The sequence below is a fragment of the Podarcis liolepis genome (assembly GCF_965112155.1).
Source record: "Podarcis liolepis genome assembly, chromosome: 1".
NCBI classification, from domain to species: Eukaryota; Metazoa; Chordata; class Lepidosauria; order Squamata; family Lacertidae; genus Podarcis; species Podarcis liolepis.
This window is the reverse complement of record NC_139554.1, coordinates 23,109,659-23,162,191: the sequence shown is the minus strand read 5'-3', so window position 1 is coordinate 23,162,191 and position 52,533 is coordinate 23,109,659. Positions and strand designations below refer to the sequence as shown.

The 52,533-nt window shown below is 42.0% G+C and overlaps 1 protein-coding gene across 7 annotated transcripts; it reads right to left on the bottom strand.

The window, feature by feature from the left end:
- Window positions 1–6,399: 6,399 nt before the first annotated feature.
- On the bottom strand, window positions 6,400–51,744 carry LOC310706022 (cation channel sperm-associated auxiliary subunit beta-like). 7 transcript variants are annotated; one of them, XM_083501328.1, is made up of 27 exons: window positions 51,729–51,744; window positions 49,265–49,340; window positions 48,464–48,555; window positions 45,613–45,765; window positions 44,274–44,334; window positions 43,454–43,549; window positions 41,829–41,975; window positions 40,150–40,242; window positions 37,958–38,076; window positions 36,684–36,716; window positions 34,415–34,481; window positions 33,924–33,970; window positions 32,242–32,394; window positions 30,392–30,544; window positions 27,467–27,611; window positions 26,555–26,706; window positions 25,127–25,269; window positions 23,559–23,755; window positions 22,425–22,751; window positions 20,546–20,685; window positions 18,034–18,243; window positions 15,843–15,953; window positions 12,344–12,454; window positions 11,426–11,564; window positions 10,479–10,579; window positions 8,232–8,306; window positions 6,400–6,947 (listed from the first exon to the last, which is right to left on the bottom strand). In XM_083501328.1, the coding sequence occupies exons 2-27, from the start codon at window positions 49,338–49,340 to the stop codon at window positions 6,726–6,728; spliced, it is 3,363 nt and encodes a 1,120-aa protein (XP_083357454.1). In that variant the 5' UTR covers window positions 51,729–51,744; the 3' UTR covers window positions 6,400–6,725. The 7 variants fall into 7 exon arrangements, with proteins under 7 accessions (XP_083357454.1, XP_083357452.1, XP_083357453.1 ...); XM_083501326.1 differs by lacking the exon at window positions 51,729–51,744 and adding an exon at window positions 50,644–50,729; XM_083501327.1 differs by lacking the exon at window positions 51,729–51,744 and adding an exon at window positions 50,640–50,704.
- Window positions 51,745–52,533: the final 789 nt, after the last annotated feature.

Below are 52,533 nucleotides of genomic sequence, written 5' to 3'. Positions count from 1 at the left end.
ATGGAGATAATTTTCTAACCAAAGCATGTTTTAAGGAGACCGTGGAAAGCATAAGAGCTTTGGAATGATGCAGCAAAAAATAGCGTCGCCATTTTGGCAAGTTCTGTCAAAAGACTTATGTCTGGGAGGAGGAATAGATTTGTTTTCATATTGTGAGTGAGCCTCCTCAGAGAGACTAAAGAAGGTGACAGATTTGCGAGACTGATGATGGAAAGAGTGCTTTTATTTATGAAAGTGATGATATATGGAAACCATCTTGACATGATGGATTGGACAAATGGAAAATTCACACAGGATTATAACTGGTGTTTACCTGCTTAAGGAGATTATCAGAAGAGATCATAAAGAAAAAAAGAGAAATATACGAACAAGATGAGATGTGAGAACAGCAAGATAGGACTGGATAGAATTATGAACATTATTTGGACAGATTTGTGGATATTAACGCAGCAGCAAGAAGATGATTGGAATCCCCTTCGGAACTTGAAATATGGGTCCCCCCAACAAAAAAATTAAAATTTGGCTTTGTAATTCAGAATTTATGTGATGTGATTTGATTTGATTTGATTGGTCAGTTAATAAATTATTTTTTTAAAAAAAAAAAAAGAGAGGAGATATGACAGCCATCTTCAAATATTTGAAGGGTTGTCACATGGAAGTTGGAACAAGCTTGTTTTCTCCCGCTCTGGAGGGTAGGACACAAAACAACGGCTTCAAGTTACATGAGAGGAGATTCAGGAAGAACTTTTCTGACAGCAAGAGCCCTTCAACAGTGCAACAGACTTCCTTGGGAGGTTTTGCACTCTCCTTCCTTGGAAGTTTGTAATCGGAGGTTGGATGGCCATCTGTCATGGATGCTTTAGTTGAGATTCCTGAATTGCAGTGGGTTGAACTTAATGGCCCTTGGGGTCCCTTTCAACTTTACAATTCTAAGATTTTATGAAAGGTCCTTACAACATAATGCAATTTAGTCCCATATGATTAAGTAATTATAAATAAATGAGTCCCCCCACCCTGAGAATAGTGCACTCAGTTAAACTGGTTTGTGCAGATCTTTTTGATTAAGATACTTTGGTCATAATAACAGGCTACATCCAACTAAATCCTACTTAGGGCAGACCCTTTGAAATTAATGTTTGGATTTTTAATTCATTTCAATGAGTCTACTCTGAGTAGGAGTAGCATCCGAGGCAACGGTGTGTGTGTGTGTGTGTGTGTGTGTGTGTGTGAGAGAGAGAGAGAGAGAGAGATATGTAAATTTACATAACAGGAGGAGGGCAAACGAGGGCTGAGAGCAAATGTAAAAAAAAATACAACAGCTGCATATTCCTGCATTGCAGAGGTTTGGACTAGATGAACCTCAGCAGGGTCCTTTCCAACTCTACAAGACTATAATTCTAGGGGAAAGGAGCCGAAAGAGCAAAATCGCTTCCCAAAGGTGTCTTTCCACATGAAAAAGGATTTAAAGTGAGGCAGGAAACAGTTAAGCAGGGAGATGTGGAAAGGTGGGAGGGGGCGCAGAGAGAGAGAGAGGAGGAAAGAGTCGCCCTGTTAATTTATTCGCAACTTCAAAAACACAGCCCATTACACAGGAAAAGAAACCCAAAAGTGCAGCCCTGGCCCTCAAATGAAAGGTGACAGCAGGCGACCGCAGCCTCTCCCGCCTCCGCGCCCTTTTTGGGAGCCCGTGTCAGCCCCGGAGGGCCCCTGCCTTGCCCCGTGAGCAGCACAGCTTCAACCGCGGCCACACAGACACACACAAAGCACCTGAGGCGAGGGCGGGACATGGACAGGCAGGGAGAGCACATGCGCCCGGCCCCGGCCACAGAGGTGGGAAGGGGACGCGATGTAACTCAACCCCGCTCAGTTCCTTGAGGTAATCGTGTGCAAACACACAAACACACCGTGCCCAGACCTTGCCCACCCCACCACCGCCCTGGACGCCTCCTTTGCCTCAAAGGAGACCGTGTCAAGAAGAGTTCAGCTGGCTTTTTGCCACCTCCCTCAGGGATAACACCTGGGGTGGCCTGCACCCCCTTCCTACGTCACTGCCAGTAGCCCATTCCCAACACCCTCTTAATGAAGGGAGAACCAGACGCCTCACTGTTTGTTGTAAAACTCACATTTAAGTCACTAAAAAAAGTTGGAGAGCACAGGTGACACAGATTTCAATGCATTCATGATCCCAGCTAGCTGAACAGGTGTGTGGATGTGTGTGTGCGCGCTCCTCAGCATTGCTGTTCTCTACAACAGACACTTTGTGGCAGCAAAGCACAACATTTCCTGCACTTCAGGAGAAGAGAGTTCTGCTACTGCCTATGCCCAGCTCTATCGACAACAAAAAATTATATAAAAACCAGCTGTGCAGAAATGACTTACGTGAGGGACACTAGAGGGCAGCATTCATACTGCCAAAAAAGCACTCTCTGGCTGTATCTATACACTGGATTAGCAGATATTTCCTCTCCTCAGAAAAACCTGAGAACTCAGCTGGGGGAGGGAAGAGCTCTGACATTCTGTAACACAGTACTCCAAATGCAGTCGCATCATGGATTTCTATGACAGCATTATGCTATCAGCAGTTTTTATTCCCAATTCCTTTCCTAATGGCTCCTAGCATGAAATTTGTCTTTTTTAAAGATGCAGTATTCCGAGTGTGATTGTACCACACTTTTGTATAATGGCATGATGATACTTACAATTTTATTTCCAGTGTTATTGGGTGAACATTTTAGGGGTGGTAAGTTTTACTCAGACTAGGTTTTACTCAACTAAGTTTTATTCAGAGTAGAGCTATTTAAGTTAACGAACCTAACTCCGCCATGCTCATTAATTTCACCAGGCCTACTCTGAGGGAAAATTAGTTGAAAAACCACCATACATATTTTGCATTATTAATACCCCTGACCGTTAGGTCCAGTTGCGGACGACTCTGGGGTTGTGGTGCTCATCTCGCTTTACTGGCCGAGGGAGCCGGCGTTTGACTGCAGACAGCTTCTGGGTCATGTGACCAGCACGACTAAGCCGCTTCTGGCAAACTGGAGCAGTGCATGGAAACACCGTTTACCATCCCGCCGGAGTGGTACCCATTTATATACTTGCACTTTGACATGCTTTCGAATTGCTGGTGGGCAAGAGCTGGGACCGAACAATGGGAGCTCACCCCATCGCGGGGATTTAAACCACCGACCTTCTGATCGGCAAGCCCTGGCAAGCCACCCGCGTCCCTATTTTTAATATGTTCTTATTTTAATTGTTTCTTTCTGCAGTATTTTATCTTGTAAATCTCCCAGAAAGTTTTTTTTAAGGTACAGAGCAACTAACGTGCCATAAGGAATAATTATTATAATAATATTCTATCTAACACCATTTTTGAAGGCTGCTGTTTTTACATATGCCACTAGATGGTCGTGTTTGGCTTTGTGTTCCGCCCTAAACAATGTACGGAGCGTGGTTCTGTAAGTAACCTATTCGGTCTCTCAGAATCTTCTACTTCCATTATCCTTTAATAGAATATCTCCCTCTAATAGCATAACCAAGTGCCAGTGGGAATGGAGTCAGAATATGCCCACTGAGAAAGCAAAGGGTCATTAGCCGCTTCACACACTTCCATTGCTACTGCTTCCAGCCCACCTGCAGAGGGGGACTCACCTCAAGCCAAGCCATTGCTTCAGAAAAAAAGACCTCAGTGATATATATATTTAAAGAATCTTTCTCCTCCTCCCTTGCTTCTTTTTGCTTCCTCAACCAGCCAAAAATGCCTTGCGGAGATCGGGGGAGTGACTGGAGGGGAAAAGAGCAGTTCTGCAAACTATTCATTGATGGCTTAAGCATCGAAACAACAGAAGAAAGTTTGAGAAACTGCTATGAGCAATGGGAAAAGTAAACGGATTGTGTGGTTACGAGAGACCCTGCAAGCAAACGAGAATTTGGTTTTGTCACATTCCATGGCTGAAATTGATGCAGCAATTGGCTACCAGACCTCATTCCATTGATGGAACAGTAGTTGAGCCGAAAAGAGCCGTAGCCAGGGAGGAATCTGGAAAACCTGGAGTTCATGTTACCGTGAAAAAAAATGTTAGTTGGTGGAATTAAAGAAGATACTGAGGAACATCACCTTAGAGACTACTTCTTGGAATATGGAAAAATCGACACAATTGAAATAATTACAGACAGACAATCTGGTAAAAAGATGGGCTTTGGATTTGTAACTTTTGATGACCATGATCCAGTGGATAAAATTGTATTGCGGAAATGTTGTTGTTTAGTCGTTTAGTCGTGTCCGACTCTTCGTGACCCCCTGAACCAGAGCACGCCAGGCACCTCTGTCTTCCACTGCCTCCCACAGTTTAGTCAAACTCATGCTGGTAGCCTCGAGAACACTATCCAACCATCTCGTCCTCTGTCGTCCGCTTCTCCTTCTGCCCTCCATTTTCCCCAACATCAGGGTCTTTTCCAGGGAGTCCTCTCTTCTCATGAGGTGGCCAAAGTATTGTAGCCTCAACTTCACAATCTGTCCTTCCAGTGAGCACTCAGGGCTGATTTCTTTTAGAATGGATAGGTTTGATCTTCTTGCAGTCCATGGGACTCTCAAAAGTCCTCCTCCAGCACCATAATTCAAAAGCATCAATTCATTGGCGATCAGCCTTCTTTATGGTCCAGCTCTCACTTCCATACATTACTACTGGGGAAACCATAGCTTTTACTATACGGACCTTTGTTGGCAAGGTGATGTCTCTACTTTTTAAGATGCTGTCTAGGTTTGTCATTGCTTTTCTCCCAAGAAGCAGGTGTCTTTTAATTTCGTGACTGCTGTCACCATTTGCAGTGATCATGGAGCCCAAGAAAGAAAGTAAAATCTCTCACTGCCTCCATTTCTTCCCCTTCTATTTGCCAGGAGGTGATGGGCCCAGTGGCCATGATCTTCGGTTTTTTTGATGTTGAGCTTCAGACCTGAAGAAACTAAAATTGACCAATTCTATGAAGACTTACAACACCTTCTAGAAATGACACCAAAGAAGGATGTTCTTCTCATTATAGGGGATTGGAATGCTAAAGTAGAGAGTCATGAGTTAAAAGGAACAACTGGCAAGTTTGGCCTTGGAGTTCAAAACGAAGCAGGGCAAAGGCTAATAGAGTTCTGTCAAGAGAACAAGCTGGTCATCACAAACACTCTTTTCCAACAACACAAGAGACATCACATGGACATCACCAGATGGGCAGCATCGAAATCAGATTGATTATATTCTCTGCAGCCAAAGATGGAGAAGCTCTATACAGTCAGCAAAAAGAAGACCTGGAGATGACTGTGGCTCAGATCATCAGCTTCTTATAGCAAAATTCAAGCTTAAACTGAAGAAAGTAGGAAAAACCACGGGGCCAGTAAGATACAATCTAAATCAAATCCCTTATGAATACACAGTGGAAGTGAGGAACAGGTTTAAGGATTTAGATTTAGTGCACAGAGTGCATGAAGAACTATGGATGGAGGCTCGCAACATTATACAGGAGGCAGCAATGAAAACCATCCCAATGAAAAGGAAATGCAAGAAAGCAAAGTGGCTGTCCAACGAGGCCTTACAAATAGCGGGGGAGAGAAGGCAAGCAAAATGTGAGGGAGATAGTGAAGGATACAGGAAATTGAATGCAGATTTCTGAAAAATAGCAAGGAGAGACAAGAGGGCCTTCTTAAACGAGCAATGCAAAGAAATAGAGGAAAACTATAGAATGGTAAAAACCAGAGATCTGTTCAAGAAAATGGGAGATATGAAAGGAACATTTTGTACAAAGATTACCATAATAAAGGACAAAAGTGATAAGGACCTAACAGAAGCACAAGACATCAAGAAGAGGTGGCAAGAATACACAGAATAATTATACCAGAAAGATATGGATGTCTCATACACCCCAGGCAGTCTGGTTGCTGACCTTGAGCCAGACATCCTGGAGAGTGAAGTCAAATGGACCTTAGAAAGGACTGCTAATAACAAGGCCAGTGGAAGTGATGATATTCCAGCTGCACTACTTAAAAATTTAAAAGATGATGCTGTTAAGGTGCTACACTCAATATGCTGGAAAACTCAGCAGTGGCCAGAGGATTGGAGAAGATCAGTCTACATCCCAAGCCCAAAGAAGGGCAGTGCCAAAGAATGCTCCAACTACCACACAATTGCACTCATTTCACACATTAGCAAGGTTATGCTTAAAATTCTACAAGACAGGCTTAAGCAGTATGTGGACCGAGAACTCCCAGAAGTGCAAGCTGGATTTCAAAGGGGCAGAGGAACCAGAGACCAAATTGCAAACATGCGCTGGATTAAGGAGAAAGCTAGAGAGTTCCAGAAATAACCTGTACATTAAAATAAACAGAGGCGTAAGTAGACACATTTAGCAATGCAGTGTATTTTAAATATATGAACTATTTTATTGTATACTGCTTCAGTGACATTTTCGGAGGGGGGGGGAATCTTGCCCAATAAACTTCAGTAAAATTCAGGACAAGCAGCTACTAAATGCGTTTCATCCTAAGGAACAACAAGTGAAAATTCATCACATATTTTCAAAAATATTTTTCCTAAACAGAAAGACTACAGCTAAAGATGAAATAGTTGTACATATGTTCGTTCAAAAAAATACCATTAACATTTGTGGAACATAGTTACTGATAAAAGCAACAGGGGGTCTTAAAAACCAACACATTATTATAACGTTATTACTATTGCCAGTCAACTTCCTGCAGAATCACCAGAATTTACTGAATCTGTCTTGGTTGGGGGTTTTGATGCCACTTTATTTCTTCTTAGTTTCCTTTTTAAGAAGTTCCTTATCTCAATTTCAAATACATACAGAATATATGCCACAAAAATAATGCCTCCCATTAAAATAGTCGTCATTGAAGTGATAAGAGAGTTTCCTGGGAATGCCAGTGGAGAATCGTCAATATAAATCTGCAACAGAAAATATTGTAATTCCAACAGTCACTTCCCTTTAAATTGACTATTGTTCACCCTGTTGACAACAAGATAGTGAAACTGGTCTAAGTGATAGCGAAAGCTGGCATATGCAAATCTAAGTGGTGGGGGAAGAGAAGCAGTCATCTGAGTTTACAGGGAAAGCAATTTGGTAAGCATTGCATGTGGTTTGTTGCAAGATACTGTATTATATTGTACCTCGTAAAATAAAATACCCAGAAAAGTATGGGCTAAGAAAGTATGGCTCTCTTTGTTAAGCATAGGTTTTTCCTTGTATTCTCAGACAATCAATTCTATGAGGGAAGGCTCACAGTTCAGTGGTAAAGCACATTTTGCTTACAAAAGGCCAAAGGTTCAGTTACTACTACTACTTCTACTTCAGAAAGATTTGGGGTAGCATGGCTAGGAAGGAACTCTCCCTGAAATATTGGATAGATGCTGCCAGCCAGAGCAGACTAGCCTTCCCAGACATTTGGGACTCCCATCCCCATTAGCCCTTTGCAGTCCCAAATCACCTGGAAGGCATTAAATTGGAAAGGCTGGAGCAGAAAGTTAACCTGGCCCAGATTATCCAAGTGACTCTATCAACTCTTGTTTGAGATGGCAGCCTTTCCATGGTCATATGTTTGGCACTGGCAGGCCTGCCAAGAGGGCAGGGGGCATATCCCAAACTCTGAACTTTAATTAAAAAAAGCCACATACAATTAAGTTTCTAGAGCTTGTACAACAGAAGTGACAAAGCAAAATCTTCAGGCACCATTCAAAGCTATTGCTTTGTGAGCTTAGAGGCTACTCCTGCCTTGCAGTGTTTTTAGTCAATGACCGAAGTCACAGTTGTGCTATTTAAATATCTGCTGGGCTTCTGTCACTAAAGAGTACTTGCCTCAGTTCTGAGCCTTGGCATCCAGAAAGACATTCATATATACAGGATGAGTCCTTTAAAAGAGGCCCCGTGGATACAGAGTACACATGTTCCACGGGGCCTCTTTTAAAAGACACACCCTGTATGAGGCTATATATATATGCAAAAGCTCCAGTCTGCTTTAGCTTCCACTTCTGTGCGTTTCCCTAAAGTGTCCTTCTCCAGTCCAGTCCCCCTTGCACCCGCTAATTCCTGCTGTTCTCTGGGAATGTGCTGAAGTAAGGGCTAAATATGTGGGAACATTTTGTACAATCTCGTATCCTATTTTATGTTTGTTAATTCATCCTATAGTATGGTGTAATTTGTGTGTTGTTTTTAAAATGAGCCAATGACAATACCTGAAATTCGTCAAATAAGTTACAAAAGGAGACTCCAGGAATAGTTGATACCCTGAAATGGAAAAGTTCAGATCCCTGTTGGAAAGGGGGGGGAAAGTTGTTACTAATATGCAGTAACATTTGTTTTCATTTTTTAAATTAAAACTGTAATCCTTGGCTATTAATGTGATCTGGTTGCCGAAAGAAAATAAGTGTTTTGTATGACCTGAACAGAAATATAGATATGGCTGGCTGAACTGCAATGTGGCACATGATGCAATATTGCCTCAATATTGCTGCTCCATTTTTAAAAAAACCGATTCTCTTAAATGTCATAAACTATAACCGAAATATAAAGTGTTCATGTTCACTTGAAATATTTCACAGAAATAATGTGCAGTACCACGTAGAACAGACAGGAGCTGCTTATTGAGAAAAGCATCTTACATGCATTCAATTGTTTGTATAACTACAGCCTAAAAATCAGTGTTGCTAGCAACTGTGTTATATCCTTGGAACAGAAAATTTCTGAGATTTTGAATTAATATGCAAATTAAAAAGGTAAAGGTACCCCTGACCGTTAGGTCCAGTCGCAGACGACTCTGGGGTTGCGGTGTTCATCTCGCTCTATAGGCCGAGGGAGCCGGCGTTTGTCCACTGACAGCCGGGTCATACGGCCAGCATGACTAAGCCACATCTGGCAAACCAGAACAGCGCACGGAAATGCCGTTTACCTTCCTGCCAGAGCAGTACCTATTTATCTACTTTCACTTTGATGTGCTTTCGAACTGCTAGGTTGGCAGGAGCAGGTACTGAACAACAGGAGCTCACCCCGTTGCGGGGATTCAAACCGCTGACCTTAGGCTCAGTGGTTTAGACCACAGTAATAATAATAATAATAGTAATAATAGTAATAATAATAATAATAATAATAATAATAATAATAATAATAATTTATTTGTACCCCGCCCATCTGGCTGGGTTTCCCCAACCACTCTGGGCGGCTTCCACAGAAACCAAAAATACCATAAAATCACACATTAAAAACTTCCCTGAACAGGCCTGCCTTAAGATGTCTTCTGAATGTCAGGTAGTTGTTTATCGCTTTGACATCTAATGGGAGGGTGTTCCACAGGGCGGGCGCCACTACCAAGAAGGCCCCCTGCCTGGTTCCCTGTAGCTTTGCTTCTCGCAATGAGGGAACCACCAGAAGGCCCTCGGCGCTGGATCTCAGTGTCCGGGCTGAACGATGGGGGTGGAGACGCTCCTTCAGGTATACTGGGTTGAGGTTGTTTAGGGCTTTAAAGGTCAACACCATCACTTTGAATTGTGCTCGGAAACGTACTGGGAGCCAATGTAGGTCTTTCAAGACTGGTGTTATGTGGTCTTGGCGGCTGCCCCCAGTCACCAGTCTAGCTGCCGCATTCTGGATTAGTTGTAGTTTCCGGGTCACCTTCAAAGGTAGCCCCACATAGAGCGCATTGCAGTAGTCCAAGCGGGAGATAACTAGACCACAGCACCACAATGTCAAATGAATATTGCATGGTGGCCCAACATGTGGTCCCAGGGCTGCATGTAGACCTCAAGGTTTTTTTCCCCACCCCTCAGCAACATCTGATGCCCCCTCCCCAACCCTCGTGCTGCCTTCTCTAAGTACACCGACAAGTCAGCATGGCACCAACATTCCTCTGATGAAAATCAGGACGTATGTCTTTTGGTGCCATGCTGACTCATGCGAGAGCGCAGCATCACTGCAAGCACTGGCGCATCCTCTCCCCAGGGTCAGCAGTGGCGCTGGAGTAGGTAAATGGGACATTCTAGGATCAAATCAGAAGCTGGGGTAGTTTCTTCAAATTCCGGGATGATGCAGGAAAATTGGGGCACCTTGAAAGGTTTTGAGTACTCTTGTGACCCACTTTGTTTGAAAAGTTGGACCACCCTGGTACAAAGATTTTAAGGTAAGAAGAGTTTGGGTTTAGGGTTTGGTCTTTTCGTTCAAAGTACAGTGTTACCTCTGGTTACGAACTTAATTCATTCCAGAGGTCTGTTCTTAACCTGAAACCATTCTCAACCTGAGGTACCACTTTAGCTAATGGGGCCTCCCGCTGCCGCCATGTCGCCAGCTCGCGATTTCTGTTCTCATCCTGAGGTAAAGTTCTTAACCCGAGGCACTTCTTCCTGGTTAGTGGAGTCTGTAACTGGAAGTGTTTGTAACCCAAGGTGTTTGTAACCTGAGGTAGCACTGTATGTATTTTCTCTGGCACTTACAGTTATCGTTATAGATAGGCCATCTGGATTATATAGTTCAGTTTTGAGTCTGTGCTCCAAATATTTTTTCATTTTTAACATACTTGATGTTTGATTGGTACCTGAAAAAACAGTTAAAACAGTCGCAGAGTGGTAGGTTTGAGTTTCTTCCTTCTTTTTTACATTTCAGTAGGGCCTGAATACAGATGAATAGCCAGATCTATTTCTCATGAAATGTAAAAGTAAGAAAGGTATCAGAGGCACAGCATGATGTATTAGAGCTGCACAGGGTCTTCTACAGCGGCTTTCCAGAGGTTAACAAACAGCAGTGCTTTTTTTCCAAAAAAAAGTTTAGGGGTACTCTCATTTTTCTACTCATATTGAAATACTGCCCCTCAATGAGGCCAAACTTAGATTCACAAAATGTTTAGGGTTATGCGTACCCCTGCATCCCCCCAGAAAAAAGCACTAACAGTGATTACTGGTAATTATCACGAGTGGGTGAAAAAGGAGGGGTGTGGGCAAACATTCATATGAAATGTTGGTTAACCTGAATTCTTCTTTGTTGCCACCATAACTATTAGTCATGGTAAAAGCTAGCAGGAGAACTAGAGGAGGAAGAACAGCTAGGGGGAAGGGTAGGTAGGTAAACCAATGGGTTGTGTTATGCTTGTTTCAGGCCTTAAGGGTCTGTGGGTGTAATAGGTTTTGCATGCAGAAAGAATTGGACTAGATTCAAATCTTTCCACATCAAGTCTTCCCTGAACTAGAACCTGCAACAGCCCCAGCAGGCATGGCCAATGGATAGGGATGATGGGAATTCAGCAACATACAGGGGACCAAAGGTTCCTCACACCTACTATAGGGCAAGAACGAGAGCCTGAAAATACATTGACGACAAGTATTTCCAACAGAACCTCTCCGATACGAAAGATAATGATGAATCCCAAGATTCTTCCGCTCCCTACCTGAAACTTTCCAGTTGGTTCTGTTGTTGACTTCTACGATTGTGATAAAATAAGGAGATGTCAGATTTACAGAGCGACCCTCATCCTCAATGGTGAAATAGAGAGGAAGCCTTGATACTGGGAATTTCATTCGCAGGGCCTGGCAATGAAACATATATAGAAATCACTGACATTAAAATGATGCCTGCATGGATCGATGTGGAATGACACAAATGTAAGTACAGTGGTACCTCGGGTTAAGAACTTAATTCGTTCCGGAGGTCTGTTCTTAACCTGAAACTGTTCTTAACCTGAGGTACCACTTTAGCTAATGGGGCCTCCTGCTGCCGCTGTGCCGCTGCTGCATGATTTCTGTTCTCATCCTGAAGCAAATTTCTTAACCCGAGGTAATATTTCTGGGTTAGCGGAGTCTGTAACCTGAAGCGTATGTAACCCAAGGTACCACTTTATTTACATAAGCTGGTTTAGTTCTGCTAAATAGGAAGTCTGACTTACAAATTGGTAATGAGCTGAATAGAATAGAATAGAATAGAATAGAATAGAATAGAATAGAATAGAATAGAATAGAATAGAATCATAGAGTTGGAATAGACCTTTAAAGCTCTATAAGGCTTGGGAACCCAGTACCTTGAAGAACCATGGGAGTCTTTAGAAATTCTCCTTGGCATGGTAGAAAGCAGCCAGAGAAAGGATTCATTGGTTATGACGCCCCATTTGCAGAATTCCCTCCCCAGAGATGTTTGCCTGCCACAACATTGTCATCTTCTCAGCACTAGCTAAGGGTATTTTTATCTTCTTAGGTTTCTTAATGTACTGTTATTTTTATATACTTTACATACTGGATGTAATGGTTCCAGGATACTATATAACTCCTCCGAATAACAAACAAAAAGCTGCACATGTAGGCATAGCCCTTACCTTCTCCTTGCAATCAGAAAAGGCAACAGAAAAGGACAGCTTCATATTTTCTGTACATCCACATTCGGAGCGGTTTGATTTGCCAGCACATTGCTTGTACCGTCCAGAATTCTGTTGGAAAAGTAAAGGGACCCCTGACTGTTAGGTCCAGTCGCTAACGACTCTGGAGTTGTGGCGCTCATCTCGCTTTACTGGCCGAGGGAGCCAGGGTTTGTCCGCAGACAGCTTCAGGATCATGTGTCCAGCATGACAAAGCCACTTCTGGCGAACCAGAGCAGCACACAGAAACGCTGTTTACCTTCCCGCTGCTTGCACTTGATGTGCTTTCGAACTGCTACGTGGGCAGGAGCTGGGACCGAACAATGGGAGCTCACCCTGTTGTGGGGATTTGAACCGCCGACCTTCTGACCGGCAAGCCCTGGGCTCTGTGGTTTAGACCACAGTGCCACCTGTGTCCCAAAGAAGGTATAATCAAGGTAATTCTCAACTGTGCTTACAAAGTAGACCAACATATGCAATGGAAATCATTTGGCCTCTGAATCAGTCTATAGTTTTACAACTATCAGTGGACTGGAGAACCCAGTGCGTTCAAATTTGGTGGAAAAGGTTGTCAGAAAGAAAGGGAGAGTCAGGGCAAAGAGAACTATGCAATAACTCTTGTTCCTTAGTGAACAGGAAGTGTGATATGCAGTTGGGTTGAAGAGAAGCATTCTCTTGAGCAAGAGACAAATGAGTTGAATGGACATTGGGGCTCTTGGGTAACAGCAAATGATTTTGCAGATGAAGTTCTCTGCCTGCTTTTCAGCCTTTCCCTTTTTCTTCTCTACACTCTCCATATTCTTAAGCAGCCTTGATACTGTGGACTTTGAGAGTCTTTAATCAGTTGTAAAATATCATTATCTTGAATATATGGAATAGTGCAAAAGGAGCTATGCATACAATCCTCTACTGCCTCTTGTTGATAGAACAGGAAAACATGGAGGATTGTAAAATGGGGTGAGGCAGTAGAGTTCACCTAGGGCAAAAAAAGGAAATGCTCATATTGACTGCTCTGGGTGCTTCAAATTGTTTCCATAGCTCCTAAAGTATATTTACCTTGAGTGTGTGGAAAGTAGTTGGGCAATTGTGTCAACATATGTTCTGATCCTGATCTGTCCTATTACTGCAAAGGTTTGGCAAGTGATATGAGGTGGCAATGAGGTGGCCATAAAGTTAAAACATAAGGATTTGAGCCCAAGTTTTCAGGTTATTTTTCTCAGAATAGTATGTGAAAACCAGCTATTTATAGTGGGAAGAAGACAGGTGTTGAGTCTATAGTATGCGCAAGCAGGATGACTAAGTTCTGGGGCAAATTCTATAGAAATGCTCATCTGGAAGTTGAATTTCAAGATTCTCCTCTTAATTAGAAATCTCTTTTCTTAATGTGTGTATGTGTATGTAAAGAACATGCAATAGCACAGAGTGCAAAATGGATAGCAATTTTGGACTTCCGGGTTAGCGCCAACGGCTAATGGCGGATTCCCTCCGAGCTTTGGAGGGAATCGGCTCCGCAGGATTCGGGTGTTGCCGCTGCGGCAACACGGGGACCCTTAAAAATCACAGGCAGGGAAGCCTGTGAACCTGGTGACTCGGCGGGCACCATTTGCGCTCCCCGACCCGTGAAGAAGCCTTTTTAAAGGCTTCGGAACAGGGGATGGGGTGAGTGGCGCGGTGCTGAGAGTCTACTGCTTCTCCTGCGGAGTGAAGCCGCATGCCATGGTCGGAGAGGGCTGACTTCTTCTTGTGAACAATTGGACTTCAAAGTAGCAACCCGTGAGTAGTACGGAAATTGGATTTTTAAAGAAAAAAAATTTTTTTTTGAATCAGGCACAATCGGGGAAGATGCAAACAGGAAGTCCGTCTCCCCGTCTTGTAAATAATCTAAAGCAAGGACTAGCTAACTAAAGTCAAGAGGATTTTTTCCCTTTTATTGGGTAAAAGATATTAATTGCACGATTTGGCAATTTAAGCAATTTTACTGGAGGATAAGAGCTAATTTTTGGAGCTGAGGCGCCACCCCCCCCCCCAGACCCGGGAGTGATCCGTGAGAGAGCCTGTTGGAGAGATATTGAAGAGTTTGACAGCTGTCAAATTAGCTGTCAAGACGGAAAAAGCGAACTTTGTTTTCTATTGTCTCTGCTGGTTATATTTGTTACAATTGGGGTATACTTTGTCGAAAACAAGGAAGAACTGACACAAACTAACTTGATTGTTGGATTTGAACTGGAATGAATACTAAGTAACCAAAATCCCTCTAGAGGGGGTTTTGGGACATTACAACAATGGTTGAAGGAGGCAAAACTCAAGCTAACTTGGACAGAGTTTTCTTTCTCTTGGGAAAGTTACAAGGCCAAATTGATGTTTTGGCTACCAACATTGCAACTCTGGACTTAACAGTAAATAAGTTCATTGAATTTGATAAGGATTTGATCCAGGAAGCCCAAGCAGCTGGACAAGAGGAGAAATTTGAGAACTTTGAGAGTGTGGAGAAAGAGACACATGTTGTTTCTGAGGAAAAGGAAGGAGGAGATATAATGTTGCAGATGGCAAAGGAGAGCCAGAGGCCTGACATGATGGTTATAAAGGAAAATAAGAACTTGATGATGAAAATCTGGTCTGAATCGGAAATTGAAGAATGGAGAGATCTCTCTCTGTGGAGATCTGAAGACCCAAGGATTACAAATTTGATTAAGGTGAAAGTTGGAGCTTTGGGGACATTTGGATTTGAAAGGAGTAAGAAACAAGATTTGGGCTCCACTTTTAAGCATGGAGGTCTGGCTGGAAGAAACATTGTCCTCATCGGGCTAGAGCATCTCCGAGATCTGGTATTTAATATCGAGGACTATCAAAAACCGGCAGAGAGGAACTGAGAGACAATTAAGAGCCTCGGACGTGAGATCCCCAGGCTGATAGTAGATTAAGACTGATGGACATTCGTTGGGGATTGAAACCGGGAAAGGGGATGGGGTGGGGTTTGGGGATCCAAAGGGTGTATAATTATAATTCTTTTTTTAATCTTTATTCTGTTTTGTTATATGTATGAAAAATGGGGAATTCGTGGAAGGGAATTTGGGTCGACTTTAGAAAAAGTATTTAAGAATGAGTAGTGATGTATAAATTTTGCTGTTTATAAGGTAAAATCGTTTTTTTATAATGAATCAAACATAAAAAGGTTAAAAAATTGGGGATAAGAACTTGTTGAATTAACAATTTGAATTGGAATATAAGAAGGGGAGGTGTGGGGAAGTCAGGGAAATATGTTATTGGAAAATAAGGATTGTAAACTGTATATGTTTTTAATTTTTCTTTTTTCTTTTTGGCTTTTTAATCTACTAAAATGGAAAATCTTCAATAAATATCTATTAAAACATTCAAAACAAAACAAAACAAAACAAAATGGATAGCAATTTTGAAAAATGCGCATTCTCAAATTCTTACAGGAGTAGCTATGAAGACTTACTTTTGAATTTGTAAAATAATCCCTCAGTTTAGGTTTGCTGGGGTCAGCATTATAGAAGTTTTCTGTGAGTGGAACAGCAATTCCCAAAACAGATGGTGGCCTGTAGTTCACCTGTATGAAAAAACAACACAATTTAATGGGGAAAATTTATTGATTATTTGAAGAATTTTTGCAAACAACTTAAATCGTTAGTGGGACTGACATAAAAATGTGCAGTGAAAATAATTTAAATAAAATACAAAGGATAAATAGTAAATAGATATGAATTGGATATGCAGTGATAAAAGATAAAACATAAGTAAGCACAGAAAGGGGGGTCAATGATTTGATATTTTCTAATTGGTTATATAAATTTATTTGTATGATAATCTTTGTAAATGAAAAAACACTTATTACCATACACTTATTACCAGCAGCACAGATTTCGTTTTTTTTTTTAATTATTAAGGCTTTATTAATACAGATGAAAGAACAAATTTAAAAAGCAAACCAATCTAAATGAAAACAAAAAGAGAAAGAGAGAGAGATGCAATCCTCTCTCAAAGGTAGATCTCAAGCCGTGTCTCACACATAAGGGGATGGTTCTTCCCAGTTCTCACCTGGGAGCTTCCCTTCTTCCAGCCTCCCACCCTGGGAGACCTTCTCTTCCCTGCCTCTCACACAGGGTCCTTCACCAGCCAGCCCTCACCTTCATGTGCATACACCCCCTCATTGACCCAGAGCAGAGGACATAAAAACAACACCACCAAAAGCAGGACCAAGGGAAGGCAGGGAAAAGAAACATGAAGATGAAAATAATAAAAGAGTGGGGGGGAGAGAGAGGGGGGAAAGGAAATAAAAGGGCTTCTGATTCAAATATCCTGAGAAGACCTCTGCAGCCCAGATGTAATGAAGGGACGCAGAGGGCATAGCACTGCACATATTGGAAACTCCCTGATGCAGTCGCCATGGGCGGAGGCATCTCTGTCTCTTTCAAGATGTATCTGAATTTGGACTTAAGAAACAGACGTGTTTTGGAAGAAAGAGAATGGTAACCTGTGAAATGAATCAGGCACTGAGTGCCAAGGTTTGATATGAGGAGAACTCTCATTATCATAACTGGAATGCTACGTGATTAAAGGGGAGCCTTTGCTCTCTTTTTTTACATTATTTTTGCTTTGCTATGGATCGGCAAGCCTTCACTGAAAAAGAATCAAATATTTATGGAATGAAATTACTAATGGATTACAACTATATAGGGAATGCAAGAGGGATTCAAGAAGAACTTATAATTTTTTTTTACGGAGTGCTTGAAAGAATAGACTGTGCGGAATACTGTGATGATTGGTAACATTGCCAACTAAAGAGAGCTCTAATTCTGATTTATTACGGTTTTGGTGAGACGCCAACTTGTTAGAAAAAACAAGGAGATAAACACTGGAAGTTAATCAGAAGTCACGGCCGGACCCTGGATTGCTTTTGGTTTCAGAGAGGCAAAATGGAGCTTACCTACGCATGAGTTTTCAATGGAGGGGCAATGTTGAAGAAAATTGACTGATTACAACATTAAGGAAAAGAAGAAGGTAAACAGATACTTCACACAGCTACAGAATATAAATTCCCTCTGCAAGTTAATGGATTTGGATTTATTAAACACGATTGAAAGTCATCACATCAGTGGCTGCTAGAACAAAGGATTAAGATCGGAATTGTGGAACTTGGACTAATTAAGAGAATTGGCGCAGGATCAAGGAATAACATCAACACCTGATATCTAGAACACAGGATGTTTAATTCGGAACTGTTTAGTTGGCTCTTTTGATTGTATTGTGATTTGGCGTGATTTGCCATCGAATTAATGTGGCCTCCATAGGACTGTTATTAATGAAACATTTAAAAAATTGATTTTTTAAAAAAGACAGTTGGAAATGTTGACCCTGCCTTCTATCAGAAGATAAGTTAGCTTTTACCTTTCTGCTTCACTGACACAGATGCCAGAGAGTGTAGCGATGTCCTCAGCATCGCTCTCTGTTTCACGGGCCACACTTAAATCCATCCAACTCAGGAGTCTTGTGCCTGGGTATGGCTTTGGAACAATGTATCCCGGGGCTTCATAGAACAATGGGTACATCTATGCCCTTCCCCTGTTCAGAACATTTAAGAAAGGGTACGAAAGAATTCTAAACTAAAATGTAGGATTTAGGATCCTTACCGGTAGCTGCTTTAAAAGTCTGGCAATCGCTGAGCCATTTGGTTCAGCGCTGACATCCTCAACTAGCCAGTCCGAAGGAGAGGTTTTAGCAGATAGAACATAGTGCATTGCTTTAAGATAGGAGCAGGAATTCTTCAGCGTTAAGATAAGAGTTAACACTTCACATCGGAGAGATCCCCTTGCGATAATCACAGCTATGGTGCTTTTACCCTAGGGATGTTTATGAAAAAGCATAACATTACTTGGTCTCCAACATAGATGAATATAATTAGCTTCTCATCATAGGATGGATCTACACACAGGGGGGAAACCCACCATAAATAAGTCAGAAATTAAATCATTATAACAAAAGAAAACAAACACTATGGAAAATCGCAAAGAATTTTGTTTGTTTGTTTTTTCTCCAGCACTATTTGGTGTTGCATGTTTATAATGCATTTAAAGCGCTGTTTTTCGACTAATGTAGCTGACTCCATAGAGCAGGGGTCAGCAAACTAAGGCCTGTGGGCCGGATAAGGCCAGAGGGGCTCTTTAATCCAGCCTGAGGACCCTGCCCGGTCAGTTCCCATGCTAAACAGGCACAGCGCGGCGATTGACTTCCGCGATTGGCATGCAGGTGGCTTTGGATTGGCTTCAGGAAGCTCCCGCAGCCAATTCGAAGCCACGGACGCCTTTGGGCGAGCAGCAACACTGGGCAATTGAGAGCCATCCCTGGTTTCCTCAGCACACAGGCGGCGAGGCTTCAGATTGGCGAGCGAGGCCATGGAGAGAGAGGCCTGTGGGCATGTTGTGGGGCTTCGGCCGGAGCTTGGCATGCCTACTGGCCCAGACCTGGGAAGCTCTTCCAGAAACGAGAGGTGCCACCACCGCTACTGGCTCTCAACCACCGCCGGAGGAGGTAGGAAAGCAGGAGGAGGGGAGGGCCTGGGGGAGAGAGAGAAGCCCACCTCCACCATTGTGTGTGCGTCCGTGTGCACATGCGTGTGTGGTCCAACCCTCCAGAAGATTTAAGGGACAGTGAGACGGCCCACTGGTAGAAAAGTTTGCTGACCCCTGCCATAGAGCCTTATCCATGCAAGCATGGCTGTTGATGTAAGGCATTTGCATTCATTTCACCAGCACAGCATGTGTGCATTGTACGTACTAGAAGAATTCCAAATTCTGTCGTCCATTGGAATAGTTTTAAGAATTCTCGTATGACAAATGCCTCTCCCACAGGAACATTTTAAATATTATTAATCTAATACTCCAAAACAAGCCTATGACAAACAATATATTCATACCAAGACAAGGGTCACACATCAGGTAAAGTTAGCTGGGACTGGGCCCCATTCATAACAATAGAACTACAGTAGCTATCTCTGCCTTGCTTTGCCTCTGTGTGTGACGGGCCTTTGATGCTCCTGGGTGATTTTGAGAGAACTTGGATGGACCTGTGAGATCTCACAAGAGCACTTCAGGGCTTCTGGAGCCCAGGATGCTCATGAAGGGGTTCAGTTCCAATGATTTGAGTGTAACACTATGAGTGGCTAGTTTTTATGTCCAGGATCCAGCCTGTTCTAGGTGTTGCCAATTAAACGGCTCAGGACTATAATACCTCAAGGACCGCCTCGCCCTATAAAAACCAACCAGGACCCTACAGTTTTAACCTTAGGCCCTTCTGCATGTGCCTTCTCTACAAGAGGTCTGGAGGGTGCCATCACAAAAGCGGGCCTTTTCTGTGCTAGCTCCCCATTTGTGGAACGCTCCCCCTAGGGAGGCTTCCCTGGTGCCTTCATTGCATATCTTTAGTTGCCAGGTGAAAACGTTTCTCAGGCGTTTGGCTGATTAACATTTTATAGCTTTTAAAATGTGCTTGTGCTTGTGGGAGGGGGACTGCAGGCCCATGCGCAGTGTGCCTTGGGAACTGGGAAGTAAGCAACAAAAACGACATGAGAAGAACTTGGAAATAAATTGGCCATGAGGTTTTGGAATAGGCATTGGGTGTGTATCCCAAATCATCCTACCTGACTGCTGGATGATTATTCACAAGGGTCAGTCCTGGGTTAAGGGTCCCCTCAAGATGCTGGTAAACTAAGCTGACAGCCCCTGGCCACTGAACGGAAGTCCTTTGGCCCATCACCCCCACCTCACGTCATCTGGACCTTCGGATTTCAACCCAGACGCCTTTACCAGGGTATCCCGAGATTTTTACATGTCCAACAGGAGAGGCTCCCTCTCACCCCCAGGTTACACTAAGTATCCAACCCAATGCCTTTTCCCAGCACACAAGCTGGCCCCTCCCTGCCAGCTCACCGCCACACCTACTAACATCTGCAACCAATTCCCATCACATCTAGCAACCAAGTCTCATTAATCTACAATTTCTAGGGTTCTGTGAGGAAAGCCATAGCGTAAACTGGTCTAAAACCAACATAAGTTTGTTTTGTACAAAAACATGGGGAGAAGATTTTTGGAGCATGAATGCACATTAAAGCTGTTTGTACTCTGAAAAGAGCTGGCAGCATGTTACCTTTTCAAAAAATCTACTATGAACAGTGATATCGATTAAATTGCTATTGTTGTCGTCAAAATAAATGTTCGTGCTCACATCCAGTAGAGAAGGCCTTCCAATTGCAATGTACATTAGCCTATTATGAAACACATTATACGCTGTGGAAGGAAACAACAATGAGAATGATGTTTATTTCCAATATTTCTTTCCTGTAGAACAACCTCACACAAAAGGAAAAACTTAGCTCCACTCTGAGACTGCAGTTGGGTTGAAAAATACTTGAGGATTTTGGCTGATTCCAGTGTACCCTTACTTCATATACATCTGTGTGCATATACACATCAAAATGAGAAATCCATATGAAAGATCTACAGGCAGGATGGGAGTCAATAGGATAAAAATATATGTAAAATACATTTTGTTGAATTTCAGTTAAATTATTAGAGTGAGGATTATAACTTATAAAGAGTTGTATAAAGATCTGTAGGCAGGATGGGAGTCAATAGGATATCCCGCTAGTTTCAAAATCCATATGACATATACATTTTGAAACAAACCTTTCTTCAAAATGAAGGGGAAGGTGTTCAAGTGGTTGGTAGGTGGCTACCTCCAAGCCCTGATTTTCTAGGCCCATTCCAGTTGGGTCTCATGCCTGGTTCTGGCACAGAAACTGCCTTGGATGCCATGTGGAGTGACCTTTACCAAGACAGATATGGAGGGGAGGTGTGACCTTCTCGGTTCTCTTGGAGTTCTCAGTGGCTTTTCAGTACCATTCATCATGGTACAGTCAAACCTTGGAACTTGAACGTTGCCGAAAGTTTCAGTTCCTGAACACCAAAAACCCAGAAGGAAGTGTTCCGGTTTTCGAATATTCCTCGGAACTCGAACATCTGTCCGGCTTCCACTTGAGTGCAAGAAGCTCTTGCAACCAATCGGAAGCTGTACTTTGGAATTTGAACGTTTCGGAAGTTGAATGGTCTTCTGGAACAGATTACGTTCGAATTCCGAGGTTTTGTAGAAAGCATCTGACAAACATAATGAATAAACAGATCTGTTCTGAAGAGTTTATACAAATGGGATTACTTCATCGGCATTTAATTTAACTAAAGGTGCTTGGCAGGGCTCATCCTGTTGTCATTTTTGTTTGTTCTAGCAACAGCACTATTAGCAATCAAGATGAATTCCTTGCAAAAAAATAACATATTTTCCAATATACCATCAATTAAGGATCGAATAAGCAAATTGAAGGCATTTGCTATTTCAATGGCTGAATTAATACATATAACAAATTGGACTTCTCTTTGGGTATACAGAAGACAGTGCCTGGCGTGCTCTGGTCCATGGGGTCACGAAGAGTCGGACACAACTAAACGACTAAACAACAACAATTGGGTATACAAAGAAATATAAAATGTTATCAAATGCAAATCTAGGACTTGCTATGTTTTGAAAGATGGAAATATTAAGATTTATTATTGCACACAGAATTCTGTGTGGTGCTTTTTTTAGATATTTGTGAATATATCTGCCTTTTAATTTATTTTTGAAGGATTTTTAATGGAATATAGTTTTGGATACAAATGACCAAATCCTTCTCTCTCTCTCACACACACACACACACACACACACAGCATGTAACATCTGCAAAAGTTATGGAAGTCAGATAAGCTTTGATAGTTTATTTGATAAATCTTGGTTATAATTATTTTTATTATTACATTTTTAAAAGCAATCATGCATATAAAAATATATGTAAAATACATTTTGCTGAATGTCAGCTAAATTATTAGAGGATTATAATTTATAAAGAGTTTGCTTTCATATGATTTCAAACACTTTCAGACATTTTATAGAGAATACTGAAGAGCGGAGAGACAAGAAATATATGCAGTCTTACCTACATTAACTGGAGTCACTCTGAATTTAAATTCCAGCTTTGACCCAATATCCAAGTATTTAATGGCATGGCGTGGTAGGTCATCAAACTGTTGTATTGTATATCTACATATGTCAACAACAATTTTCCATTTTCTGGTATTTGCAGTGCCAAAGTCATACAAGAACCACCTCCCAGGTGGAATGTCTGTATTTAAAGGCACCCTATTAGGCATAGTAGCATCTCCTAAAGCATTTTGGTCATCCACAACTTGAATAATGAAGAAACTGCTACTGCCTGGAATCACCACTGTTTTCTCAAGATCGGTTGGTTTAAATATATTCACACCTGGAAAACAAGAAAATAAAGAAAACATCATTCAATGCTGCATTTCCCTTTGTTGTTGTTGCTGCTAGGAATATGCTTAATTTACACAAAAGATAAACTGACCTGAAGCTATGGCTTCTTTGATATAAAGTTTAGATTCCTAATTTTTGACAGACTGCCACTACCTGTGTGGCTCTCCTAGTCAACAGCAGCCCTGTAACTCCCACAGCTCATGAAACTTTCTATTTTGCCAGAAACCTCAGAAATGAAGGCAGTGTCAAGTGAAGCCTGAAATCCCATGCTTCATTCACAGGCTGGAAATTGGGGGCTCTTTCTCTTCTTTTTATGGGGCTACCAGATTAACCCCTTACCTTACTTTTCTGGGATACACCGTCCATATCCTTCCTTCATTTTGCCATTTTGTCTCCATAAGAAAAGTATGAATTTACACATAGTTGGAGACTGATTGGCTGGCTGTTGATTTAGGAAGGGGATCTAGTAGAAATAAAAATGACTGGATGGCGAGGAACATATAAAAGAGGCTACATAGGAAATTAGGAAATGCTGGGCATATTCATTAGATGAATAATAATAATAATAATAATAATAATAATAATAATAATAATAATAGTTTATTTATATCCCGCCCTCCCCAGCCGAAGCCGGGCTCAGGGCAGCTAACAACAATAAAACAGTACAAAAGTACAGCATAAACAACAATAGTATTCCCTACAATTCTTTTCCTATATATTTCCCCCCTGAAGTGTGATTAGCATAAGCCAAAGACCCTCCTTCCAAAAACTTTTCATTATCAGGTGATGCACAAACCTGGAGAAGTCAGCTGAAGCCTGTATGATATACTGGTCCCTGTAGGGGGCAAAACTCTTAAAGTATTTGCTGTACAAGGGCTAGCAGTTTTAGATTCAACGGGAAACCGATCTAGAACATCTGCCAGTGCAGATGATATAAAGCCCGGAGGAGCTGGCGTCCTAAAAACATCTTTGATTATACACGATCCTCCTGGCCTAAATTAAAAAGAAGCATACATTTAATACCACCTTGATGATGTCAGATCACACATCTAATGAATTTTAACGAATTTCGACTAGTTCCTAACATTCCCTTGCTGGAAAATAGTGCTAAGAGAAAATTGTGATTTCAAGCATGTCAGCTGGCACAGGGCTACTGTTCAGCAGCTATTTCTGATCTTTTGAATCATTATGATTTTGTATTGAGTTGTAGTAACTGTTTGATGAATTTGTCTTTACTTTATATTCTCCTGTGCTTTGAATTTACTACCATGATCACAATGTCTGTTAACTTGTAATGGTATTATTGTTACTGTGAGCCACTTTGAGCTCAACAGTTGTTGTGGGGAAAGCAGAATACAAGTATTAAATCAAATCAAAATCAAATGTATTTCTTATTACACAAAAATACCCCTTAATCTCCATGTTTGGTACACCTAGTACAGTGTTTCCCAAACGTTTTTGGGCAACGGCACACCTGTGTACTAAAAAAAAATCTCGCGGCACACCACCATTAAAGCCCCGCCCCGTGACGTCAGCGCGCAGCGTCACGCCGGGAGGGACGCACAAAAGTGAACGTTTTTTCCCTCGGCAGCTCCTCTCAGCTGCGCTCAATCCGCCTCCGCGCAGGCTGAGGGAGGGAGGGAGGGGCGCGTGTGACCCGTCTCTGCTGGGAGACCAAACCCAGCGAGACAGAGTCGCGCGGAGGCGCCCAGGCAGCGCTGCCGGCTGCGAGGAGGAGCGCCAGGCAGCAGCAGGAGGCGCGGCCTCTCCTCGCCGCCCCCGCCCCGCCTCTCGCCGCCCGACTCGCCCGCCTCCCTCCAGGCATCTCGCGGCACACCAGCCGGTGTCTCACGGCACACTCGTGTGCCGGGGAACACCGGTTGGGAAACACTGACCTAGTAGGTGCAATACTTCATGGGCCATATTATCTGAACCTGTTCCTTCTGGCTCCAGCAATATCACATCCCTGGAAGACAGCAGACTCCAGCAGTCTTTGCTCCCAAATGTGGTGGTGGGTCCCCGTCCCCCCCAGATGATGAAGTCATGGGAAACCATGTCATCATCATACACACTGCAGGAACCGTTTCCAACTTCCGACAACACACACATCACCTACTGATATATTTTTGAAGCCTACAAGTTTTGTTTGAAACTTGTATTACACGGTATACGTTGCAAATGTTAGTACAAAGTGGTTCTAAGAGCAGGCAGAACAAGAAAGTGGCAACCCTCTGAACAATTTAACCAAATTAGAGAGATGCTATTTTGCTATATTCTGTAAAATAGCAGGGTATATTAAAAAGAAAAACCTGACAGACCAAGACATTGCTTGTTAACAAAACATATGCTGTTATTGATACTTACCCATAATCTAATCTTTTGCCGCTTTGCAGCCTACTGAATCTCTCATGTTTTGTTACCATCCGTGGCTCATGGTTTAAAAGTAAGATTTGTTCTTCAGTGATATACTGTACAGCCAAAGGAAATTCAAAACCTAAGTCAATATCCTGGAACAAAGTGAGAAAATTAATTATATAATTTTTTTTCATGCGTTTATAGATAAAAGACTTGCTAAACTAGCTTAGGAATAAATGGGAATTAAAAATAATAATAATAAGAAGAAGAGTTTAGATTTGATATCCCGCTTTATCACTACCCAAAGGAGTCTCAAAGCAGCTAACATTCTCCTTTCCCTTCCTCCCCCACAACAAACACTCTGTGAGGTGAGTGGGGCTGAGAGACTTCAAAGAAGTGTGACTAGCCCAAGGTCACCCAGCAGCTGCATGTGGAGGAGCGGAGACGCGAACCCGGTTCAGCAGATTACAAGTCTACTGCTCTTAACCACTACACCACACTGGCTCCACACCACACTAAGGGATAATTTAATTTATAATAGCAATCAGAAAAGAAATTGCTTAGAAACTGGTAATTAAGCAGCACAGTCATAGCTGCAGTAATCACAAAGTATTACTGATAGTACTAAATTTCTCCCTAGTTTCTCTTAAATTTCTAATGAGTACAAGACTATGTTTTTAAAAATCAGTATTTGCTCAGGGTACTGAAGATAATGGTAGGAGTCAGTTAAAGCTAAGCACTTTCAAGTCCCACTTGAAAGAAGTGAAGGAGTTGAAGGTGGCAACTTAGTTGGAGCATTATGTGACTTTGCCTGTGCTAAGGGGAGGGGCAAACTCAATGGTTTTCTGAAAGTTCCATTAATGCACTCCCTCGGCATATAGGGCACATATACAGGAAATATGGTTCGGATTGAGCTATTGGGACCCGATTGTGCCGCTGAGGCCCACCGCCTTTCAAGGTGTTGCTGCCTGGCCAGGCAGGAGCAATAGCCAATGCCCAGACTGCCAGCTTTAATGGTCCTTCTTGGCAGGGAATCAACCAGGGTTCCTGGGACTGGGGAGGAATTTCCTGCAACGACTGGAGCACGTGAGGCCTGAGCTCGAGGGACCGCAAACGTCGCCTCTGCTCCCCCCCAGAAAGCAGTGAGCAGCTATTTTTTTTCAGGAACAAAAGAATTGTCTTTCTTGATTTAACCTATTATAATGGTGGCTTTTCTGAAATCAATTTTTAATGGTTTTTTTAAAAAAAAGAATTAAATCTATTATAAGGATATCTAGATAGTGGTGAAAAAATGCTGGATTAATGACTCCACTGTCAATTCTAGCACTAGGTTACTACTTTGACATGTTGGAAGAGTGACGGTTTGTCCTTAACAAGAACAACAATTATTACAATCTCATAGACATTTTTCATTCACACATCAAAAGCATCCTTAACCTTCAATAAAGTGTCCACATCCACACTCGTCTCTTTTACAAATGTGGCAACTGAATCATTCAGAGAAATATGATTTAATACTCCCAGGTGGTCAAAGTACATGTTGAAGATACCCTTTGCTGGAGGGATAAGCTTGGCATATCTCGGTGAACCTACAGAAAAGGGGGAATATAATAGGTTTCTGTGAATATTTGGAGAGATCAACAGCTCTTCCAACCCATATTTAATCAATGCAATAAGGAAATAGATCGTTTTGACCAGGAAAAAGTATATCTAAATTATGCAACTTCCGGCAATAGTTCCTAAGGGCCAAGATCTAACAAGGCCATATGTGGTCAAATACTTTGAAGCATGCAAGGAGGTGTTGTTCCTTTTTGGAAGAAGCTCCTTGTGCCTCATGGTCTGAATGGATTGATCTGCAGTGGAGGGTTTTGGAAGGTAGATGCAGGGTGCTGCAACAAATGAGTAGATTAAAAGCTTCTAAGACCCACTAGAAGATTGCAACAGCTCTTTGGATCCCAGCCAACCATACTACACTTTGAGATATCAGCAAGCAGAATGCATAGGGCATTTATTCCCTGGAGAATAATGTGAAAATAGGGGCATCAGGAGACAAGATAATAGCCTTTGCTGTTGGTCACCCAAGTTCCTGCAATCTCATTTAAGGTAGAAGTCATAGAAGATGCAGTGAATCTATGTCTCTAGTCTACATGGTTCTTGGTTTGGGCACCCTTAGGGCTCCCTGGTTCTGCCCAGCAGAGAGTGAATTCCTTAGGTGCATCAGGTGCTTCCACTTGTTTCTCCCTACCTAGCTATGAGAACACATAGGTTGGGGGACCTGGTTACTTAGCCTAATCTCATAATTGAGTCTTCAAAGACTGCAGGAGACTCCACTTTTTAATGTTTTCCTACCTGCCTTAGTGTAGAAAAGGTTTGCCGAGTCAGTCACAAATATAATCGCTTGGGTGTAAACACATGAATCTACCTCTATAATCGTCTCAGAAGTTAAGGTGAAAAATGGTATAAAAGTGGCGCCTCCATCATAAGAAATCCACACCTAAAAGGGAGGGGGAGAGACAATAATGAATATTGTATAAGAGATCTTTGTTGGCATCCATATGTCTTGAGAGACAATGGATTGCGCCTCTGGGGGTGAAGTCAAACCACTGTGTTAGCAGCACTGAAGTGACATAATAATAATAATAATAATAATAATAATAATAATAATAATAATAATTTGTTATTATTATTTATTATTTGTACCCCACCCATCTGGCTGGGTTTCCACAGCCACTCTGGGCAGCTTCCAACAAAGATTAAAAATACATTAAAATGTCACACATTAAAAACTTCCCTGAACAGGGTTGCCTTCAGATGTCTTCTAAATGTCAGGTTTATCTCTTTGACATTTGATGGGAGGGCGTTCCACAGGGCAGGCACTACTACCGAGAAGGCCCTCTGCCTGGTTCCCTGTAGCTTTGCTTCTCCCAGTGAGGGAACTGCCAGAAGGCCCTCTGCGCTGGACCTCAGTGTCCAGGCAGAATGATGGGGGTGGAGACGCTCTTTCAGGTATACTGGGGTTTTTTTAATGTTTAATGTTTTATTATGTTTTTACATACGTTGGAAGCTGCCCAGAGTGCTGGGGCAACCAAGTAAGATGTGTGGGGTATAAATAGTAGAATTATTGTTATGGAATGGGGCGTTCCTATTTTCATCGAAGAAATGTTGGAGGATGTGTGACTTCTGTGTCTTGATTCTCTTTTTTTAAAAATAGATATTTATTAAGAATTTTCCATTTCAAAAAAAAACCAAAAAGAAAAAACAAAAAAGAAAACATATACAGTTTAGAACCCTTCTTTTTCTATAACGTATTTCTCTGACTTCCCCACACCTCCCCTTCTTATATTCCAATTCAAATTGTTAATTCAACAAGTTCTTATCCCCAATTTTTAACCTTTTTATATTTAGTTCAATTTAAAATACCATTTTTACAACATCAAAATTTATGCATCAATGTTCATTCTTAAATCTTAAATCCTTTTTCTAAAGTCGACCCAAATCCCCTTCCACGAATTCCCCACTTTTCATACTAGCAACAAAACAGAATAAAAAGAAAAAAGATGGATTATAATTATGCACCCTTTGGATCCCCAAACCCCACCCCGTCCCCTTTCCCAGTTTCAATCCCCAACAAATGTCCATCAGTCTTAATCTGCTATCAGCCTGGAGATCTCACGTCCGAGGCTCTCAATTCTCTCTCAGTTCCTCTCTACCGGTTTTTTTGATAGTCCTTAGTATTAAACACCAGATCTTGGAGACGCTCTGGCCCGATAGGAACAATGTTTCTTCCAGCCAGACCTCCATACTTAAAAGTGGAGCCCAAATCTTGTTTCTTATTCCTTTCAAGTCCAAATGTCCCCGAAGCTCCAACTTTCACCTTAATCAGATTTGTAATCCTTGGGTCTTCAGATCCCCACATAAGGAGATCTCTCCATTCTTCAATCTCAAGCTCAGACCAGATTTTCATCATCAAGTTCTTATTTTCTTTTGTAACCATCATGTCAGGCCTCTAGCTCTCCTTTGTCATCTGCAACATTACATCTCCTCCTTCCTTTTCCTCAGAAACAACATGTGTCTCTTTCTCCACACTCTCAAGGTTCAATTTCTCCTCTTGTCCAGCTGCATAAACTTCCTGGATCAAGTCCTTATCAAATTCAGTGAATTTGTTTACTGTTAAGTCCAGAGTTGCAACGTTGGTAGCCAAAACATCAATTTGGCCTTGTAACTTTCCCAAGAGAAAGAACACTCTGTCCAATTTAGCTTGAATTTTCCCTCCTTCAGCCATTCTTGTAATGTCCCAAAACCCCCTGTAGAGGGATTTTGGTTACTTAGTATTCCTTACAGTTCAAATCCAAAAATCAAGTTAGTTTGTATCAGTTTTTCCTTATTTTCAACAAAATATAGCCAAATTGTAACAAATATAACCAGCAGAGACAGTATAAAACAAAGTTCTCTTTTCCCGTCTTGACAGCTAATTTGACAGCTGTCAAGCTCTTCAATATCTCTTCAGCAGGCTCTCTCGCGGATCACTCCCGGGTCCGGGGGGGTGGCACTTCAGCTCCCAAAATTAGCTCTTATCCTCCAGTAAAATTACTTAAACTGCCAAATAGTGAAATTAATATCTTTAGCCAATAAAAAAGATAAAATCCTCTCGACCTTAGTTAGCTGGTCCTTGCTTTAGATTATGTATAAGACGGGGAGACGGACTTCCTATTTGCACCTTCCCCGATCGTGCCTAATTAAAAAAAAAAAAAAAATTCTTTACAAGTCCAATTTCCGTACTACTCACGGGTTGCTGCTTTAGAATCCAATTGTTCATAAGAAGAAGTCAGCGCTCTCCGACCATGGCATGCGGCTTCACTCTGCAGGAGAAGCAGTCGACTCTCAGCACCGCGCCACTCACCCCGTCCCCCGTTCCGAAGCCTTTAAAAAGGCTCCTTCGTGGGCCGGGGGGGCGCAAATGGTGCCCGCCGAGTCACCAGGTTCACAGGCTTCACCGCCTGTGATTTTTCTTTTTTTTAAGGGTCCCCGCGTCGCCGCAGCGGCTAGACCCAACTCATGCGGAGCCGATTCCCTCCGGAACTCGAAGGGAATCCACCATTAGCCGATGGCGCTAACCCGGAAGTGTCTGTGTCTTGATTCTCAAGGGAAACACGGCCGCAGGGTGAGGGTCTGGAACCCCCAGAATCCTGTTACCGCTTGACAGAGGTTGAGGGTTGGCATGCCACCTTTGCAACACTATGTGCCAGTTGTTAATACACCTTCCTTCTTACACACCTGATTGCCATATGCATACAGAAAATGGCTGTTTGTGTGAAAATACAATCCTTTTGGTATAAATCGCGGATCTGGAAACCAGAAGGCTGGGAATTTTCTTTTTTTATTCATGCTGCCGTCTGTTAACTTATGCACTGATACCAAAGCCCGATTCTAGGAAGAAAAAGAAGGAAACACAGTTAAACATATGCATTATAAAAAAAGAAATGATACAGCAGAAACACAGTGTCCAAGCAGAGTGTTAGAACTCGGCAGGTATAGTTGCCCTAACAAGAGCCAATTTAGACCTTCTCATTGCCAGGAAGGTGTTCATTGAAGGGAAGGCCCTGGTTCATCCCTTAGGCATAGCTAATAAGCACTTTCTGAGAGGCTGGGACCTCTAAGTTCAGAAAAGAAGCTGAGAAAAGGGAACATACACGAAGTGCTGGCTCAAAGAACTGCCATATTCTCTTTCATTGCCCATTGCACAGTACGCTCCGTCAACGCGTGCTGTCCCCTCTTTTGGGTGGTCTGGAACCCCAGCAAGGTGAATGTGTGGGATTCTGTCTATCCGACGTTGACCAAAGGGTAACGGCGGGGGTAGCCGAGTTTTTGGTAGCAGTCCTCCAAGGATCAGGTTAACAAGGAAAACCACTGATTCTATATGTATATATATATATATATGTATGTAGCCCACTGCTGCCTTTTTTATATATATTTCAAGGCTTTTACATGTTTTTTTCTCTTTTATGGTTTTTACTTGCATAATGCCTAATAAAGGTTTGATTTCAAGCCTTTCAAGCCCTTCTGCTGCAAGAAGATCAAGTAATCCAAGTACAGATTTCATTTTCTTCTCTGCCACACTGCTGCTTCTGACTCTTCAGGAAGTGCTTGTTAGACAGGCCTCAAAGTGCCAGCAGGAGTGAAAGCTTAGCCCCGCGGTCGTGGTCGTGGTTGCCCAGGGTCATGGGTGCCATGCCGCATGCTTGGCCCTGACACCAAAATTTGTGGGTGCCTGGCCCCTTCATGGGGAATTTTGTGGGTGTTTGGGCACCCAGGGCCCCAGGGAATTGGCACCTATGATTCCCAGAATCAGAACCTTTAGTTAGCTGAATGCCCTCCTGCCTCAGAGGGAAGGAAAGACTGGCCAAGAGCAATTAAACAACAACAACACACTTTTACTGACCTTAAGAATGCAGTAGAAGAGGTGCCCAGATGCAATCTATCTGGGCACTTCCTCTGCCTTCTAAGGGGCAATCAAAAATATATTGCCTAATTATTGTTCTAAGGGAGGGAGAAGGCACCTGTGGCATTTGTAACTGACAAAGAAGAAGAGATGTTTTAGAAAAGACAACAATTGTAGGGATCAGAGCACCAGAAGATACAATGCCTCATTTTAAAATGTTTCCTTTTTAAAATATCACCATAGCCATTGTTTTGGAGAAAATATCCAACATATATATTGGAATCATGGAACTGAAAGGGAACAGAAGGATCTATATTCTTCAGAAAGGCATTCATAGACTCCCTGTCAACTTAGGTGAATTGTGGAAGTTTATGTGTTAATTAGTTAATTAATATCCCACCACTCCTCCTGAAAGAACCCAGCTTGGCAGTGGGGTGGGGAGGGAGTTGAGGCTATTGCAGGACACAGTTTTGATATTGGTGGGTCAGCCAGGGAAAATGGGGACAGGGGGCTTTCAATCAGTTGCCCCATCCATTGCTAATTGCCCCCTTTCTAATTCAATTAAAATGCTTTCACCAAACCATAATTCACATCACAAAAAATGAGAATCCATTCTAAACAAGAGCAGCAAATTGCCATCTGTTCAGAGTTATCTATTAAAAAGGAGTCCTTTGATGCATTGTACCTGTTGAGATAACAAAGCGATGCCAGTGTTCTGTTCATAATCAACGAGAAAAGAAACCACCCGTCTAGAAAAGTGCCCTTCACCTTTCATTTTGTGAGGCAAGCAGCTGTGCCATTTTTGAAATGTATCATTGCTATAGAAACAAGTGGATTCCTGTGGGGTTTTTTAAAAAAACAACAAAAGGATGCAAAGTAATCAATTTAGAAATACATTGTTGTTTCAACTTAAAAGCTTTGCTAAAGAATCCACTGAGCTCTGAATATACAGGAGTGGCTAGTGGGGAGGGGCAATGGTGTGTACCTGGCCTCCTAGCAGGACAGCCACTGCCACTGACCAGGAGGGAGAAGTGGAGGGCCAAGGCAACAGAAAGGTGAGAGCTGTACGGTGCACCAACATGATGATGTTGATGATGATGCACCCATGCAGCAGTGGTTTCCCCATTACCTTGCCCCTTCTGTCCTCCTTCCTGGTAAGTGGCAGCAACTCGCCGTGTCAGTGCTCCACTCAGCAGGCCTCTCCTGTATAAAGCAAACAAGAAGCAAAGCAAGAAGATTTTACAAGAGCAAGGGCCAAATTGCTCATTATTGATGCTTTTTAAAAAGTACACACAGGTCCTGCTAACCAAACACTATGAATTCCTTGGAAATCATTCTATGGGCAAGCATTCACATCATTTCCATCAATTCCTGTGCAAACGTTTCTAACCGTGGTTTTTGTACGATCTTTCCCCACCCCAGTCCCATCTCTCCATGGTTTCTTCCTGAGATGGCTTCAGCTTAACAGCAAAAGAAAGACAAAGGTGGGAAATAAATTTTCAAATGTCTCCTGCTGTGATTTCTCCAATCTCTCTCGCTCCCTCCCTCCCAAATAGCTGCCACTGACTAGCAAAGCAAAAACATGCAAGGAGTAAGAAAGTGGGTAAACTCCGGATGTTCAAATATCTGAATCTGTGGAGTGTATAGCGAGGCATAGAATAATTCTTTAATTTGGACATTTTGTGAATTTTTGCATGGCTAGCAGGCAGAAAGCAGGGCCTGTGTATATGTTTAAACTGGCCACTTTTATTTTGAAGAAAAAACTGTTGCAAAATGCCTTCATCTTCAGCTTGCCTGGCACCAGTTTTCTTTTGCTGAAAATCACTCACCTGTGACTTCAATTTTCCTGCACAGCATCCGCAGAGGCAAACTGAAGTGAGGTTGATAGAATTTTCTGCCAGAAACTGTTGTGGGACTCAGAAGCCTGGATCAGAAACCTGTTCTGGATTGGGGCTCTGAACCTGCTTTTTTGGACCCACAGTACTGAACCAATGGCCCTTGGTGAATACAAGGACGTGTGGGGACCCCAAACAGTGACTCCTCCAAAGACCTCAGTGATCAGGTAGTGATCTAAAGGTTGAGATGCTCCTTATGCTATCATAAGCTCCTTATGCTACAAGTTAGAGCTTTGTAAATAAATACAAGAACTTTGAACTTATCCTAATAGCATATGGCAGCCAGTTCCCTAAAAGCTCCGATAGCGACCACAAAAGCTTCCAGTAATAAATTGGCTCAACTGTCTTTTTGATTTCTGAACATTAATTTGCCAAGGTGGCCAGGAAGTCAAATTATGTACTGAACAGAATGCACCAAACCTCAACTATACGTCGGCAAATTTTCATAAGATTTTATCGTCATTTGCCTTACCTGGCTCAATGACTTATCTTTGTTGAATGACAGACTAACATAGTCCGCTGCAAGAAAAGCAGAAATATATTAGCTACAACTCAGTGCTTGCACTTCTAAAATATAGTTTACAAAAGGCATCAACCCAGTTTCATGTGAACAGTTAAAAAGAACTCAGGGCGAAATTTTGAAATTATTTTTGTTACATGCCTTAAAATATATAAGTGTGTATGAGCGGAGAGCCATGTTCTCTGCCTTGAGCTGGTTTATTGCAGGAAAGCATTGCGGGAGCACTCTTTGCCTCCACTTACACTAAGGAGTTTTGCAGTGTGCTATTTTGTCCCCCATGCTATTCAACAGCTACATGAAGACATTGGAAGCAGACATTAGGACATTAGATGACACAGCTGTATTTCTCCATAACGTTGGAGAACCCATGGATTCAAGTTACACATTTAACACATATAAATCACTTTTTCTTTACAAATCTAGCTGAGTCCCTGTTTTCTTACTTTCGTATAATTCCTTGTTAGCTAGACATTGGAGGCTGTACCATATTTCAGCTTTAAGATAATCATCCTGTGGGCGGAAAAAGACAAGGAAATACTTAGCATGCCAAGTGAATTTGCATAGTATAGCTGTTAAGATTCTGAAAGGGTCTGCTGAGGCACAAGTCGTCCTTTCTAACTATCACACATTGCCTAAAAACGTCTGTGGAACCAAGGAAGACAGTGGACAATACTGTCAAATGTCAGAAAACAGCACTAGCTTTCTAGTTTCTAGTGGCAGTGGCGTAGCGTGGGTTGTCAGCACCCGGGGCAAGGCAAGTAATTTGCGCCCCCTAACCCGTGGATTTGCGCCCCCTAACCCTAACCCCCAGATGTTGCGCCCGGTGCGGCTGGCCCCCCCCTGCACCCCCCACGCTACGCCACTGTCTAGTGGCAATGCCAGTGATATTAGTAGTGGTGCTGGTGGTGGAACAACTCAAGAGAATTGATGGCCAAAAGTAGACAGAATTACAGATATGTCAGAAGCAGAGCAAGATGTAGTTGAGATACCAACTTCCCCAAGATCTCATTCCAGCTCCCAATGATAGTCAGGAGAAAAGAAAGGGTTTAAGTGAAAATGCTCCTGCCAAATGAAACAAAATGCCTCCCCAAAACTACTACCCCACTGCCTCTTTCTGTTCTTCTCATGCAGCACAGAATTCTGATTTAACACATTGACAGCTGTTTATCTAACCTTGTCAGGGAATTCACAGATCAAAGGATAGCTATATGGCCTCAATGGGACCCAATTCCTCTTGTCCTCTGAAATTATAGCACACAAGTAGAAACTAGCAACTGGAACTATACAATGCACTATCCTATGTCTTGCTTTCAAAACTCACTGCTTTATCACAGTAATTTATATACTGCTTAATTGCAATAGCCTCTAAGCAATTTATAAAAGTTTTTGTGAGTTATAGCTCTATTCTCTGTATTAATGGGAATGGGCCAAGAGGGATCCCTTCCCCCAACCTTCATTCAGCTTGTTACTCCAGCAATCTCCAGGATGAGTCTGTGACTGGGACAAGAGTAAAAGGAGTTCATCTACACACACCCCTCAGCACTTCAAAGTTCACAGTTCCTCTGTGAACTGCGACTGTGATAAACCATTAGTAGTAGTAGTAGTAGTAGTAGTAGTAGTATACCACCCTATAACCTATAACTCAGGGCAGTTCACAACATAAAATTTCAATAAAATAACACAGAGTACATAATAAAAATGAAAACAAAGACGACCCAATAATTCTCCTGTCTACAAACCACGCAGTTGGTCAGCATGGGGGGTGGGGGTGGAGAAATGAAGTTCAGTGTCTTATGAAAAAATAAAAAGCAAGGCGTTGGCTATCAAGCAACTGATTCCTGATGCTGTGGGAAGCTATGGAATGAAAAATAACATTCTGATGCTTGTATAGCTGTGTGGCTAAGAGAGCTGGAGTGTAAGGTGCAACCTCCCATTTTGTGCCTTTGGCATGACAGTTGCGAGAGCTGCCTTAATTCCATATTTCTGCCTGGCAGGCCTCCTTCTATTTGCTACCTCAGCCTGGTTCCCAGTGAAGGAATAACTTGTCCCATTGTGGTCCTTCCCTCACGTTGTCAAAAAGTTCTTTCCTGAGGCGCTGTTTGCTCAGACCCCGACATTTGTGGATCCTCTGTCTAACGTCATCTCCCAAGGGGAGCCATAAAGCCACCCAAGGGTTCTGGTGAGCTAGCCAACCTTTCTTCCCTGTGAGTTTTCCTGTCAATTGTGTTGTCGCTAGAAAGCTATGTTTATTGGGCTCTGTGTGTGTGCCTGCAAGCTTCTGTCTTCTATGTGTCATCGAGGTGGGTGAGGGCATGGAAGCAACATGGCTGACTTGCAGGTGTCAGTTGCCTAGCATACAGAGATTGCATTGTGTCAGTGCTGGGGGGGGGGGTGTATCACAATATATTGCTATGTTTTCTCTCCTTTAGAGTGCTGCCATTTACATTTGAACTTGCAGCTGGAAATGCATAGGATTCTGACAACACATTTGATGTCAATACTAAGCCAATGTTAGCATTCTGCCCAGTGTACCAGGGTCTCTGGATTTCATTGTTAGGATCCGTATACTACGTGATTTATGATCCTTGGGACACTTATTTCTAAATGGCTAACAAAATGAATGCCAGAAAGAGTTTCAGAAAACATTATTTGTGAGATGTTACAAAAACACACCACTGAGAACAACAAACACAACATTTAGCAATTTCTCACCATTTCAAAGCCACATAAGGTTGGTTTGCCGAACTGAAATAAAACACAATAAGACCAAATTGTATGAATCATCACTTTCTCTCCCACACTTTTCACAAGCAATTTCACAAGTGTATTACTTTATATATTCATTTACCACTTACACTCAATATTATTAACATGGTCATTGGTTGTTTTGAGTGACATAAGAATCCTGCTTCCACCAACAGCCTGGGGCAACCTAGCCAGGGCATGTACTTTTCCTGTGAGATAACAGGAAATAACCAATAGCTACAAACCAACAGCTAAAACACCTAAGGAAATCAAGTACCATACCCATCACTAAAAAGAATTCAACAATGGTGCCAGCAAAACTCTCTGGGGAGAGGGTTCCAAAGACAAGGGGCTACAACAGAAAATGCCCTGTCACAACGCCCTTCACTTCTAAAGGTAGCACTCCTGAAGCAGGGCCACAGAGATTGATCTTAATATAAGAGGTATCTATTAACTGCAGCAAAGCTACTGTTGGTGCAAAGAAAAAATAGGTACACAAAGGAGAAGTCCTGGATACCAAGATCCAAGTTTGGGGCAAGTACTCTTTATTGAGAGACCCCAGCAGATATTTAAAATCACAAAATATGCAGCAAAAGTGAAGCATGGGAATATGATAATAATTTTTATTATTTATACCCCAACTATCTAGCTAGGTTGCTCCAGGCTGTTAAGACCTTTAAAATTTGCCCTTTCAAGTTCCTTCCAAAGTTTCCCACTTCCCCTAGCATAGAAAAAGACCACATGCTTGGTAAGGTTAAAATGGTTCACATACAAATTCTCTTCAAAGGTCTGGTTCATATGCTTTTCCACACATCAATCAGAAACGTTGCACAGGCAGTAATATTTGGTTTAGTTCCAAAGTGGTGAATTATTGATATAGGAACACAAGAATGGCTTGTGAATGCCATGCAGCTAAGCTGGAGCAACCAGCTTAGCCTCTTCATACACTTAGTTCATCAGGTGAACTGGGGAGAGAACAATTAGTACACAGATTAACAACGCAATCCTAGATGTGCCTACCCAGACATAGTTCTCACCATGTTCAATGGGACTTACTTGCAGGAAATGTGTATAGTTGGGATATAGTCTTAGGCTGAATGAGATTGTCTTCTGAGCAGACATGTATGGCATTGGAGATCTTCCAAACTTAGTTTTTTTGCAGTATGCTTACCAGTGGTTTTTAAAACATTAGATGATTGGGGGGAAGGGACACAGGAATATTTAGAAGTGCACATATGTACCTGCAACAGCTCTCCAGTTTTAATGCGCAGATCATCACTGATAAATAATCCTAGTGAGGTGAGGAGTACAAGACGAGTATTTGTTACGGTGAGATCCACAAGCGCAAGTCCGTAACAATCTTGAGGAGAGAAAAGGCACTGTGAGTAACCTGAGTTGCATCTCTCAGACTTCCATCATTACTTGTTATAGACATGGCAAATTACACCCAGATTGAGACACCCAGATCTGTTGGGCAATCCATGCACCTGATATGCATTTGAAGAAGGTCTAGATCTATGTGGTTTTTAGAGAGGGTGGAGTGATGAAATCTGCTCTTTCGAACCTTGCTCCTTTGCTGCATTTTAAAAAATATATATATAGCAAAGGCAAGTTCAGGGGGCAGGAAGAACAGAGGCTGACTCTTCTGACCTTGCCCATCTGACTTTGTTGCCCCAGCCACTCTGGGTGGCTTCCAACACATATAAAAAACAATAAAACATTAAACATTTTAAAAATCACCTTCCCTATACTGGGCTGCCTTCAGATGCCTTGGGGATCAGATAACTCCATACCCTCCAGTAGTTCTCTGATGAAAATAGGGCTATCCTAAGAAAAAGTGGGGCATTCTGGGATCAAATCAGAAACCGGGACAGCTCCTCTAAATCTGGGACTGTCTCTGGAAAATAGGGACACTTGGAGGTTCTGCACTCCAGAGTAAAAAAAATGGCAACCCTGGGAACCACAGCTGAAAGCACTCAGTAGCCCAACATGCCAGATTCAAGGCTGGCGTCAGTCAAAAGCCCTAAACAGGCTGTAGAATCTGACCTGTCAATCCCACCCAAGAGAGAGAAGACCCTAAATGCTGAGGGATGAGGGTTCCCATATCCAAGAAGCTGAAATTTGGGACCCAAGGAGGCAGAGATTCTTTCTTATCACTGTCCAAAGAAAAGGGATGAGGGAGGGCTCTCCAGATCCTAGGGTATTGAACCACACCACATCACACTACAACCTTCACTTTGAGACCTACAATTACTGTATTGGTCTGAATATAGGCCACACTTCCACAGGTATAAAATTTACGGCATGTAATGCCCTAAGAGAGAATATTATGAAAATGATTTATAGGTGGTACATGACCCCAGTCAAGCTTGCAAAAATCTATCATTTGCCCAATAATAAATGTTGGAAATGTAAAGAAACTGAAGGTACATTCTTTCACCTTTGGTGGACGTGCCCAAAGATTAAGGCTTTCTGGGAGATGATTTATAATGAAATGAAAAAGGTATTTAAATATACCTTCCTGAAGAAACCAGAGGCCTCCCTCTTGGGCATAGTCGGCCAATTGGTGCCAAAGAAGGACATAACTTTTTTAATGTATGCAAGAATATTGATTGCAAAGTATTGGAAGACACAAGATTTACCCACACTGGAAGAATGGCAGATGAAGGTGATGGACTACATGGAACTGGCAGAAATGACTGGCAGAATCCGAGATCAGGGAGAAGAGGTGGTGGAAGAAGACTGGAAGAAATTTAAAGACTACTTGCAGAAATACTGTAAAATTAATGAATGTTAAAGGGATGTTGGATTGAAAATAAGCGGTTTTGGTAAAAAGATTAATAAGAATATGTAAATACGGATTGACAATGGTTGGAAATATATAGTTATAATAGGTTAAGATATTAAGTAAAGATAAATGATAGAGGGTAAGGATTTGCTGAATTAACCATGTGAACTGGAATACAAAAAGGGGGGTGTGAGGAGGTCAGGAAACAAGTAAATGAAATATAAGACATGAAAATATTGATTTCTTTTTAACTTTTTTTGCTTTTTATGTATTTTGTCTTTGTATTTTTGTATTTTTTTCCTTTTATTATTGTTACTCTTTTTCTATTTCCTATTTTTAATTTTGTAACTTTTTATTGTCTGTAAAATTTCAATAAATATCATTTAAAAAAAATATGAATATAGGCCACACTCCCCCCCCCACCAAATCTGGCTCACATAAAAGCTGAGTGCAGTCTATAGTGACACTCTTATAAATAGAGAAGCTATGTTTTGACAGATCTCATTTTAGAGGTGTAGTCTGTATTTGGACCAATGCCGTACATTCTATGAAAGTGCAACATGTCCTAAGGCCTGGGGGTAAGACAGGCTACAAATAAAAAGGAAGTGCATATGGGTCAATTAAACAACTGAAAATAAGAATTACCGTTTTCCAAGATGGCACAAATGGTAGCAGTTAAGTTAAACCATTCCGTATCCCCATCCATAAATCCAGTGTCAGTCAATCCTACAATTAGTCCTACAAATACAAAAGAAAACAATGCATTACATGGAAAGTGAATCACAGTATAAAGCCAGGCTACCAGTATTTATGACACTGTTATACAGCTTCATATTTCCCAGAAATTTCAGCAGTGTAGCTGGTTTGGTTTGCTTTTGATGAAGAGATGACTGGAGGTTTCTCTGTGATATTTGAGTTTATTTACAAATATATGCTGAGCCTGGGTAGAAGCACAACTTATCACCCCAACAGCAGCAAAATCCACAAATAAGCACCCCTGTATCCACAGATGTAGTTACAGACCTTAAATACTCAGCTCAAACCTACTTGCACACACTGAAAGAAAGCATGTATGCCTGCTTTACTAGTACCACATATCTAAGTTGATAAGCACAAGCAGGTGGTTCGGTATGGGGTGGGGTGGGGGACAGTTGCAAACATATCCCTGGCGTATTCCTGTGGTTATTGTAGAATACGCTGCGGTGTAGTGGTTGTGTCCTGTCCTCTCCTTCCCACCTGAGATTCTCAGCAAAATGTTCTAGTAGTCATGCTTTTCACCATCACACACATATTTGACTAAAAACAAACAAACCAGTGAGCAAATAATTCAAATTAATTGGGTTTTTTTGGGGGGGGAGGGGATACCATTTCAAAAAATGCATACCTACCATTTATTCCATCTATTTTGAATGATCAGTATGCAAGTGTCACTGCTTGCCGAGCTAAAATAGTGCCAGCGATGCACAAGGTTTGCAAAACTGCAAATGATCTTTTTGTAAACAACAACAACAAAGTCTTTTCCATTGCTGTGAGAGGGAATTGTCCACGAAGGCTGCACCAGGCCCTCTGAGAACAACAGAATGTCCTCAGTCCTGTTGCTTCAAGGGGAACTTGCTCCTCTACTCTTTTCAAAGCACATGGCAGCAAGAAGGCCTTTCCCTGCTGCCTAGGGTTGCTATATTTCTAGAAGTAAAAGTGGCTGAGATTTCTGGGGGAAACTCAAAGCTATTGAGCAGACATTATTTTAGAAAATAATGAAACTCAAAGTTGTTGAGCTCAAAATTCTGGACATTTAGCCAATTTTCCGAAATCCCCTCCTGGACACTATTTTCACCAGTTAAATTATGGACATATGGCAACCCTACTAGAGAATGGAACATTTTAGAAGGGGAAAAAAGTAAATAGGAACAGAGGCAGTGCTGAACCCTCAGACTATTTCATAAAGGAATTTGCTGGAATGTGAATTCTAAAGTGGACTCATGATTTGATCCAGGTGGTGATCTATTCAGATTAAATCAGGCAAGTCCTCTTTAGAAGCAAGGGGACACATATGCACACGGAGCCAGCATTTCACAGGTTAACAGCTAGTTGCAGAACACTCATGTGTAGTAGAAGTGTAACAAATGCATTCACAAGCAAAACCAACTGCATTTGATGAGACTTATTCCCAAGCAGGTATAGGATTAAGCCCTAGCCAACACAGTGGGACTTACTTCTGAGTAAACAAGTACACTTATTTTATTTAAACTTTTACATCCCACTGTACCCAGTTGGAAAATGAAGCTGGTGGATCAGCTAATTATGTAAAAATGCAAGACACTTACCTATTTTTCTTGTTGTATAAATCAGACCAATTATTGCTACATCACTTGCACAAGGAGTTTTTGCTATTTTGATATTGGCTACTTTAGACAATGTATCATTAACTTCCACGTTTTCACCAAGGGACCAAAACCACTGAAGAAGAGGATCTGCAAAAGAGCACTAATATTTAAGAAAGCAAAAATTCTTTCTGCTTTTTACTTAAAAAGAAAATACAGTTGAGTGAAGGAAATATGTGACTATCTCTGAAATTTGTGGGAACACCCTTGGAGGTGAGTAAGGGATGTTATCAGTCTGGTCCAGGGTTGGGGTGGGAGGTGGAGTGGGAATGGGACTGCCATCACTGTGGTGGAAGGTAGGGGGAAATACAGAAGTGGGTGAAGGCATACAGAAGAGACGAGGTTGTCTAAGTCTGCTGGAATTGAAGAGTACTAGGAGACCACTTCAAGTAACGAATACCTTCCTTAGACCTGTTCTTAGTAAAATACACACACACACACACACACACACACACGGGATACTCTCTTTTTTCATGATGGTGGCCATTGGAAATCCTGCCAGTATGATATTTTGTTTCAACTGACAAGACAGAATTACTGTTTCGGGGGGACGGGCAGGTGTGGAGGGCTCCCTGGTTTTGAATGGGGTAACTGTGCCCTTGAAGGACCAGGGGCACAGCCTGGGAGTCATTTTGGACTCACAGATGTCCATGGAGGTGCAGGTTAATTCTGTGTCCAGGGCAGCTTTCTACCTGCTCCATCTGGTACCTAGGCTGAGACCCTATCTGCCCATGGACTCATTTGCCAGAGTAATGCATGCTCTGGTTATCTCCCGCTTGGACTACTGCAATGCGCTCTACATGGAGCTACCTTTGAAGGTGACCCAGAAACTACAACTAATCCAGAATGTTGCAGCTAGACTGGCAACTCGGAGTGGCCGCTGAGACCATATAACGCCGGTCCGGAAAGACCTACATTGGCTCCCAGTATGTTTCCAAGCACAATTCAAAGTGTTGGTGCTGACCTTTAAAGCCCTAAATGGCCTCGGCCCAGTATACCTGAAGTAGTGTCTCCACCCCCATCTTTCAGCCTGGACACTAAGGTCCAGCTCTGAGGGCCTTCTGGTGGTTCCCTCACTGCGAGAAGCAAAGTTACATGGAACAAGGCAGAGGGCCTTTCAGTAGTGGCGCCCTCCCTGTGGAAGGCCCTCCCATCAGATGTCAAAGAGATAAACAACTACCTGACATTTAGAAAACATCTGAAGGCAGCCCTGTTTCAGGGAAGTTTTTAATGTGTGACACATTATGTTTTATTGTATTCTTAATATTCTGTTGGGAGCCACCCAGAGTGGCTGGGGAAATCCAGACAGATGGGTGGGGTTTTAATAATAAATTATTATTATTGTGATGATGATGTATTGCAGTTTTATCATTCAATTCTTTTGTATTCATATGTATCAATGTTGTTTACTGCTTTGGAGACTTTGGGCCAAAAAAGCGGAATATAAATATAACTTTCCATATCATATGAATAAATTCAGAAAACTTTATACTTAGTGTCCGTGCTAATTTCCAATAGACCAGAATTACTTACAAAACCGCAAACACTCCCTATGAGCTATGACGTACCTCGTACGATATCCAACAAGGTTCCCGTAGTAGTGAACATATTTAAACCATGATGCATATTAAATTTTACAAACCATTCCTCAATTGGATTAACATCTGTTTCAGTGGCATGTACAAGAAAGACAGAGACAGATTAGTCATATAAGTACGCAAGTATTATGGGTGATATCCAACGTCAAGCAAACAGGCCTTTGCTCACACAACATGGTTTCCTTTTCTCCTCCCTCTTGCAATCCCCACGACCAAACCCTCTGGAGCAAATTTCAGGGGTCCACAGGGGGCAAGACTTGTTGCACAAGTGGAAACCCATTCCACTTGCAGATAGACACAAGTGGATATTGCTGTATGCTTACGTCAATATTACTCGGCTACGAGAGATCGCCAAAGTTGATGATGACTACATGCTCTTCTCAAATGTTGCCTACGATGGTGCACTGCTCTTCAACTGAATTCTTAGTAATGAACATTCCTGCATATTTTTTCTGGCCAATTTATTTTTCTCTTTTTTTCTATTCAGACTTAGAACACACCCTTCACCAAATAGAGTGAGTTACAAAAATAAGTGCAAATATACATTATCCCAAAACTTGCTTTCTCTCCACTGAAGTTGGTATACTACTTATGCACCATTTGAGATTGTGCCAAATGCTCACTACCAAGTTGTCAAATTTCTCCCCTGCTAGCAGGATTTTGTGCAAAAATTTTCTTTTGAAATGAAAAACATGGCACCACCTTACGTGAGTAGAAAAACAGCAGCAACAACACAAGGAAGCATCAATAGCCAGTGAGGATAAATAAATGGAAATTATAAATCTCTCACCTGTATTATATGTTAACTCTTCTCGGTTGATTTTAATACTCCACGAATCCACACCTTCTCCCTTTTGTTTAAAAAAAGGATGGTAACCCAAGATTTTTAGTCTTAAATGCTTGAAGAGTCACATACATTTAAGTGCGGACTGATTTTCCAATTATGAATTTTCGTAGCTGATAGTCTCATAGCTTATGGGCGGTGGCAGAGGGACAAGTGACGAGAAAAGGCTCATCTCTCTGCCACCGCCCGCCTCACTTGAGTATAAGCCAAGGGAGGCTTTTTCAGCATAAAAAATGTGCTGAAAAAGTTGGCTTATATTTGAGAATACACGGTATGTTTTGAAGAAAAAAAATGAACAAATTCCTATGCCCCAAAAATAACTCAGAGATGCATTTTAAATAAAAGCACACATTCTACTCATGTAAAAACACCAGGCAGGTCCCACAAATAACCCAGAGATGCATTTTAAATAAAAGGGCACATTCTACTCATGTAAAAAGATGCTGATTCCTCGACCGTCTGCGGGCCGGATTTAGAACGTAATTGGGCCAGATCTGGCCCCCAGGCCTTAGTTTGCCTACCCATGTTCTAAAGAAATGCTTGGACTAACTGATATTATAGTTTGAAGTCTTGTTTGTTCCCGTTACATTTTGCTCCCAAAAGACCCATTTATCCTAAATAAAATCCAATATGGCAGACATGTATATACAAAACATTGAGATCCAAACATGAAATTTTGCAGGTAGCCCTTACAAATAACATTTAAAACCATGAGTATAGATCCACCCCAGGAACCTTCCTTAAACCAAGTCAGATTGCTTGTCCATCTAGCTCAGGCCGGCCCAACTTTTATACCAACTGGGCTGCAAGAGTACTCTGACCATGTAATCTGTGGGCCACACACTGCCTTGATGCGGTTAGCGCTTTCCTAGCTTCAGGAAGGAGGTAATAGGGTTCTAGGACCTTGGCAGAGCCTTTGCGCCTCCTTTCCCAAACCCAGCACCTCACTTAGCTGGCTTTGGGAAGGCAGTGTGAGGGCTGAGAGGGCGTCAAATGTTGCTGAGGGCCAACAAAAAAGGTCTTGAGGACTGCATGCAGTCCTTGGGCTACACATTGGACCACTGTAAGTTTCCAGCCGAATGTTATGGCATTGTTTAATAAGTATCCGATGACAGTGGCTGTCCTGAGTTCAGGACGAGGTGACCACCTGCTACCTTATCCCTTTTAACTGGAAATAGCCAGGGAGTGAACCTGGGACCTTCTGCATTGTGCTATGAGCCAGGGAGTGAACCTGGGACCTTCTGCATGTAAATGATGTGCTATGAGCCCTTCCGCAATGCTTTACCAGAGTCATTTTGAAGTAGAAGACTTTGGAGTAGGTACTGTTGAAGATCTGGATGCTGGGAGCAAGACCAGCTGAAGTAAAAAGAACTAGATTCTTCCGTCTGTTCTCCAGGGTGTCAGGCTTATTGATATTATACAAATGACAGCGGACTATCTTTAACAAGGGGGGAAAAACCCAGGATTAACATACGAAGCACATATCCACAACATCTGGAATTATTAAAACTTTAAATGGCAACCTAACAAACTGCACTGTTGATTTCAAAAGCGGAAGCTGCAATAAATAAGGCTTTAAGGAGCCAGAAAGGAAAGGAAGGTAGAAATCCTCATTTTGTGGAGGGACAACTTGCCCTCCCCCTCTCTCAGGTGATTTTGCCTGCTTTTGGCTGGCATGGGCAAGTGCCACTGAGAATTAGGCAGTTTAGGGTTAAAGTAGAGAAAATGATCATTATCTAACAAATTAATATACCTGAATATCACAGGGCAGTTTACAATATAAAAGCACAAAATATGTACCGTAATATAATAGCAAAAAATCTCACAATAGACCCCCCCCGACACATTTAAAAGGCCATAGATGGTTTAATGAGCCAAAACGCCCAAAATGTTTAAGTTTGTCCTTCTGTTGCACCCCAAGGCCCCTTCCTGCCATCCTTCCTCTTCCTTTCTCCAATATCCTGAGGCAGTGTTGGCAAGGCTTTCTTCATCAGGCCAGGCCTCCTTCCACCTGCCTTGCCCCACCCTCCAGCCCTGGGACTCCTCATAAGGGAGCTGTGCTTGGAGGAAGACCTGTGAGGGGAGAGACTATTTCAGGCAAGGCCTAAAATGTTTAAGTTTATCTTCTGTTGCACCCCAAGGCCCCTTCCTGCGAAAATTACAGTATCCTGAGGCAGTTTTGGCCACTGTGTCTATTTCATAGGCATAGATCTATAAATGCGGAGCCGGCGCCTGTTCTAGGTGTCTTTCTTTGCAGTTACCTCAGGAACTGCTAACCCAGCATCTACAGGGGTCTTTCTTCAAGGGTCTGGTGGTCCCTGGCTTTTTATTTTAAGTTTTATCTCAAAAGAGAAAAAATGCCCCCTCAGAATCTGGTTGGTTTTGAAGGATTTGCACAGGGCAAAAACTGGCAGGGATGGTTTCCCTTCTTGCCTGTTGGTCCATCCTATTTGCTTGCCAACCATGGGGAGGCTGTTCAGGAAGCGGGTGGGAGCAGCAGCAATGGCTGTACTGTGACTAATTTTGTGTTTTTTCCATGCCCCGCACAGCAGCCAGGATGTGTTATGCCACACTCCCCATGGCAGCCATTTTGTGACTGGCACTCACAGCACTTCCTTCAAATTCAAAATGTGCCCACTACCCCCCCCTCCAAAAGGTTGGCAACCCCTGGTGTAGCTCCATGAAGTTCAATGCTGTCCATATGGCAGGAGGGAAGAAAGGGAGAATCCTGATTCCAGACTCATTAGCACTGCAGCATGTAAAAGAAATTACCTGGCTATATTTATAGCTGCAGCAAGTTCAGAAGCTAGAACACCCTTTTATTGTTTATTTAAACAAACTGCAATACCATGTTTTGTTATGATGCCAATAAATAAATAAAAGTTCTTTAAATCGCATATGGTGTTGTTAGATCCAAAGGGAGTCTGAATAACCAATAATATTTCACTCCATTTAGCTAAGCTTCTGAGTCTAACCGCTTCCGATTAAGTTAGTGATGAGAGCTAACAATCCATTTAAACAAACCACATTTTTCTGTGTACAAGACGAGCTTTTCTGACCCAAAAATGAGGTTCAAAATTTAGGCTTGTCTTATACACAGGTAATGCTGAGAAGGGACGGGCGAAAGGTTTTCTGGTGCAAGCCCAAGATTGCAAGAGGCGATTGGCTGCTTGATTGTTGGGGGGCGGGATGCCGGAAATCGCTCACCCGCCTGAACGCAGCACACAACCGCTCGTGTCACTTACAATTGCTACTTACAATCTCAGGCTCACACTTCGTTCCGACAGGTGAGCCATTTTTGGCATCTCCTCCCCGCCCCCCCAACAATCAAGTGGCCAATCGCCACTTAAAAACTCGGGCTTGCACTTTATTGTGGCAGCTGAGCAATTTTCGGCATTGGCTGCTTGATTGTGGGGGGGGGGGGATCCCAAAAATCGCTCACCTGCCGGAACACAGCACACAACCGCTTGCATCACAGCTGCCTGGTCGCCACCATTAGCCCTCCTGATTCCCGCTGCGGCAGCTAATAGACAGCTGCTCTTGTCGCAGCAAGCGGGAGCATGATTGGTGACCGCTGGCGGAAATCGGGAAGCTGATAGGTGGTTTCCGTTTGCGTCACTCGGTTGTGTGCTGCGTTTTGGCAGGTGAGCGATTTTTGGCATTCCCCCCAAATAATCCTCCCCAAAAGCTCAATCCCACCTATCTTCTAAATTTTGAGGCCCCCAAAATAGACAGGGGCGTCTTATAGACGAAAAAATATGGTATGTCATCTAGATATCAACTTTGTGTGGATATCTATCTGGACTTTAGGAGAACTTAAATGAACTTCTATGATTTATGCACCAATGGTTATCGGTATCCATAATATGAACTGACGATGAGTTCTTTCTTACTGTTGTTGGTATTCATTTATAAAATAGTACCATGCCCTTATTTTAATTACTTTCTCCTTCCCTTCCCTTTCCCTAAATTTGGAGGGGGGGGAGGGAAATAACTAAAAGAATTGATTAGCTAATTCTGCTGAGCCAAAGAATGGTGTATCGGCAGGTTATTCCCCACTGCCATAATACAAATGCATTATTTGCTGAGCTACTCCCCATTCTATTGCAACTGGAAATACATTGCTGGAGACTTACCAAACTTTTATCTGAAAGAAACAGTTTAATTGCCTTAGATGACATATTCCGCTCATCTCCTGTGTAGCAAGAAAAACTCGAATTGGCCATCACTGAGTGAGGAAAAAAGATATATTGAACACTAATATATTCAAAGATGATATTACAGAACTAGAATATCCTGAAACTCAAATCAAAAATGAAATTGGGGACTGAAATAGATTGCATTGGCTTTTGTGAGTTATAAATAAAAAAATACAGTAGTAATAATCACATCAACAACATTTGATATTATTAGCAGTCTCAGGAAGGAACTTTTACTGGGAGACATGGGGTTTAGGGTGGGCAATAAGAAAATAAATAATATATTTATGGCAATCTTTAAACCAAGGCAAGACCGCATGGGTTTGGACAACCAAATTAACCTTTGTGCTTCAGTCAGTATCTTCCCAAGCTCTCACTGTGGCTCATTTGACTCCTAGACAACACACATTCAACATCATTAGCAAATATCTCTTGCTCTCTAATATGGTGGGGTTTTTTAAAGAAGCTTCTTGAACCTGATATATATATATAAAATTGGATTCAGTTCCCCAAACTGTGTGCACACATTTCCCTTTTAAAGGTGGGCCCTATAGTGATACATCACTCGGACAAAATAAAGTTCTGATCTTTATGGAGTCCTTTGCAAATCACAGCACATGCAAATGCATGGCTGCAGGGTTCAGTGCACAACTAACCAACCAACCAACCAACCAACCAACCAACCAACCAACCCATATGCAAGAATAGGAAGGCGAAATAAAGTAAAACACAACTTACCATTTACATTGTAGCTAAGTCCTGATGAAAGTTGTAGAACAGCTGCAAGCACAAGATAAAGCTGCAACAGCGCCATCTGTAATTGTAAAAATAATATAAATGTGCATTTAATTCAAAGCTATATATAAAGCTATATATAAAGCTGGTCCCCCCAGTAATCACATAATATGCACAGTGACCAAGGAAGACAACAAGGATGCAGATAAGAGCAACATGCTTGGTCATCAAAGAGTCCCCTTAGGTGCTATGGAAACTGCAAGCTGAAACCTGCTCCCTGTTCCAAACACTGGGTTCACCTATGGCAGAAAGAAGATTTAGTTCCCACCCCAGATGCAGACTATAAGCAACTGGTATGTGCAGGATCAAATTATTTCTTATGAGCAGGAAACAATAATACTCAATCATAGATACCCCCATTACTTCTGTTTTTTCAAGAGAGATATATGGTAGAACAACAGAAAGCTAAATGTGGGTATTCACATTAAGAAAAAAACTCATTTGAAAGCCTCAAGCATAATGATAAAACCAAAGTAATACCAAAGATCTATTTAATACTCCCAATATATGCAAAAGAGTCTCTTTGTCCTTCCTACAATGTTAATAATATTATAAAGCATTCTAACCACTACACCATATTGGCAACTTGTAATTATAATTATATCATTAATATAATATAATATAATATAATATAATATAATATAATATAATATAATATAATGTAATTAATGTAAATAATTATATCATTATTATCATTAAACAGAAAAATGTGAATACTTTCTTCAGCAGATTAATGAATTGCTACATTGCCTATTATTGAGATGGGGGTGCCATACTTGGCATTATCTTGTGCCCAAATTAAACCACTTCACATTTTAAAAGTAATCTCTAAGTAGTTTTTTTGTCTTAAATAGAGCATTACTAAAAATCCAGGTAAAACATTACAAATGAGAGTCAGATACATGCAAATACAGTAATACTCCCCAATGGAATGCAGCAAAAGAAAAATCCAGCAAAACAAAATCATTGGGCCAATTGTAACTGCATGCTGTCTTGTAGAAGGCAGTCTCCTGAAGATGATAATGTATGATTTGGGGTGACCCAAAGCTTCATATCACCAGCACAACTTTGGAGAGGTCACCCATTTCCAGTTTTATATGATTTGATTAGAAGGCCAGTAAATGACAAATTTAAAGATGCCCAATCCCTCTGTTTTTCTCAAAAAAAATCCACAGAAAGCTCTCCATGCAAACAGAACAAAATATATGAGGCTTTACAATCCCTGCTACTCCACCCCCTGCCCTTGTTTAGATAATGGCTGCTCTAACTCTAAAAGGGAAAGAATTTCAACTGTCCTTGCTTCAGGGAAGGTTCTCACATGCCTTCTTTGCCGAGGCTGTGTCAGTTTTGCTGAGCCATCTTTGCGACTTCCAAGAGAGCCAGCCAACTGTTTGCTTTTATCTTGGGTTCCACAGGGTGACAGTTGGAAGAGTTCAAGTTCCGTCCCAGTGACTCCTAATAGCAACAGGACTCATAAACTGATCCAGCTTCAGAAATGCTTGTGGGGATAGATTTTCAGAATTTAAAATTATGTGGCAGGAACAGGCTATGTGGAAATCTTCCCGTAGTCCTCACATAAAAATGAGGGTCAGTGGCTCCGATACAAAAACTACACAGGAGGCCTGTCCTCCATGTTAATTTCCTCAGCTCATCTGTTGCTAGAACCACATAGGATGCAGCTATATGAAGTGGGAGTCTTTCAAATTAAAAATAAAAAACCCCACAGTTGCGAGACTAAAGTGAATGCCACAAGGATATCTTCAACCACCCAGTTAGAGCTCCATCTAGGGCAGAAGGGAAGCTGATAAAAGATGGAAGCAAATGGAAGAAAAAACTCAGGTCTCTGAATAACTTGTCTTAGCTGAATATCTTCTTAGTCATAAAAATGAATCGTTTCCATTAGCAATTCTCTTAAAAAAAATTAGAATACTTTAATCCGTTTTGTGGGCGTTTCAGTTTGCAAACAACAACATAACAATAGTATAAAGCAGGTTCACCAGACATGATTCTGCATTAACTATGACAACAGAGGTGTCTTCCAGTGAGAAAAGGCAGCAGGAGGAGGCACTTCTATGTCATTTTTTTCTGGTGGGACAGGAGCAGCATGCAGCAACAGCAACAATGTCTGACTTTGTCTTGCTTCGGCTCTCTCTCGAGCCTCTACCTACCACCCATGAACAGCAACATCTGCAGTAGCAGGGAGCCTGGGAAATGTAGTTCCCTAGGGCTCCTTTCAGCTAGGACACGATGGTTGTAATGCAATGGTGACCTGCTACAGGCACCCAAAACTCAGCCTGCCATTAGCCAGTGGCGTAGGAAGGTCAGGTGAATTCACCAGTGCGGAAAATTTATTGTCAACCCCGCCCCCCCATTGAAATTATTAAAAGAAGGAAAATTAGATACTTACATCAGTGGTGTAGATAAGGTTTATATATATATATATATAAAATTTTATTGGTTTTTCACAGTTTTTATAAACACAAACAATACACAACACAAACAAACAAGCACACAAACAAACATGTATAGTTTCATAACCTTTTTTCTTAAACCTTACTTCACCGACTTCCCCATACCTCCCCTTTCTACATCCCAATTTCCAAATTTGTTTCAGCAAATCCTAGCGGTGTAGATAAGGTTTTTGCTGCCCGGCACGGTCACTGAGTTCATGCCCAGCAAAAGCACCCAAAGATAGATAGATAGATTCTTTATTGTTAAAGCAGGAGACAGTTGATTTAGGTGGTGTCATAGGTGCCCCTCTGTGCCCGCAACAAGCCCCATTGGGCCTTTTCGCAGCCTGCCGCAGGCATGGGAAAGTCCAATGGGGCTCATCGCAGGCTTGGGAAGGACCTGCGAGGCCCGCCACAGCGAGATCTGGCCCTGTGGGTGGGCTTAGCCCCATCCCAGTTTTGCAGGGGGCGGGATGGTCTGAGGTCTCCTCAGCCATAGGGAGTTGGTGCCTATGGATGGTGTGGTCAGATGAGCACTGCCTTCTTAAACCTTCCCTAATCTAGATAAGTGCTTTACAAAATTCCATGTTTTAAGAAATCCCCAAATTGCAGCAAGTGACGCTGGAACCCATCAGAAGGGATTTTCCTTTCTGTTCTTCTAAGTCCCACTAGTCCCTTTCAGCCTGGAAGGTTCTACACTTAGGCAAGAATAACCAGCTGCACCAAGATGGGGATTACTTGGTTTACCAGCAGTATATGTTA

Bases quoted from the DNA above. Each gene is read 5' to 3' on its own strand.
- LOC310706022 (XM_083501328.1), bottom strand. From the start codon at position 49,340: ATGGCGCTGTTGCAGCTTTATCTTGTGCTTGCAGCTGTTCTACAACTT. The intron at 32,395-33,923 runs GTAAGGCAAATG...AAAACCCCACAG, and splicing joins AAGATAAGTCATTGAGCCAG to GAATCCACTTGTTTCTATAG. The intron at 10,580-11,425 runs GTAGGGAGCGGA...CTGTTTTTTCAG, and splicing joins AACCAACTGGAAAGTTTCAG to GTACCAATCAAACATCAAGT.